The following is a 72,089-nucleotide window of genomic DNA, read 5'->3' as shown; positions in this document are numbered from 1 at the left end:
GTTCTGGCATCATCTCCATCAGTCTGACCCAGAGTCAGTGCAATATAAAGCCCTCCTCGCCAATGAAACCTCTGCAGAACCTCATCCTCTGAACACACTCGCTCTTCAACTCATCCATCAGACTATACTCCCCATCAACCCCAAACCTATCATTAAAGAAATCCACAAACATCTAAAAGACACCCATGATGAATCACTAAAAGCACATTTTGCCCTCCAGAATAAACTCCAATGTTACTCGACCCTCAATAGAACCACTAAATTGGCCAGTTATCTATTTATTAAACATTTTAAAGAAAGACAAATCCTCTCCAAATACAGATTAAGTGACCATGATCTAGAGATAGAGAGAGGAAGACGTAGACTAACATGGACAGAGAGAGAGCAGAGGATCTGTAGACACTGTGATCTACAGCACATCGAGGATGAGGAACACTTTCTGCTCTTCTGCTCTAAATACTCCAGTATAAGAGAAACCTTTCTGCCCAGATTTGAAATCCTGATTCCATCATTCTTTGAACTGAGTGACACTGAAAAAATGTTCTTCTTACTGGGAGAAGATGATAGTACAGCTGCACTAGCGGCTAAATATGTGTTAGCTATTCACAATGCCAGAGTCAGCTAATTCTCTAGAGAGACCCACTGTATTTATTCATTTATTAGGATAGATTGTGTTTATTTATCTATTCATTTATATTTACTATGCTACATATGACATGATCTATACATATATGTTTTGTTTGTTTGTTTTATTATTTATATATAATATGTTGATGCTTTGGCAACATTGTGTTACACAGTCATGCTAATAAAGCTCATTTGAATTGAATTGAATTGAATTGAATTGAGAGAGAGAGCAGGGTTAAAAACAGTGGTGTGGAGAGACGCATATAGCAGGAGGTTGGGGGAGACAGAGTGAGGGAACAGGAGAAGGGATGGATGGAGAGTAGCGAGATGATGGGAGGAGAGGGAGAAGATGAGGTTCATTATATCATTTCCACTGTCTGTTGTCCTTTACATCTAAAGGTGTAGAGATATGCAAACACAACCACCCATCCCATGCTAACTGGTACCTGCTTGAGACCTTTGTCTTGACCTGTTCTGAAGGTTTAAAAGAATAATTCACCCAAACATGAAAATGAAGTCATCATTAATTGATAGTAGAAATAAAATTTTCCAAGATATGCATCCTTACATGTGACTGGACCCTGAATTCAAGGAATCGGATTTTTCTTCATCACTTTTGCCTTTGTTTTTGGATTCTAAGTGGTCCAGACAGAGCACCTCCATGTTCATGCTGATAAATTTTTCATGCAATTATATTAAATAAGGAAGAGTGTTTTCAAGTTAAAAAATACAAGGACCATAAAATTATAAATAATGTGGTCAAATGATAGTCCAAAGCTATGTGTGCTTCATCCACTGTACACTGAAAAAAAAAAGTGTAGAAAATTTACTTTGAAACAATTTTGACTCTGCTATTGCTAGTAAATTTCACACATAATTACAAAGAAATGGCAATTAAAACATTGAAATAAATGTGAAATTTTGACGTAGACCGACTGAAATAGCATTTTCTTGTAAAACACTAATTATCTTTGTTTTACTTGTTTTACTTTGTAATGGCATGTTAAACAACAAACTTCTTTTGTGTTTCATAAAAGAAAGGCACACGGGTTTAGAATGGCATGAGGGTAAGTAAGTGATGACAGAATTTTTGGGAAAAATTACAATAGTATATAACAACTGGGGTTGGTGTGGATTTGTGCAGCTATACCCCACCAAAATATTCATCCAAACATAGACCTCTATATGCACTGAATTAATAATAACTTATAAATCTTACATTCTGCAATAAAATATTTTTTGCATTTATTTTAAGTTGTGAAGTAAGCAGGATATATTAAAATGTAGCGCATGGATTCGGTAAGCATGTATTTATGCTACTAAGCTATGCTACTGGTCTTGGAGCCCTCCCTGGCTCTACAACGCCCCACAAATTTCAAATGTTAATCTGTGGTGAAAAATGGAACTGCAGTGCTATTTATAAACCCCACACCTACACTAAAATATTATTCAGCTTTTGAACAGTTGTAATAGTTTTTATTATTAGGGGTTCAAGCATGAAATGCTGAAACCCTATTGTAATTGTAAGGATTTGTAAAACGCATCGCGCAGGACAAACCGTAAGGCCTAGAGACTTGAAACCTGGCCAGATGGTAGGCCTCAATTTGGGGACAACCTATCAGAGTATGACCCCGATTGGCCCATAGGTGGCGCTACAGCAACCAAAAGTTCAAAATCGCTCATAACTCTTAGACCGTTTGTCCCAGGATCAAGTGTCTTACATCGTTGGAATCCTTGGCTCAAGGCGGACAAAATGGCTATCTCCGATTTGGATGTAGGCAGGGAACATTTTCTGCTATGTCGAATTTTGTCCAAAACCAAATTTTGCGAACTAGTCCCTGGTTTTTCGCCCGATCGGAACCAAACCAGTCTAGGATAATTCTCTGGACTCTCTAGATCAATAATTATCAAAAAAAAGTTGAACTTTGGCATTTGGGTGGCTGTAACAGGGTCACTTAGAAAAGGGGCGTGGCAAAATACACTCAAAAGCCTATAAATCCCAAAGGAAAACTCAGAACTTCACAAAAATTGATGAGCATATGTGTCAGAACATGGTGAGGAAGCATGCAGAGTTTCATGGAGATCGGACCATAGGTGGCGCTATAACTGGCAAAAAGCCTTCATTCTTATTAGGGGTTCAAGCATGAAATGCTGAAACCCTATTATAATTGTAAGGATTTGTAAAACGCATCGCGCAGGACAAACCGTAAGGCCTAGAGACTTGAAACCTGGCCAGATGGTAGGCCTCAATTTGGGGACAACCTATCAGAGTATGACCCCGATTGGCCCATAGGTGGCGCTACAGCAACCAAAAGTTCAAAATCGCCCATAACTCTTAGACCGTTTGTCCCAGGATCAAGTGTCTTATATCGTTGGAATCCTTGGCTCAAGGCGGACAAAATGGCTATATCCGATTTGGATGTAGGCAGGGAAAATTTTCTGCTATGTCGAATTTTGTCCAAAACCTACTTTTGCAAACTAGTCCCTGGTTTTTCGCCCGATCGGAACCAAACCAGTCTAGGACAATTCTCTGGACTCTCTCGATCAATAATTATCAAAAAAAAGTTGAACTTTGGCATTTGGGTGGCTGTAACAGGGTCACTTAGAAAAGGGGCATGGCAAAATACACTCAAAAGCCTATAAATCCCAAAGGAAAACTCAGAACTTCACAAAAATTGATGAGCATATGTGTCAGAACATGGCGAGGAAGCATGCAGAGTTTCATTGAGATCGGACCATAGGTGGCGCTATAACTGGCAAAAAGCCTTCATTCTTATTAGGGGTTCAAGCATGAAATTCTGAAACCCTATTGTAATTGTAAGGATTTGATAAGGATTTTAAATTCACGGTTGCTAAGGGGAAGCAAAATGTTTGAAGGCACCAGGGCCACTTTTACTAAAACAATTATAACTTGTGTCCCGAGTTTAGCAAAAATGTCTCTTTCCGTTTACGTTCATGAGCTCAATCTGAGGTCATTTGATAAAAAATGCGATGATTGGCCACTTGGTGGCGCTATAACATGGAAAAAAGTCATAAAAATGGCTATTAACGCTCAATCTGTTGAAATCAGTCTGTTGAAAACCATTAGTCTGTTGAAATCCTGAATCCTTCCCGAGTCCAACGATACCAAACATGCCAGGGTTTGCCTTAAAGTTTGTGTATCATTGTCATTTAGCTCTCAAAAATCTTCTAAACCATTGGTCCGATCAAGACAAAAACACCACAGGAAATTTGAAAACATAGCTAAACAATAACGCCCAAATGTCAAAATTATGATAGGAACTGACAAAAACAAAAAAAATCCAATCGATGGCTGTGTTTGAAACCGCATACTTCCCTACTATATAGTAGAAGAAAAAGAGTAGCCGAGAAAAAAAGTATGTACGAATGTAAAAGAGTAGGTGAGAATTACCTGGGTGACATACTAATTATCGCGATATTCGGACGTACGTATACTTAAAGTGCGTTCAAATATGTCTACTTTCCTACTATATAGTAGGCAAAAACAATATGTGAAAGAAAAAGTATGTTCGAAACATAAGTATTCATGAAAGAGTAGGCGAGAAGTTCCCGGATGGCTTACTGCTTCCGGACAGATTTTTGAGTGCTTAACCGATGGATACTTTTCTATCCCAGGAGGCCACGCGAGAGGATACATGATAAAACGTGTTTTTACAGCAAAATCACAACTATACTATAATGTTTAACGTCTTTACACCTTCAACAATTCAACAGTTTAATCTACAGTAGTTCAACACATGCAATTTTAACACAAGGAACCGTGTTTACTCACATTTGAAAGCACCCGCGTCGCTGATCTCTGCGATGTTTGATAATAATCAAAAAACCGATGGAAACTCGGTACACATATAGATCTCATCGGGCCAAACAACTTTCCCCTGGTCAAGTTAAGTAATTTCATGTTAAATGGCAATGAAAATTACCTATTAATTGTCATAAGTGAAATTACTGAACTTAAATATATGAGCTTGATAAAAATTATCATTCTAGAAGAAAATTTCAGATGGCACTTAAAGGCTTTTGCATCTGAACTCTTCATATATACAGTATATATATATATATATATATATATATATATATATATATATATATCATGGGTTTGCATACATTATATGAGATTTTATACACAGGAAAAAATAACCTACAAGGTTGATTATCTTACTATATATTTTCTTAAATAATTCGTAATAATACATCATTTTATTATTATTATTATTATTATTTATTTATTTATAGGCCTAGGCCTGAGGGATGAAATGAGAGTTAAATTCAACAAGAAAAAGAGGAAAACATAAAGCAGTTAGCCACTTTTGGTTGTGGATGAAAATGTTTGGATATAAAATAAAGAAATTATCAACATATTCAAGAGATGACAATTTTGGGATTTCGTAATAAAAATAAATAATATCGTTAAGGATGAAACGGTGGGTTAAATATAAGAACTTAAATCAACCCTAAATGTATTCACAAAATAAATGGGCAGCAGTTTCTTTAAAAAGATCACAAAATGAGCAAGTTTAATCAATATCAAGATATTTACAGATAGACAAATTAAACGTGTCGTTCAAATATTTTAAGTTGTTGCGCTTGTGATAGTGCGTCGTAGGTCACATGATAACGTCAACATGCAAGATGTCCGGTTTGCATTCATAATTAACAAGATCAGGCTATAAAGTACCTACTCTTTTAGCGCTCGTTAAGTAAGTACTTATTGAAATTAAGTACCTACTCATTGAGTATGCGGTTTCGAACGCAGCCATTGTCTCCTATGGCTCATTTTTATGCTATCATAAATAGAAGTATCTAAACTTCAAAACAAAATGAGATATTTACAACAAATTTGACAGACATGTATGGGCACCTTTTGAGGACACCTAATAAAAGTGGTGGAGATCAGGCAAGATGTGGTGCTATAACTGTCCAAAAAAACTTTCCTGACTTGACTAAGTAAATTGCCTGTATTGGCTGTAAATGGTATCTATGATGTCAGTGGTTAAATGGTTAACCAAATAAAACTTAATGTTTTTTTATGCATGTGTGCTTAAAGGCCTTAAATGCTTGAACCCCGATAAATGCTGCTTGCAGCTTTAATTATTATTATTATTATTATTATTTATTTTATTTTTTTACACAAATTACATAAATGTATGTAATTTGCTGTTCTGGTTGGTTGTGAAGTGACATCAATTTTCATTTGCTCTTTATAAAGAAGTCACCAATTAAGCATAGATTACTACAGAGGAGTGTGTATATTATTGTAACGGTCACCAGCTGGAGTGCCCTTGAGACCCACTGCCTGCCTGTGTTTGACCTTGCCTGTACTTTGGATTACGTCTTTGGATTACAATGTTCAATAAATCCTCAACATTCATGTCTCAGAGCAGTTCGTAACAATTATATTGAATGTTCTTTGGTTTTTCATGGGAGTCTACTTCCACAGATTCATGATTAAAGCAGTTTCATGTAATTTCTTTTCAAATGTAGCCTATTCTGGCAAGGACAGAAATCTCCAAATGGATCTTTTCCGATTTTTATTAGAAATACAATTTCTGAAACTAAATATGCAACAGAAATGTGATATTTGATACTTTTTGCTATTATTTCCAAATGCTTATGGTGCATTCAGGTCCTCATATGGTTCATATTCATGTTGTAATTACAATGTTAGATGCATTCAAATCACACTGGTCGAAGCAAGATGGTGATGTACCTTTTCTACATAAACTTCAACCAGATTTTTTTTATCTCTACATCTAATTGTACAGTTTTGTACATGCAACTTAGTTTACTTAATTAATAGTTATACTTAATAGTTAAGTAAATTAATTTGTTTTATTTATTAATTTTATGTTGTCAAGTCACCTTTATTTATATAATGCTTTTTACTAAACAGATTGTTTCAAAGCAGTTTTACAGTGATAACACAACATTTGTTTTGGCTGTACAGCAGCTCTAGAAGAATATAGTGTCATTGTCCAGCTTAAGTAAGTTCAGTGTTGATTCATTTCTGTTGTAAAAAAGTAATTAATTTATTAATTTAAATCTATACAGCAGCACTGGAGAAAACAGTGATGTCATCGTCCAGCTCAGTACAGTTCTCATACAATGGTGTTAATGCAGGCAGATCAATAATATTATTGGATTTTAAGTGTGTCAAACTAAGCAAGCCAGAGGTGACAGTGTCAAGGAACCCAAACTCTATCAGGTGACAGAATGGAGAAACCAGGCTCAGTCAGGGGTCCGGTTCTCCTCTGGCCAACAAACGAATAGAGCATGATTATGATTTGGGCTGCATTACAGGTCAGAAGTCAGATTGGGATCAGAACATTCAAGATACTTATCCACTTCTATTTAGTTGAAGAGCGGATTAATCATGCCAGTATGGAGACGGGTTTGTTGAGGATCTGTGCCACTAGCTGTCGTGTTGATGAGGCCTTTACAGGGAGGCCTTTTTGCCAAGGGAGTCTAGTTGACAGAATCGGTGGTTGACAAGTCAAGTCAAGTCATCTTCATTTATATAGCGCTTTTAACAACGTAGATTGTTTCAAAGCAGCTTTACAGAGATAAGCGTATAATTTAAGGTAACAGAGATTGTTTTGGCTTTATAGCAGAGTTAAGTTATTTTCCATCTAAAGTTAGTTTTGATTGATTTGCTTCCGTCGCAACGATCATTTGTTATTAAATTAGGGGCCGCTAAGATGACACCATTCCCTCTACACAGACTTTAAACGCGAACCTGTGAGAAACGCTGATGGCGTTCACATGCGCATTTAGAATGGGTTCTATAGTTATGTGCATTTGAAAATACGCAGGTTTGGAATTCCCTACAAGCCAAGCCTAAACAAAGTACTTGTCTTTCCTTATAAATTTTGATAAAGAATTTTATTTTATTTTGTTGCTTTGGGGTAGGAACGCGAAACGAATTTTCCCGACAACGCCTTATCTGTATAGTGGTAGAGGGATCCTCCATAGGGAGAGACTAGTTGGCACTTCAGCACTGCGTTGTCATCGGTCAAGGCGAAGGTCCTTCGTCAGATCTGGATACGGCCCGGATCCGGCAGGCTGCAGGAAAACCTCGGGATAAACACAGACACTAAAATTAGCGTAGATGCCATTCTTCTTATGATGTAACGAGTACATCAGGATTTATGGGAAGTGTTCCCGGTTCCGGCTGACCTAATCTATGCAGCCTAACATTAAATTATAGAAGTCTATAATGTATTATGTGAATGCTAGGTCAAAGAGATGTGTCTTTAATCTGGCTTTGAACTGACAGAGTGTGTCTGCTTCCCGGACAATGGTAGGAAGACTGTTCCAGAGTTTTGGTGCTAAATAGGAAAAGGATCTACCGCCAGCAGTCGATTTTGATATTCTAGGTATTAGTAACTGGGCGGAATTTTGAGATCGCAATAGACGTGACGGACTATAATGCGTTAAGAGCTCGCTCAAGTACTGCGGAGCTAAACCATTTAGTGCTTTGTAAGTAATCAGCAATATTTTAAAATGTATGCGATGTTTAATAGGGAGCCAATGCAGTTTTGACAGAACTGGGCTAATATGGTCATACTTCCTGGTTCTGGTAAGAACTCGAGCTGCTGCGTTTTGAACCAGCTGTAGTTTGTTTATTAAGCGTGCAGGGCAACCACCCAGTAGAGCATTACAATAATCTAGCCTTGAGGTCATGAACGCATGAACTAATTGTTCCGCATTTGTCAACGAGAGCATATGGCGTAATTTAGATATATTTTTAAGATGGAAAAATGCAGTTTTACAGATACTAGACACGTGACTTTCAAATGAAAGATTGGTATCAAAGAGCACACCCAGGTTCCTAACCGACGACGAAGACTTAACAGAGCAGCCATCGAGTGTTAGACAGTATTCTAGGTTATTACGTGAGGAAGTTTTTTGTCCAATAATTAGAAACTCTGTTTTTTCAGAATTTAGAAGTAGGAAATTACGAGTCATCCAATTTTTTATATCCGCTATGCATTCCGTTAATTTTGTGAATTGATAAGTTTCGTTAGGTTTTGAAGAAATATACAGCTGAGTATCGTCAGCATAACAGTGAAAGCTAATTCCATGTTTCCTAATGATATCTCCTAATGGTAGCATGTACAGAGTGAACAGCAGCGGTCCTAGTACTGAGCCTTGTGGTACGCCATACTGAACTTGTGATCGATGAGACATCTCATCATTTACTGCTACAAACTGATAACGGTCAGATAAGTATGATTTAAACCATGCTAGTGCATTTCCCGTAATGCCAACATAATGTTCTAATCTATTTAAAAGAACGTTGTGGTCAATGGTGTCAAATGCAGCACTAAGATCGAGTAACACTAATAGCGAGATACAACCACGATCGGATGATAAGAGCAAATCATTTGTGACTCTAACGAGAGCTGTCTCGGTACTATGGTACGGTCTAAATCCGGACTGGAAATCCTCGCAGATATCATTTCTTTCAAGAAAGGAACACAGTTGTGAGGATACTGCCTTTTCTAATATCTTTGACAGAAAAGGTAGATTCGAGATCGGCCTGTAATTGACTAATTCTGTAGGATCAAGTTGCGTTTTTTTAACAAGCGGTTTAATCATAGCCAGCTTAAAGTTTTTTGGTACGTATCCTAGAGACAAAGATGAATTAATGATATTAAGAAGAGGATCTAGGACCTCTGGAAGCATCTCTTTCAGTAGCTTAGTTGGTATAGGGTCTAACATACATGTTGTCGATTTAGATGATTTAATGAGTTTAGTAAATTCTTCCTCTCCTATAGCAACGAATGAATCAAATTTTTCCTCAGGGAGACTACAATGCACTGCCTGATGCGATACTGTAGTAGACGGTTGCATAGTTATAATTTTGTCCCTGATATTATCAATCTTATAAGTGAAGAAGTTCATAAAATTATTACTGCTGTGTTGCTTGGAAACTTCTGGGCTTGAAGCTTTATTTTTCGTTAGTTTAGTCACCGTTTCAAATAAATACCTAGGATTATGTTTATTTTCTTCTAATAGGGTTGAAAAATAAGCAGATCTAGCAGCTTTTAAAGCCTCTCTGTAAGTAATTGAGCTCTCCTTCCATGAAATGTGAAATACCTCTAGTTTTGTTTTCTTCCAGTTGCGCTCCATTTTTCTGGCTGCTCTCTTAAGGGCCCGAGTGTGCTCGTTGTACCACGGCGTTGGACTATTTTCTTTAATCTTCTTTAAGCGCAATGGAGCAACTGTGTCTAAAGTGCTGGAAAAGAGAGAGTTAAACGTTTCTGTTGTAATATCTAGTTCTTCTAAGCTTTCTGGGATGCTGAGATGATGAAACTGATCAGGAAGATTATTAATAAAGCAATCTTTAGTGGCAGAAGTGATAGGTCTCACATATTTGAAACATGGAGTTGGCTTTGCAGCCTTGGCGAGACTTACACGAGACTAGATAATGATCTGAGATGTCATCGCTCTGCTGCAGAATTTCAACAGCATCAACATCTATTCCGTGTGATAATATTAGATCTAGAGTATGATTACGACGATGAGTAGGTCCTGACACGTGTTGTCTAACTCCAATTGAGTTTACAATGTCTTTAAATGCCAATCCCAATGCATCTTTTTCATTATCGATGTGTATATTAAAATCACCAACAATTAGTACTTTATCTGCAGTCAATATTAATTCTGATAGAAAGTCCGCAAATTCTTTGATAAAGTCTGTATGGTGCCCTGGTGGCCTGTATACAGTAGCCAGCACAAATCTCAAACGTGATTTATCGTTTACACTATATATTTTTACATTAAGCACCAATGCTTCAAAATAATTATATTTAAAACTTGATTTCTTAGTGGTTTTGAAACTATTACTATAAATTACAGCAACACCACCCCCTTTGCGTTTCAGACGAGGCTCATGTTTATAACAGGTTGATTCATTTAAAGTAATGTAATCGTTTGGTTTTAGCCAGGTTTCTGTCAAACACAGCACATCTAGGTTATTATCTGAAATCATATCATTAACAATGAGTGCTTTTGAAGTAAGCGATCGAATATTCAGCAACCCAAGCTTTAGCATTTGCTCATCTGTATTATAGCTGTTTTTTATTTGTTGAACTTCAATTAAATTTTTAACCTTAGATGGGTTAAAACGTTTTTTGGATTTCCAAATTCGGGGAACAGACACAGTCTCTATATGATGATAGCTAGGTGAAAGAGGCTCTATGTGATGGGATTTATCTGACCTTGGTGATGCGAGGCCGCTAGCAGACAGTCGGTTAAGCCAGTCTGTCTGCTTCCTGACCTGAGCCCCAGATTGTCATGTTTGAGCTCTATGGGGCCTATTAAGACTATGAGCCATATTACTAGAGAGAAGAGCAGCACCATCCCAGGAGGGATGAATACCATCTCTTTTCAACAGGTCAGGTTTGCCCCAAAAACTTTTCCAATTGACAGTGTCTCTGTCTCTGTCTGCTTCCCGAACAATGTTAGGAAGACTGTTCCAAAAGTTTAGGTGCTAAATAGGAAAAGGATCTACTGCCTGCAGTTGATTTTGATATTCTAGGTATTATCAATTGTCCAGAATTTTGAGATTACAATCAGCGTGAAGGACTATAATGCGCTAAAGGCCCCCTGAAATCAAAACAAATCAAACGCAAATATCTAACCTTTTATTGAAGTAAAAGAACTGAAAGTGTGAGGGAAATCACATTATGAAATAAATGTTTTTCTCCAAAACACGTTGGCCACAAATATTGGCACCCTTTTATTAAATACTTTTTTCAATCTCTCTTTGCCAAGAAAACAGCTCTGAGTTTTCTTCTATAATGCCTGATGAGTTTGGAGAACAATTGACAAGAGATCGGAAACCATTGAATCTCTCCAGATCCTTCAGATTCACAAGTTCATGTTGGTGCTTCTTCTCTTCAGTTCACCCCACTCATTTTCTATAGGGTTCAGTTTAGGGGACTGGGACGGTCATGGCAGAAGCTTCATTTTGTGCTCAGTGTAACGAATGTGCAAGAATCATGATTCTGTTTTCCCTGCACACAAAACTCCAGAAGCCTTTTAACGTTTAACCTGTACACACACGCACACGCACACACACACACACACACACACACACACACACACACACACACACACACACACACACACACACATTTACACACGCACGTCCTTTGTATGTAACTCAGACTTGTATCTGACCTTCCTGTATGCATGTTTGATTAGTTTTGGTTTTGATCATATAGTTATGATCTTCTAGTGTTTGGCTCTGAAATGTATTTTTGAAGAATGTTTCTCCAAGTGTAATCGCACCCCGTAACCCGATCTCATGGCAGGTCATAAAGTTTATGGCTTCAGCTCATTCAGTTCCTCTGCAAGAGAGATAATGGAGAACGCAATGCGACCGACATTCCAACACACATTAACACACACACATTGCCATATATGGACTTCCACTAGTAAAATTTCATTTTACCAACTATTACAAATGTACAAAGAGTGTTCCGGGTGATTTGCATGTTCCCCAGTGTGATATTAGAGTAGTTGTGTTTTTGAATTACAGTAATGTAATCTTAAAGTGCCTTTGTTCAACAAAAGAATGTATCCCTATGTGTCTATCCTTGTCAATATTCGTTCTTGGTCTTGTTTTAATCCCCTTTGTACGACAAAGGAGATTTTTGATAAGAGACTGTGATAAACGTTATGGTTCCATGCGTTTTAATTCCCCGAGCATAATATCATAGTCGGGCTGCATTAACACACAAAGAGAATCTTCCCGCCCGAGATGCTCTAAGATGATTGGTCCGCGTACGCAAAGTAGGCGTAGCCTACGTTAAGTCTTTCCATAAGAAGACGGACCTAGAGTTCTCCAGAGAGCACTTTTTCTGTGAGAGGTTTTCAAGATCCATGGCTCCTTTGGGAGCTTTTCTCCGTTTCTCTTTTATTTTTATTTTAGTCTTTGTTTTCCTATTCTCCTTTGTTCATTTCCACCCATGAGGGAAAATGAACTTAGCCTGAATTACTTCTTTGGTAACTTCACGTTCGGTGAACCTTTGAAACTTCGCGCGAGTCTGCTCGAGAGAACACGCCCAGCTCCGGATAGAACGACACATGCGCCTTCTTTCCTCACCTCAGCAATACAAAGAGAACCATATGCAAGTATTGATTATTGATTTGATTGGATTGATGTGATTTCATGACCCTCTCTCAAAGGTTACTCTCTCTCTCTCTCTCTCATCTGTTATCCGTTTTTGTCTTGTATTGTTTTTACTGTTTATATTGTTATACGCATATTTACTCGTGTAAATTGTAGTATTTTGTATTCCTTAGTTCGATGTATTAGTCCAATTATTAAAATTCCATATATCCTTGATTGCATCTGTCTTAAATGCCCATATTACGAGTCAATGAAATGTTCGATCTTAAGCTACAAAGCTGATTTGTTACTTTTCAGTAACCTAAATTTTATAAGGACAGGATAATAGTTTCATGGCCAGAAACTATTTTTCCTGAAATTATAAGAAGTGATAACTTTACTGAGAAGTTGATAAGTTGATCTTACGGCCGCGTTTGCTGGACAAACAGATTGTTTGATAGCTAAATTAATTCCATTAAAGTTATCCCATAACTTCGATTTGAAATAAGACTATTGATGTATTAATGACGAACCATAACCCGTTATGGTAATCATTCATATATCGATCTAGTTTCAGCTTCGATAAATTAATGTAACTGTAATATGTAAAATATTAATCATATTCATGAGTAATTATTAAAATTCCCTATAGATCATTTGAGCTAATGTTAATGTGCTACCCAGTGCGGTTACATCAGTTTCCCATTTTTGTGTTGATTTTGATGTTTGTTTTAGACCATTGTCCTGTTGGAAGATCCAACCATGGCCCATTATAAGATTTCTTGCAGAGGCAGTCAGGTTTTGATTTTTTATCTGTTGGTATTTGCTAGAATCCATAATACCATGTATCTCAATAAGATGTCTAGGACCTCCATCAAAAAAAAAAAAAAAAAAAAAAGGCCCACAACATATAAGATCCAGCAGTATATTTAACTGTAGGCATGGGGTACTTTTTATCCCTGTTTGCACCAAACACATGTCAAGTCAAGTCAAGTCAAGTATATTTGTATAGCGCTTTTCACAATACAGATTGTATCAAAGCAGCTTCACAGTATTAAATTAAAATAATACAACAAGGTTTGTTTCTAGTGAAATTTATTGATTGATAAAATTAAATTAAATATTCCCAAAATATCCCCAAAATATCCCCAACTGAGCAAGCCAAAGGCAACAGTGGCAAGGAACCGAAAAAACTCCATCAAGTGACCTAATGGTGAGCTGAAACTCCATCAGGTGACCTAATGGAGAAAAAAAAAAAAACTTGGGAGAACCCAGGCTCAGTCGGGGGCCAGTTCTCCTCTGGCGTTTATGAACTAGAGGCCGGATTGTAGTTTGAACTGTAAGATTAAGAATATTATATGAATGCCTGGCTGAAGAGATGCGTCTTTAATCTAGTTTTAAACTGGGAGAGTGAGTCTGAGCAACGAACAGTATTAATGCTTGTCCTTGAACACCAGTATAATTTTGTAGTCGATCTAAGAGTATTGTGTGATCTATAGTATCGAACGCAGCACTAAGATCAAGTAAAACTAGTTTTGAGATACAGCCTTGGTCAGAAGCTAAAAGTAAATCGTTTGTGATTTTAACGAGCGCAGTTTCAGTGCTATGGTGCGGCCTGAATCCAGACTGAAACTTTTCATAAGATGTCATTTTCTTGCAAGAAAGAGCCCAGTTGAGCGGTGAAGGATTCAAATTTAAGAATATGTTTTAGATCTGCTGATCCTACTTCCTTACATAACATCACATGAAAAACTAAGGTAAATTACACTGTATTGGGCATTCAAGGTGAACATGATGGCATCAATTTACTGATCAGAAGTCAGCTGTAAGTCAGCTGTCTAAACATTGTAATAGTCAGGGGTTTTGTTAGTCTTTGATCTTCCAACTAAGAGTTGAACTGTGTGTGAATGTTACATAGTCTTAGGTCTTGTGACCATTTGTTATTTATACAATTTGGGGGGTACCATCAGCTCAGTTGTGGGTAATTGCCTCTATTGTTTTTAGCAGTAGTCATCCCTAAAGGCTGTGTATAAGTTCAGCACCTTTAGGGACAGCCCACTGAAATGCTTATAAAGAAACCATGTAAAGTTACGTTAGTCAGACAATGTTGGAAGTTTCTACAGCAATGTACAGCGGAGTTCTCAATAAAGAATAACTTCTGTTGAACGCGATCCCAACTGTCTCCTGGTCTCTGCTTCGATGAAAGAAAACTTTACAACAGAGTATAAGTTCAGCACCTTTAGGGACAGCCCACTGAAATGCCTATAAAGAAACCATGTAAAGTTACGTTAGTCAGACAATGTTGGAAGTTTCTACAGCAACGTACAGCGGAGTTCTCAATAAAGAATAACTTCTGTTGAACGCGATCCCAACTGTCTCCTGGTTTGCTTTGAAGAAAGAAAAACTTTACAACAGATGCTGCCGTGACTCGGATGGAGACAAAGGAAACTCAAAGAATTTTAAGCTCAAAGAACTGAATCTTGAAACTTCAAGCTCAACAAAAGATCTGACAAAGATTGCCAGACTGAATCTTTCCAGCTTCCTCCAGATTGAAAACTTCAACCTCCAAAAAGATCTCAATGCCTGACTGAGTTCCAGACTGAACCTTGAAACTTCAAGCTCAAAGATCTCAACAAAGCTGACTGAGTTCCAGACTGAATCTTGAAACTTCAAGCTCAAAGATCTCAACAAAGCTGACTGAGTTCCAGACTGAATCTTGAAACTTCAAGCTCAAAGATCTCAACAAAGCTGACTGAGTTCCAGACGAAATTTTTCTGTACAACCAACGATTCGGTGAGTTTCACTCCATTCAAAGAACCAATGCAGACCAGTACAAATGTGTTTTTCCTCTGCGCCGTTCAGAGAAGTAGTTAACAAACAGCTGTAGAGTTTGGTTAACTAAAGATGAGCCTCTAAAAAAAAGTTTTTTCTTTTAGAGATGAAATTTATCCTCTGTTGTTGGCAGGGAAGATTAACAGTTACATGTTAATATTGTGTGTATGCTCTTGATCTGTAAGCTAGAGAAAGTTAGCATCAAGTGCTAATAGTTGGTATCCTTTGCTTTAGGCAGAGAAGAATTAGCTTTACATGCTAGTTATTTCTGTTGATCCTCTGTTCTTGTCAGCAGGGAAGTTAAGTGTGGTAATTTGGAAAGTTAACAATAGTTAAGCTGTGTTAACAAGTGTACCCTCTATTGTAGACAGTAGAGAGAAGTTTTAATGTTGTTTTTTTGTGGTAACAGAAATTCACAAAATGTTTAGGAAAAGTACTAGACTGATTACACCTTTTTGGACAGATAGGGAATTCAAGTCTTTGTTATCAGAGCACAAGGACTCCATCGTGACTGAGAAAGTCAGATTGAATTTAACAAAGAAATTTGACATTGATGCAGACAAAGTGTGGTCAGTTGAAGATTGTAAGAAGGTACTAGGAGAAAGTATTCGAAAGAACAATGTGAAAGCCATTATCTGTTGTCACAGAGAATTCGGTTTAACACTAGCTACAGAACAGTCTAAGAGCAACTCAGAGCTAGAGAAACAGATCAAAGAGCTCCGTGCTAGATTATCTTCTGTGACTAAGAAAGTAAACCGCAACAAAGATGCAGAAAAAACTGATGTGGTAGAAGTTAGTCAGCCTGATAACAATTGTGTTCATGCGACGAACAACCGTATAAGTCCAAAAAAACAAAAATTGAGATAACCATGTGACTTGAATGTATGTGTGCCACTTTGTATACAGAATCACTCTGGGGGGTGTTCGCGCGACCAAAACTCTGTATTTTAAAATTTAAAATAGTCTCACGCGGAAAAACCGTTTATGTCCACTAACGAAAAATGGAGACGCCGGTTGCTTTCATGTCCGCTGCGGACATTAATAGGCAAAACCTCGGCAAAAAAAGGAGAGCGAACGTGAATGAATGGAAGGACAGAGCAAGGAAGTATTTGAGGAATGCTGGGAAACCCTATGTGAACCGGAGAGGAGAGCAAAAACAAGGAAAAAGTCCACCAAAAGAGGTGAGTGAAAACCCGTATACAAAGTATCTACCTAAAGTTAGCGGTTACAGTCAGAGGGGCGTGTAGGCTCTGTCTACTACAGTTCATATAGCTCACTCTGTTTAAAGGATCATTTCATGAATGGGTCGAAATGAAAGCTGAGAAAATTAGGATTCAGTGGACGTTTTAAACATGTCTGTACTCCTTATAACCACGGAGAAATGAATCGAAACGCTTTAGGTGCGTCTCTAACACCAGCTCAGCTGCGTCATTCATAGATTGTGTTATACGTAACGTTACTGCTGGCAGAATTGTATACATAAACAAACATAATATGTAAATATTATTATGTAAATTCATCCCCAATCTTTAAGATGTTTAGAGTAGAATTTGATTGCTTTATGTCTTCACTGAAATTGGTAAAAAAAAAAAAAAAAAGTCATTGACGTGTTTAAAATATTTTGATATAATTTTTGTATCCCGTTACCATTTAATGCAACACGTTGTTTTGTAATATTGTATGCTATGTTATGTTTGTTACTTGTTATTTAATAAATAATAAAAATAAATTAAAAAAGGTAATAATAAAAAAAAAATGCATTGATTGTGTAAGCTGATATTCTAGCAAGTAACCTTAATAGCTGCTAATAGCTCTAGTTTTTATAGCAAAAAAAAAAAAAAAAACGCTAATGTGACTTTGTTTCTGTTAAGGGCAAGGTGTGCAAGGAGACGTGTCCCAGGCAGTGTTCAAGCCTAACAGATGAAAGAAAACTCCAGCTCTTCACAGAGTTTTATGCTGTCTCTTATGAGAGGCAGCAGGCTATCATTCTCTCTGGTTTGGAGCAGGTAGGCTAACTTAAGCAATTCATGACCATATCATGTCAACAGTATGCAATGCATTACAATGTAGGCCCATGAAATAACCAGTGAATTGAATACTACTGTATGCCTTCAATTCACTAAGACTGCACATGTGCTTGATCACTGTAAATGTTAAATTTTGTGAGGATGGATGAAGGATGACCAGCATCAAGTAGGCCACCAAGTGCATTAAAGACCACAGCGCTTTGATGCCCTAAAAGGCACACACATGGCTTATTCATTCTCCTAACCAAAGCCTACTCACATACTTAATGACCTTAACTTGACAGCATACGACGGCTAGCCTGCTACGCTATGGTAAATGTATTTTTTTTTCTTTTTACTTCTAGCACAAGGTGAGTCGCAGACGACCACGTGGGCCTGACACTGAGAATACTAAGAGGAAGTACACCTTCAAGTACAATGTGCAACAAGGAGGCCAAAGACTTGCTGTTTGTAAGCTTACATTTATGTCCGTCTTTCAACTGACCAACAGTCGCCTACAGGCAAGTTTTCTATAGCCTAGCGTTTTCCGTTTAACTTTTCATTACATGCATGATTTTAATTAGATACATTGTCCATAACATATTTATTTAAAGTTACATATCTTTGAAAAGGTTATTCAAGAAAAGTTAGGCAGTCAGTCTGAGGGAACAGAGCAGGTAGCTAAAGTCAGGTCTCCATTAGAGGACTTCAGAGGAAAACATAAGAACAGGTAAGTAAAAAAAAACAAAAAAAAAACTTCACCTCAGGAAAGATTAATATGTATTTAAAATGGGTCATTTATGTAGTAGAAATGTAAAATTATTTTTTAATTTGGAGCCTTCTAGACTGAGAAAAGTCAGAAAATTAATTTTTGATTTATGGGGATGAAAGACAACAACTCCCAGAATGCACTGGGACACAGAGACGCACTGGTCTCGTAGGCTATCTCTCACGGAGGAGAATGCACATCAACTGATCACTTGGTTAGCGTTCATGTAAACACTACATTCAGATTCACAAATCGTAATAAATTCAGTTAGATTTAAACAAAAGATGTGCATGTAAACAATGACGATTTTTGCGTCATCGCAGGATTTTTTCCAGACAAAAAATACATAAATCTCTCGTCTCAGGGGGACATGAGGGAGGAAAGCACGGTAATTCGAAAATACTACAGGTTTTCTACTGATACAAAGCTTAATGCTAAATCCTGAAGTATCCCTTTAATGACTGTATGTGAAAAACAAAATCCTATAATTTAATGTCAAAGAAACAATGCAATTTTGCAAAACAGACCAGCATAGTTTATTATATTTCCCGTGTTCATGAGTTGTGTTGTTTATTTTTTAGGCCTCATAGCATTCATCCTGCAGTGAGAGAGGGGATAAGAGAGCATATCCTGAGCTTCCCACGCCAACCGAACCACTACTCACGGTTGAAGGGAGATGTGGAGAGGGAGTACCTGAGCCCTGATTTAAACCTGCTCCGCATGTTCCGCCTGTACAAGGAAAACAATCCAGCATCCACTGCAAAGTTCTGGCTCTATAGGGACATCTTCAAGCAGCAGAACCTCAGTTTTGGGCAGCCAAGAAGTGACACTTGTGCGAAATGTGACGCCCTGTTCTCAAAATTAACAGCTGCTACAACAGATGGAGAAAGGTTGAAGATCGCAGCCGAGAGTGAGCTTCACCACCGGAAAGCTGAAAAAGCGTACACCCAGTTGCAGGCTGACACAGAGTGGGCCAAAGCCAATGATGACTGCCATGTCATTTGTATCGACATGCAGGGGGTAGTGTTCACGCCAAACCTGACACTCCAACGTGTACTATCAACGGCAGCTGGCCAACTACAACCTCTGTATCCAGGAGATGGGCACTGACGATCCTCCTACTATGTGCCTCTGGCATGAGGGCATCGCTCACAGAGGTTCCATCGAGGTGGCAAGCTGTCTTTTGAAGTGGGCAGAAACATCTTTCGCTCCCCTAGTCCAGGCAAAGGAACGGAAGCTCATCATCTATAGTGACCGATGCTGTGGGCAGAACAACAACTGGCGAGTCCTAAACCTCATGGCCCTGCTCGTATCTAGAAGGTACTTCAGTCAGATAGAGCAGAAGTTCATGGTGTCTGGTCACTCCTTCCTTCCCTGTGACCGTTCATTTGCCACGCTGGACAAGAGGCGTAAGGTGTCCACACTCCACACCCCCAGCGATGTTGCCGAGATGATCCGTGGAGCCAGGCAGCAGCATCCATTTAAAGTAACTGAGATGAAATGTGCGGACTTCAGGCAGCTTCCTGATGCAACATTAAAGCGTCCACCTGGCCTCCTAATCACATCCATGATGTGGTTGAAAGTGACAGGTAAAAAACCGAAGAACTAAACTAAAACTAAACTGGTTTTCTGAGATTAACAGTGTTAGGGATATGTGCGTGAAGGAAGAATCTTTATTGAATTTCTTGTTGAATCATGATTTCAGCTGCTGATCCATGGTGTGTCCACACAAAAGGGAGCCACAGCCTTTACGAGGGATGGAAGACCTGGCTGATCACCAAACAGAGGAAGAATCAACCACCTCCAGCTCCCTTGTTCTCCACCACGTATGCTCGTGCTTACGAGGACCCTCTGCCCGTCAAGAAGGAGAAGCACCGTGACCTTATGAAAATGCTAGCCTACATGACAGCGGAGGCCCAAGCATTTTATGGGACATTAGAATGTGAAGAGTAGCCTGGTATGTGTAGGTCATGTGCAGGGTAAGGTGGGGTATATTGTGTATATTGTGTAAAAGTAATCATAAAAGTAGTTGTAGCTTATCTTGTATGCCTTATCTTATGTTGTATAATAGGAATATATAGGTATTTATTTATTTAGTAAATGAATGAATGGGGTGATTATTTATGAAATGTATTATAAAAGTTAAAGGAACAAAAAAAGGAAGATGTATATGCAAACTAGCATATGGAACTATAGCATGGAATGATGATGATGTATGTATTGTAAATATGTATTGTTTACTGTTATTACTGTTGTTTATTGTTTGTATGTATTGTTTATTGTATGTACGGTTTATTGTTTGTACTGATGTTTATTTTTTGTACTATAAGTAGGCCTATGTATTGTTCATTGTTCGTACCGTATTGTCCGTGTTTTTGTTCTGTGATTTACGTTGGCAAAAAATAAAAGAAATTGAAAGAAAGAAATGCTTAATATTTTCTTTAAGGTTCTGTTACTGTATTAAAACTAAGATAAAGCAATCAAATCTCCAGTGGCTTAAAATGATAGGATGAATTGGACTTATACTGTTATTCCACATTACCTGGACATATACTGTTCTTCCACATTCCAGAAATGTAAATTACTCTAACTTTTTATTTTTAAGATTGATACTAAAAAATCTTATCTCATTAGAATTGGGAAGCTTTTGTTGTCTATCTTCAAGTAAAAAAAAAATATATATATATAATATTCAGAGTCCAAATAAAAAAAAATGTATTATTCAAAATTTGCAAATATGGACTTATATGGTTCTTCGTCTCAAGCCCTCAATTATCCTGACTTAAAAGCTTTCTTTGAAACAGATGTAGCCATCCAATCAGTAACTGATGAGCCTGTAGATTCAGTGCAGGTTTGTGGGGCTAGGAGAAGATCTCAGGGAACTGAAAGTGTTACTCACAACTCTTCTGTTGTCCAAATACAAACTGTTGTCAAAACATCTTTAGGTCCTAAAGATATTGAGAGAATTGCTGAAAGTTTGCCATCAGTGCAAAGAAATTTTTCTGAGTTTAGGAGAGCATTGTTCAGTAAAATGCATCTTTACGACATGTCGTTGCCGGAAGTTACACAGCTGATGTCACAAATTCTAACTGAATCTGAATTCAACAATTTTGAGTCTGCTGTTACTTCCGAACTGCAACATGTCAGTAAAGGCGATTTGAGAGAAATTTTAAAGAACATTATTGGACCGAACGTGGACTGGTCAAAAATTACCAATTGTGTACAAGAGAAAAAAGAAACTGTTTGTGAGTACACAGAACGATTCTGTCAGACCGCTGCCGTTTACAGCGGAATAGCCGACACTCCAGAGAAGGTGTTAGGTCATAATGGTCCTCTAGTTCGCACATGGTCCGATGGTCTTTTGTCAGAACATAGAAATGCATTGCCTTTCTTAGATCTTACATGGTCAAATAGAACCCTGCAAAACAACTTGGACAAGTTAGCTACTTGGGAAAGAGACTCTGATGTCAAGGCAAGAGTAAAAATTGCAGTAGCATCCTTTAAGGTCAATTCAGAGAAACAGAAACGCAAAAGTCCTAGAGAAGCCAGTTGTTCTTACTGTGGCAAGCACGGACATTTTGGAAAAGAATGTAGAAAAAACAAAAATAACTTAAGACTTTACTACATTTGTTTGCTACTTTGAAGCAACCCCTCCCCTTGTCATTGGACTCGTGGGTAAGCTTTTTGAGGTGTTAACCATTTGGGCTGTGATTGCTTAATCTCCCCAGTAACTTACAACAAAGATGAAAGACTTATTGACTGTCACAGCCTTTGTTTGGGGGACATTCAGTATACTCACAGCCATAAATGTTATGCCACAGAATATTGCAGTCAGACAACCATCCTCTGTTAATGATGTCTACTAGGACTGATGTTTCACTGGAGAATGGAAATGTGCCAATTTTCTCACACACTGTACTGTGTGTACACAACACAGGGACAGAATAGGACAGACAAGTGAGGTGCCCTGGTAAGAACTGAACGCAACAGGCTTCGGGGGTGAACCCAGGGTGAAGACACTACCTCATAGGCCTTTCCCGATTTAGTCCATCCTTACCTCACTGGTCCATAGGTGTCAAATAAATTAAGAAATAGGGAAAGAATGAAACGACAACAGTAGACTCTGAAAACGATAGAACCATTGTGTTTAAACTGCTACAACCGTAGTGTTTTGAAGAAATACTGCTCTCTGTTTTTCTGTTTTCTGTCTTACAGTGTGCAGATAAAACTTGATGGTTTTTTTCGAGATCCATATGCAACGACCGTCTCATCTGCGTATGAAGCCCCAACCTCAAGAAGACAACCAGACCCACTGCTGAACGAACTATCACAAGAGAAAATGAAAAATACACAACACAGAGATTTCACGGACCCTAATTGCATGTTTGTTTCTGTGTCAACATGCAATTACAGAAAATCAACACAGAATAAGTTATACGTGCCTGTAACTTTTTCAAGTTACAAGAATGAACTTTATGTGTCTAAATTTGTATTTTGTGAGAGTTTTTAAGAACTCTCAAACGGAGGACTGAAGGATTCAAATTTAAGAATATGTTTTAGATCTGCTGATCCTACTTCCTTACATAACATCACATGAAAAACTAAGGTAAATTACACTGTTTTGGGCATTCAAGGTGAACATGATGGCATCAATTTACTGATCAGAAGTCAGCTGTAAGTCAGCTGTCTAAACATTGTAATAGTCAGGGGTTTTGTTAGTCTTTGATCTCCCAACTAAGAGTTGAACTGTGTGTGAATGTTACATAGTCTTAGGTCTGGTGACCATTTGTTATTTATACAATTTGGGGGGTACCATCAGCTCAGTTGTGGGTAATTGCCTCTATTGTTTTTAGCAGTAGTCATCCCTAAAGGCTGTGTATAAGTTCAGCACCTTTAGGGACAGCCCACTGAAATGCCTATAAAGAAACCATGTAAAGTTACGTTAGTCAGACAATGTTGGAAGTTTCTACAGCAACGTACAGCGGAGTTCTCAATAAAGAATAACTTCTGTTGAACGCGATCCCAACAGTCTCCTGGTTTGCTTTGAAGAAAGAAAAACTTTACACCAGCGGACATCACTTTTTCTAATATTTTAGACATAAATGGAAGATTTGAAATGGGTCTATAATTTGCTAGGTTATTATGATCTAATTGTGATTTCTTAATGAGTGGTTTTATAACTGCCAATTTAAATGTTCTTGGAACATGACCTAAAGATAAAGATGAGTTAATAATATTGAGGAGACTCACCAAACTCACATCTGGTGAGTTTGCTGCCAAAAAGCCCCTTTTTTCCCCATCTGACCATAGAATCCAGTCCCTTTTGAAGTTCCAGTCATGTCTAACAACTGAGTATGCTGGAGTTTATTTTTGGAGGAGCGAGGAGGATTTTTCTTGAAACCCTCCCAAACAACATGTGGTGATGTAGGGGTTGTTTGATATATTTTTTAGGCTTTCTGACCCCCAAGACTCAAGTAATCTCTGCAATTCTCCATCTGTGATCCTTGGAGAGTCTTTGGCCACTCAAACTTTCCTCCTCACCGTGCATTAAGACAATGTAGACACACGTCCTCTTCCTGGCAAATTCGTAACATCTTTATTTGATTGGAACTTCTTAATTATTGCCCTGATGGTCATAATGGGTTTTTTCAATTCTTTAGCTATTTTCTTACAGCCACTTTCTATTTTGTGATGCTCAACAATCTTTTGATACACATCAGAACTATATTCTTTGGATTTACTCATTGTGATGGATGATTAGGGGAATTTTGCCTTTGTGTTTCCTCATATTTAAATTCCTGTGAAACAAGAAAGTCATAGCTAGACAATTTCATGTTCCTAGTCACCCTAGTGCGCTAAAAAAAAAAAAAAAAGGTACATATTAATGAGAATATACTATATACTGAGATATTTTACTCGTGGCCAATAATTGTGGCCAACAGGCACGTGCACACATAGACATCAAAGGGGGCTTGAGCACCTGCCCTTTTTATTCCTGGAGAGAAAGTGCCCTTTTTTCTGGGGTGCTTTTTTTTTTTTTTTTTGAAAAATAATATATATTCCTGTTTGCGCACAGCTTCCCTGTCAAACAAATATATTTATTGAAGAATAAATAGCAGGTCAGGAGTTCTGAAGCGCTCCCTCTCTCTCTATCTCGCTCTCTCCCCCCCTTGGCGTCTCTGCGCAGCGGCGCACATCGGCACACATCGGCACACACACACACACACACACACACACTCACATAATCCCGCTTATTACATGGCTACCTACCAAATAAATAATTAATTTGACACAAAATATTTATTTAAAAGGGAGTTTATTGATTTAAACCCGATTGTATTGCTTCCAGAAAATAGTACGCTCCGTCTCTACGGTTAGAATCAGGTTAGAATCCTGTGAGTCCATAGCAACGCTCTGTTTTTCATGGTAACGGTCTGTTATACTCACTGATCTATATAATGACATAATGTCATTCTATATAGATCAGTGGTTATACTCCGCACAGCGGTCTGTTATCAAGAAATAACAGACCGCATTCTACATTGGAATTCAACCAAGCCATGTAATAAAATAAGTTAGTAATAAAATAAGCATATATCACCACCAGATATGCTTTAGTTATTTTGTTTATCCTATTTACCTGCATTGCCCTGTCAATTAGATGCAAATTTTCAATTTGTATTTTTGTATTTTGTCAATCATTTTTGCAGTGATTTTTTCAGTAAAGTTAACAAAATAGCAGCAACAGCCCTCTTCAGTTTAGAGTGAATATTTGTGTTGATTTTAAAGTGTTATGTATTCTGATAACACCAAAATAATTAAAATGATGTGCAAAAATAAACAAATTATTAGTAAAACACGCCCCTCTGCCTGATGCAGTTATTTAGGTTATTCTAAATATATACTTGAAACTAGTAGCATAGAAAATGTTTTCAAAACATGCACATTGTGGAATGGTTTCCTTTGCTGCTCTATAAACCTAGTGAATACTAGGAGACCATGGTTTCTGTGTGAACTGATTATTTTGTAGACATCTTTTGAAAATGAAACAATTGCGTGAGTTTGAGGAAGATAAAATTAATTAACTTTTTAAATTAATTTTTTAAAAAGGAAGTCAGAGTTGCGTTAATATATATACTTTTTTGTTTAAAAAAAAGAAAAAAAATACGTAATTATGAGAAGTGCCCTTTATTTCACTTGAGCCCCTGCCCCTCAAAATGTCTGTGCACGTCCCTGGTGGCCAACATGTTTTATTTAAATTAAAAACATTTATTTTATAAACCCAATTTTCAAGCTACATTCACAAAACCTCTGACTCCTCTTGTAAAACCAAACATTTGACCCAAAACCATTTTAACTTTAATCAAAATCACTCACTACCGTCAAAAACCACACAAAACCAGCTAATGTGCAAACACAACTTAGCAACCATTACTACATAAATAAATGCAAAACACTGTGGGATAGCGGGAATAATTTTATTCTTGTACTCAGATTTAAACAAAAAGAAATAAAATAAAGCTTTTAAAAAAACTGCAGCAAAAAAGAGAAACAAAAGTTATGTAAAGAAAAAAATAAATAAGACATGTTTACGGCATTTATTCTGCCTCAGGATCACGCCTCTATGCTGGGTGAGGCCACAGGACTTCATCCACGTCATATGCTATGTTCTCCCTTGCAAGGCAACGGGGAAAGAATCCTTTAGCATGCCGAATCCAGCCCTGGCAAGATTCCACGCTGATGTCGCCACATTCTCCAGTCATTGCTTGAATTAGGTTCTCCTGTGTGTAAGGGTTATGGTCATACACTTTCCATCTCCATGCCGAGAAAAACTCCTCGATAGGGTTTAAGAAGGGAGAGTATGGTGGAAGAAAGTCATTAATAAAATGTTGCGTATTCTCGGACCACGGTGAAAGCTCACATTGTCCCAAATGACAACATACATGGGATGCTCCGCCTGCTCACGCTCCCTCTGCTCGCGCAGAGCACCCCGTAGACCATCCAGGAATGTTAGTAGCAGTTCGGTGTTGTATGACCCAACAGTAACATGACTGTTGAGAACCCCATAGCTGCTGATGGCAGCACAGATGGTTACATTTCCACCACGCTAGCCAGGCAGTTCAATAATGGCACGTTGACCTATCACGTTGCGACCTCTTCTCCTTTTGGCTAGGTTGAATCCAGCTTCATCCATGAAAATGTATTCATGAGGCATAGCCATTGAGTCAAGCTCAAAGATTCTCTGTACACAGTGAAAACTACATTTAGTTCCATAAATGACACAGTAAGATGTATACGTGCTGCTTCCCAAACTACACAGTACTTTCGAGTACTGAGTTTACTTACTTGCACATATTGACATCGTAGCTCTTTCACTCTCTCACTGTTTCGCTCAAATGGTACCCGATAAACTTGTTGCATCCTTATCTTGTTGCGTTGCAGGACACGATCAATTGTTGACAGACTCACACTATTTATTCCCTCGAAATGTACGTTGTCTTCTACAATCCGCTGCTGTATTTCATGCAGTCGAATTGCATTGTTCTGCAACCATATCCACAATAAGTGTCTCCTGGTGTTGTGAGAACATGCGTGTCCTTCCACCCTCATGAGGCCGTCTTTCAATTCTGTAAAAAGAACCCCATTTAGTTAGAAATATACACATACTCTCATTGTCCCCTTTCTGAGACAAGTATACTTTACCTGTTTTCTTCTCTGAAGGTCCGGATTATAGAAGCCACTGAGAACCTGCTTAGGTTTGGTTGCACACGTTGCCCTGCCTCCCTCATAGTCATGCCATGCACCAGAACATGATCTATGACAGTTGCTCGAATGTCATTTGAAATTATTGATCTGCTTGGTCTTTGTCCTCGCCCACCACCTCTGACACAGACTCCTCTTCCTCCTCTTCCACCTCTTCCACCTCTTCCTCTGTTCTGCTCCATTGTTGGATCAACTTATGCCATTCTTCTTCTTCTTCTTGTTGAATTTTTTGGCGGTTGGCACACAACGTAATGGTGCATTACTGCCACCGACTGGTATGGAGTGTGGATCTGAATGTCTATTATTTACTTTATTCTAAACAAAATAAATAAATAAATGATAATAATAATAAATAAAATAAAATCAACAAAATAAAATTAAGTCTCAAATCCTCTCAATCATATCTATTATTCTAAGATAATGAAAAACAATTCCGTAACATTTATCTTTTGAGTTTTTTCTAAGAATTTCTACTAAATCAAAACTTATTCTCTCCTTTTTAAGATTTTGGATCATTTCCTTTCTTTTTCCCTCATATTTTTTACAATGTATCATGACATGTTCTACTGTTTCCTGTTGCTCACAATATTCACATCTGCCAGTGTTATGTTTACCTATTTTAAATAAAGTGCTGTTTAACCCTGTGTGCCCAAATCTAAGTCTCGATATAATTGTCTCTTCTCTCCTTCTCCTTCCTGCACATCTCATTTCTCCCACTCTCCTCTGAATTTTGTAAAACCACCGTCCTTTCCTCCCATTGTTTTTGCCACCTTTCCTTCAACCTCTGTTTAATAATGCTTTTCATTTCCATCTTACTGATGTTAACTGTGACTTCAACATACTCTCTTTTTGTGGCCTCCTTTGCAGCCTTGTCTGCCATTTCATTTCCTATGACTCCAATATGTGCTGGTACCCACAAAAATATAACTTCAATGCCCATCATTTGAATTCTATATAATGTTTGTTGTATTTCTATTAAAATATCGGCTCTGCTGTTTGAATGACTGTTCTGTACACTGACTAATGATGAAGTTGAATCTGAACATATTATAACTCTCAATGGTCTTATTTCCTCTATCCACTGTACTGCTAACAGAATTGCTAACATTTCTCCTGTGTATACTGATACATTATCACTTATTCTCTTTGCTATTGAAATATGAAACTCTGGAACAACAAAAGCTACTCCTATCTTATTAACTAAATTCTTTGATGCATCTGTGTAAATCTGAATATAACTGTAATAATTATTAATATATTCCTGTATAGTATGTGAGTCAAAAATTGACACGTCTTTGTTCTTCTTTTCTAATAGCACTAAATCTACTTTCACTTCAGGTATTATCCAAGGTGGCACTACTGGTAATGGTACTGTAGGACTGATTTTTAATTCAGTTAATTTTAACTCTCTTGCCTTTTTTAAAACTGTCCATCCAAAGCTTTTTGTCTCTCTCTTCTCCTTTTCCCAACAAGGTTTTAAAGTACTTTGTGCTGGATGATCTTCATTATGGCCCTGTAAATTGACCCAATAATTCAGAGATAGCTGTATTCTTCTCAATTCGAGCGGCATTTCTCCCATCTCCACCATCAGAGCTGCCGTTGAAGTTGTTTTGAGTGCCCCTGTACATAATCTCAAAGCCTGAAACTGAATGTTATCTAATTTTTTGAGGGATGTGCTTGATGCCGATCCATACACCATACAACCATAATCCAGTACTGATCTAATTAATCCACAATAAATTGCCTTCAGTGCTGTTCTGTCAGCTCCCCAATCACTTCCCACCAAACACCTCATAACATTTAACACCTTCCTACACTTTTCTATTACTTTCTGGATATGTACATCCCATGTTATTCCCTCATCAAACCATATCCCCAAAAATTTAAAGTGTTTCACTCTTTCCAACTCTTGATGATATAACTTTAATTTTACCTCAGTACCAATTCTTTTCTTTGTAAACAACATTATCTTTGTCTTATCTACTGAAAATTTAAACCCCCATTTATATGACCACTTCTCTATTTCCATAATAGCTTCCTGTAGTCTTTTAACAATAAATTTCAGATTTCTTCCCCTCTTCCAAATCGCCCCGTCATCCGCAAAAAGTGAAAATCCCATCCCATTCTCTATTTCTCTATAAACATAATTTATTAGTATGGAGAATAATAAAGGACTTATTATACTCCCTTGAGGTGTTCCGTTCTCAACAATATATTTTCTTGAATAACTCTCCCCTATTCTAACTTGTATTAATCTTCCTTGTAAAAAGTCCTTAATCCATCTATATATTCGTCCTTTGATACCTAGTTTACACATTCTAATTAACAAACCTTCTCTCCACATCATATCGTAGGCCTTCTCAATGCCAAAGAAGACAGCCACTACACTTTCTCTGTTTACTTGTGCTCTTCTAATTTCATGCTCTAAACATACAGCTGGATCCATTGTATTTCTACCTCTCCTAAAGCCACTTTGATATTTGGCTATATATCCGTTCTTTTCCATATAGTACGTTAACCTTTCATTTATCATTTTCTCCATTATTTTGCATATGTTAGAAGTCAAAGCTATTGGCCTATAATTTCCCGGATTTGTACAGTCTTTCCCTGGTTTGCGTAATGGCACTACCACAGCCTCCTTCCAGCTCTGTGGCAGTTTCCCATCCTCCCACACTTTATTAAATAGTTCCAATAATACCTCCTTTGAATTTTCACTGAGGTGGTTTATCATTATATAACAAATCTGATCAATTCCTGGTGCTGACATCTTATTTTTCTGGATAGCACGTTTTAGTTCTACCATATTAAAAGGTTTGTTTAGTAGGTCATTCGAATTTTCTTCTTGCTGTAATTCTTCATTCTCCCTGTAGTCTCCCTCCCACTTTTCCCCTCATCACTAATATTATCTGAACTGTGAACTGTTACAAATACTTTAGCCAGCATCTCTGCTTTCTCCTTATCACTCACTGCTATTTCCCCTCCATCATTTAAAATTGGGTATCCATATTCTCTTTTTATCCCATTCATTCTTTTTATCATCCCCCAAACTTTACCAATTTCTGTCTCCCTTCCTACTGAGGAACAGAATTTCCTCCAATATTCTTTCTTTGCACTTTTTATGACTCTCCTTACATTTGCTTGCAACTTCTTATATTCAATAAGATTCTGAAAACAGTGATTCCTTTTTAACACTTTAAAAGCTTTATTTCGAAATTGTATCGCTCTTTTACATTCCTTTGTCCACCATGGTACAATCTTACTTTTGCACTTACCTGCCCTCTTCTTTATTGACTTCTCTGCAGCCTCTAGAACAATTTTACAAAACGAATCATTTAAATTATCAACATCTTTATTTCTATCAATTTTTTCAATTTCTTGATCACTAATATTCCTAAATCTATCCCATTCAGCACTATTGAATGACCACTTCTGCAATCCTACTATATCAAATTCTTCTAGATTCAAGCCTACTTCTATTATAATAGGATAATGGTCACTTCCTACTGTCGTTCCTCTAACTACTTCCCATGTACAAATGCCTGCTAATGAATCTGACACTAATGTAAGATCTATTGCTGATTCTGTACCAGTTCTGATATTAATTCTCAGCCCGTTCTCATACCCAAGACGTCACTTTTTGTCACTTTCAACCATGCTTCAAGATCTGACGCTCAAAGCACCCTTTAGCGTCCATATGAGACGCATAACCCTACCACAGACCTAAACCTACCCAACCGAAGCGTCTCATATTGACGCTAAGGGTGCTTTGTGCGTCGGATATTGACGCTTTCGAAAGCGTCAGTTACATGACGCCTAAACCTACCCATAACCGAAGCGTCACATATGGACGCTAAAGGGTGCTTTGAGCGTCAGATCTTGAAGCATGGTTGAAAGTGACAAAAAGTGACGTCTTGGGTATGAGAATGTGTTGCAATTCTTGTACCACTTCCATCATTTGAACACACTAAATTTGTCATCTCCATTACCTCCTCAATCACCATTCCATTTGTATCATTACAGTTATCCCATAATGTGCTATGGGCATTAAAATCTCCACAACAAATCACTTTCCCTACTAATTGTATCATCATTTCATACAGCAATTCTAATGACAACTTACGACATGGATTATGAAAGTTAACAACTTTGATATTTCCTTCTCTAGTCCATACTTCAATTATTAGATATTCCAACTCTTTTCCTTTCCCCAAAACTCTATATTGCATTCCTTGTTTTATAAATATTATACATCCACCTCCACTACCCTCCCCTCTATCTCTACGGATGCTGTCATATCCTTTAATAACAAACTCCAATTCTGATTTAAGCCATGTCTCTTGCACACATATGATTTCTGGTTCATTTTCTAAATCTTTAATAAATCCCTTAAACTCCTGACCATTCGCTATTAAGCTTCTTGCATTCCATTGTACAACAATCAGCTTGTCTTGTCACCTGGTCCTCCTACTTTCCCATCTGCTTCAAGTCTTGTTTTAATATGCTCCCAAGATACTTCTTTTATACCCAAAAACTTCTCAGCTCCCTTGACTATTATTTTAATTTTCTCTGTTTTTTGTTTTACCTGATCAGTACAATTGATCACATAGGCCACAAACAAAATAATCTTCTCTACTGACAATTCAGTATTTGTCTTCTCTGTTTGACCGGTATCTACTCTCGACACCTGGACAACATTATCAGTATCAACCCTTCCCTTTTGTCTTTGTACTTTCTTCACTGCATCTGCATAACTTATGTTGTCAACTGTTTTGACCTGTTGTATTTCTACAGCCCTTTTCCTGATTTCACATCCACCGTATGTTACTCTGTGTTGGCCACCACAATTACAACATTTATCCTGCACATTTTCCTTACATTCTTCAATTCTGTGTTCACCTCCGCATTTGGGACACCTCTGCTTCCCTTTGCAAACTGCCGCTATATGCCCATACCTCTGGCATTTGTAACAGCGCAGCGGTGGAGGAATATAGGGCCTAACTGGAAAGCTCATGCATCCTACTCTCACCCTTTCTGGAAGTAATGACTCCTGAAATTCCAAAAGAACAGATAAGCTATCAACCCTTTCACCATTTACTGTTCTCAACAACCTCTTTATTCTACTCACCTCACCTCCACTAATATTCCGCTTGAGTTTCTCCAAATCTTCCTCTACCGGAGTCCCTGTTATCACTCCCCTTGTCTCACCCAAATCACTCACCCTTGTCTCTATTCTCACCCAAAACCTTTCTCTCACTAATACTTTTCTTGCAAATACTTTCGATTTGCAAGGCTTTATTTTTCTGTTCCTCCGTTTTACTTATTATCAACAAGCTTCCATCTCTCAAAATCTTTGCCATTTCCACATCTCCTAATTTCCTTTTTAATTCCCACACCGACGATGGCGCTTCCTCGCGATCCTAGCCGTCCTCAACTCATGCCATTTGCATTTGACTAGGCTTAAATACTGTTTTCTAATTGTGTGCACTGATTGGACACATGTGTTTTCAATTTTGAGTGGTAGTGTGTAAAGGATGAGAACAGTGTGTTAGTTGTGTTTAACTTCTGTAGCCTGTGTGCACCATTCTAGGTACAAGTGTATGACACTGCAAAGTTGTGTTCTGTGTTTTAGAATGTGTTTAGAGTTTTGGTAAATGGGCGATTCAGATTCGCAAATTGTGTCCTAAACAGATGAATAGTGTTTAAGATTTTGACAACAGTGTGATTGATTTTAATAAAAGAGTTTTGGCAGTTGCCAGTTTAGTTTTTACGATGGGATTTAGTGTTTTAGCAATTCAGAAAAACTGTAATACAATAATCTAGCCTTGAGATCATGAATGCATTAACTAACTGTATTTGTAATTGAGAGCATATGTAGTTTAGTTATATTTTTAAAATGGAAGAATGCGGTTTTACAGATGCTAGAAATGTGGATTTCAAATGAAAGATTGGTCTCAAAGAGCACATCCAGGTTCCTAACTGACAACAAAGAGCAGCCATCAAGACGACTTGACAGAGCAGCCATCAAGTGTTAGACAGTATGCTGGGTTATTATGTGGTCCAATAGGATTTTGTTCCAATAATTAGAAACTCTATTTCCCTTTCAGTCAGGTAACGTTCGACTTAGTCGATCGTACCGACTGTATGGGATAACGCCTAGTGAGCCTGATCACTCTGATTACTCTTAAAATCAAGTCAACAAGCTTTGGCAGGTGCGTAATCAACGCCCCGCCCTACCCTACAGGTATAAACACGTAAGTGGATGCACCTACCAGTTGTCTTTCGCTTTTGGAGCTGATCGGTTCATTCTGATGGTCTCTGATCGAGCAACTATACAACGAGTGTGCCGGTGTTCTTTTGGAAGACTCTCCTGGTGTCGGTGTTTACAGCAGTTGCAGCGGTGGTCGCGAGCTACGGAAGCTCTCTTCAGCTGTTTCCACAGCATTTTCTTTTTAGTAAGAGTGTTTTGTTGACGCGGTTGAGGGCGGAAGTAGCGAGTGCTTCACTTTAGAGTGTTGGCGCAGTTGTTCCCCTGTGTGCTCCGGCACTGGTGACGGGTTCCATTTCTACTAGAAAGACTCGGGAGAATTAATACTGTGACAATGAACATTTATTTAACCCTCAGAAGGTCTTCCTTTCGGAGTCACACCCTGGGCCTTCCCGGTCAGAAGTGACCGGACACCTAAAAATGAAACTTCCTCCATCCCAGTAAAACCAATGCAATTTATTTTTGTTCTATAATATTTATTCTTTTTAATTTTGTATTTTGAGAGAATTTGATTGAATTTATTAATATTTATGCAATATTTATGGTCTATTTTTGCCATTGAAATTAATAAAACATTTTTTTATATATATATATATATATATATATATAATTTTTTTTTTTTTTTTTTTTTTTTTTTATGCAGTATTTTAGTTTAATATAGAGTCTAGGCCTTCAAAAAAAAAATGTTTTAAGCAGATTAACACCATCTGGTGAGAGTAGGGAGAGAAAGCGTAGAACCATGGTGTAACCACTAGATGGCATCTACAGTTCTCTATGGAGAGGCATGTGAATTCCCCAGCTGTTTGTGGACACATTTACTTCTTCTTTTTTTTACAGAATTTGTAACAAAAAATGCAATTCATTCAATTATAACACTTTATGTAAAATAATATTGAGAAAAGTTTTTTTTTTTTTTTTTTTTTTTTTTACATTTTTGGTCAATTTCCCATTCATTTCCTATGGGGGTCATTTTTGACCGAAGACCACAAGTGTGACTATTTTTTTTACAACCCCTTAGCATGCTCAGATCATGATCTTAATTTTTTTATGTGTTCACATACCCAATGCCATAAAAGTCAAAAAGTTTCGTAACATTCCGATGAAGCTGTGATTTTTAAAAATTCAAAACAGATTTTTTGTAATCAAAATTATTGGTGTGTATGTGTATAAAAGTGTGTTTGTATGTGTGTGTGTGTAGGTGGGTGTGTCTTTTTTGCACTCTTGATGTTGTAGAGTGTCACCCCTTTGCAGCGGTGTACTTTTTTTTAAGATTGAGGCCGATTTGTAGATTGTACACACAAAAATTCGGAGAATTTTATTTTTTTTGTCAAATTCCCATTCATTTCCTATGGGTCGGTCATTTTTGACCGAAGGCCTGTAGTGTGACTATTTTTTTTACGACCACTTAGCATGCTCGGATCATGACCCCAATTTTTTTTTTGTATTCACATACCTAATGCCACAAAAGTCACCAAGTTTCATAACATTCCGATGAAGCTGTGATTTTTAGAAATTCAGAACAGAAAATTTTTCAGTCAGAAATGACCGAGGACCGTCTGAGGGTTAAGAGCTCAGCAAACAATCAAATTCTTTGGCGTAGGCCCCGTCCGTAACTCGCATTACTCGAGGGTACGGAATCTGCATATCCTGCCTGAAGACGAAGGCAGGGGCGCAGCTCACCCCCTGCGAAGTAAGGAAGGGGGCTATCTGGTGGTGGTGGGGTGGAAGGAGAAGAGGACATCCTGGCGTCTTCAGGGTAGAGGGGAGACCCCGTCTGGAGGTGATGGGGAGGATGGAGGGGAGGACCCAGCATAGAAATGTTAGGGAGATGAAGGAAAAGTCCCGTCTTGGTGGTGGATGGGGAGGATGGAGGTGGTTGAAGCGACAGCATCTGCGAACTCAGACATGTGTAAGTACCACCCTTTTATACTGGCTATTAGGATATGATTGGATAGATGAGAAGGTAATACATGACGTGAACGATTGAGTCTTCCTGGCAGAACTTGCGCTAGGCTTCATTTGTAAAAGAGCAAACACGGTTGTGATTTGTGTGTCTTTTTCAAGATGCCATTTCATCTGTGTATTTCTGGGTGCGGTCGGTCTCTGTTGTCCTCTGACAGCCACGAGAACTGCGTCACGTGCCTGGGCATTCAGCACGCTGAAGCGGCTCTTGTGGATGATTCATGTCCTCATTGCGGGGATATGATCATCTCGGTGCTAAGATCGAGACTCCCTTCCGTTAAACGCGGAAGTGTAGTGCCTGTGCCTTTACCCCGTTCTAGAGCGACCCTGGGGTAACCTCCCTGGGGAAACCTGGAATGCCGCAGGGTACGGGTGATCTGAGAGTTACGGTAATCCGCCTGGCGTGGCCCCGTGGATCCCTCCCGTTTCTCACGCATCGCAGCCGGGGGAAGCTCAGCAGGAATGCGCCGGTCCCTCTGTAATGGACCGACCGGACATTTCTTTTGGGGCGACTCCGGACGATGGAATGTCCATCGCAGCATCAAAGGGGGAGCTTGATTTGATGGAAGAAGACTCAGTGCCGTTGCCCTCCTCCGGGAGAGTGGCGACGCCGATGTTGGATCCTGAAATGACGGCTATGCTCAAGAAGGCCGCCGAGGCAGTCGGGCTCGTGTGGAACACTCCACCGCGTCCCGAACTGTCTCGGTTGGATGATTGGTTTCTTGGAGTGGGCCGGTCTGGTTCTCAGCCTGCCGCTCCGGTACCTTTTTTTCCTGAAGTGCATGAGGAGCTCACTAGGTCGTGGAAGGCACCTTTCTCTGCCAGAAACAGGCTTGGTAGCTCCTCCTCCCTCACTACCCTCGATGGAGGTGCGGATAAGGGTTACGAGGCGATCCCCCCAGTGGAACGGTCCGTTGCGATGCAACTGTGTCCAGCGACCGCTACCTCCTGGAAGGGAGACCTCTAAGGCCTCTACGTCTCCCCTCTAAGGCCTGTAAGTTCTCGTCTGCTTTGGCGGGCAGAGCTTACAAGGCCTGTGGGCAGGCCGCATCTTCGTTGCATGTCATGGCGTTGCTTCAGGTCCATCAGGCCCAGGCACTCATGGACATGCACGAGAGTAGTGCAGATCGTGAGCTCCTGAGTGAGCTCCGCACTGCAACTGATTTGGCCCTCCGGGGTACAAAGGTTGCAGCTCGCGCGATCGGTCTGGCGATGTCCACCTTGGTGGTCCAGGAGCGCCATCTCTGGCTCAACCTGACGGATATGAGGGAAGCGGACAAGGTTCGGTTCCTGGACTCCCCCATTTCCCAGGTTGGCTTATTCTGCGACGCGGTGGAGAACGTCACCCAACAGTTCTCCACTGTACAGAAGCAGATGGAGGCCATCCGGCACATCATTACCCGACGGCCTGCTGCTGCCTCCACCTGGCCGTCGGGGGTAGATCTTCCGCCTGCCCGTCGCTGAGGGCGTCCCCCTGCGTCCGCCTCTTCTCCCGCTGAGCATGTGCGTCAGCCTTCACCCGGGGCTCAGCGTGGATCCGGACGCAGGCGTAGCGCCCCGTCCACCTCAGGTGCTGCCAAGCCAGGTGGTAAGCGCAAGCGCAAGCGCAAGCGCTAGTGAGGTGGGCTGCCCAGGGATGGATTTTGTTCTTGGAGATGGTACCGGTTCACTCCCTCCCCTGGGTGGAGGACCGGGGGGAGTCTTTGTTTGTGTATGTCTGTTCCGCTGCTGGCTCCCCGTAAAAGCGGGGCCAGCGGTACCTACATTTTCAAAGAAAGAGCAAATTTTTTTTATCCCTGAGCATTAGCAGAGGTGAGCTGTAGGTGTGCAACCCAGGAGCCTGACACCAACAGCCACGTCTGTATCACCACCCCTCATTATGGCGATTCGGTATTGGTTGGGCGTCTTACGCTATTTTGAGATCCTCTGAAAACAAGGGATATGGGTAAGTGCACTTACATGTACACATGATTCCGTTTCGGGCCGCCTATGGGCCTTCCGAGTAGAGTCCCTGTTTATTGAAGTTGTGGTTGATGGTATCTGGAATTCTGTTGATTCACCGGTGTAGCGCCGTGAGGTGTTCCTGGCTGTTTCAGCTTTTTTCCTTATGCTAGAGACTCAGCTTCATTAGTTAGCAGTAATGCGTTCGAGGACCCGCTCATGCCTTCTCACGCATTCTGCTGCTAACTAAGGAGGCAGACCTGATCTTTGGCCGCCTACGGGCTCTCTGAAGCTAGGTCTCTGCCTCCGAACCTTTGCCTCATTCTGAGTAGGTCTGGTACGCTGAGCCCTTTGGGGTGGTCCGTTGTAGTGCTGAAAAGTGTTCCTGATCGTCTTGATTGGTTTGTGTATTTTTGACTCGGCTAAGGCGATTCAGCTCGTCTGGCACCCGTTCGGTCTGCTGCTGCCTGTGTCACTATGTGTGCAGGTAGTACCGTGACGAGCATGGTCATCGCTTCCCACTGGTGAGGGTTGCGGTGAGGCCAGTCCTCCAGCCGATATGGAAATGGGTCTCTATGGGATCCGTTTCTGTAATACTTTGGTTACAATGAGTTCATTGGGATCAGTGTTTACTGCTCTGGCCTTTTTTGGAAGATAAAAAGCCCCTGTTCAGTTTTCACACAGCAGGTAAAACTGTGGTCCTTCAGTGGTTGCAACGAAGGACCTGCTGGATCAGTACTTTGGGCTCCATTCTTCCACGAGACATGGGTCATCCCGTGCCTGTCATCTGGGGTGGAGGTCTCGGTACGGGTCCCTACCCTACGAGTGCTGCATAGCCATTGGGGTTCACAGGTCAACTGAGAGGGGTTCCTTTCCTAAACAGAGAGGAACCTTTCTTAGTCTGGAGGTGAACTTGGTTTACATGTTCCTCAGGGGACATGTCCGGTCAGTGTTGGGGTGAGAAAGGGTCCCACTGATTAATTTCAGTGACTCCCAGGGCATATGTTAGATGCAGCCATCCTGATGGTTTCCTCCATATGTTGACCGCTTCAACATTGACTTTATGACCAAATTCGCTAGTGGCCGTGGCAGAGTAGTACACTCACGTGGTGTGCTACCAAACCCTTAGCCATGTACAGGTCTTGGTTTTTGAGTCAGTGACTCTAGACCAGATCTGGGGACATGAGCGCAGGGGCCATGTATAACGGGCATTTAGTCAGTTAGTTTAGGCGTGTCAGACTACATTGGCGTCTTTTCGCCTAGAGTTTCAGCGAGGATAATTCAAGGGCTTCCTCGCTGGTCCAAACTCACCTGCCACTGCCTCCGATGGGGCTGAAGCTGGGTACGCTTCTCCACAGTAGAACGCTGGCCTGCTCAATCATGCTGCCTCAGGGCCTCATAATAGCAAACGCCATAAGAGAGTGGAAACCCCATCCCCCTAGGTGTCAGTAGGGAGGATTCTCGGGGCTGCACTGGGTCATCCGTGCTGCTTTGGATATTCCACTATCTTTTTGCTACTCACTGGGAATAGTGGTTGTATCGGAACGGACTGACTCCAGGGTTCACGCTAAGGGCGTTCCCCGGTGAGCTTTCTTGCATGTCAGCGTGCTATGTCAGAATGGAACAGTCTTCAGTTGCCCTGTTCCGGCCCAACTAGACTTATTCCTCGAGAGCATTCTGACTTCCTCTGAGTCACTCAGAGATGGGCATCGTTGGCACCCGCACTGAGCCCTAAAAGGCAGCTTGGTTGTGGTGGTTCAGTATCTACCTCTGAAAGAGCTATGGATACTAATATTTCTGCGTGAGCCCCCTCCATACTGGAGGCCTGCTTGTGATCTGAAGTAGAACCGGTTCGTTGGCGTTGTTAGAAATAAGAACCCCTGAGATGTTCGGTCATTTTGTCACTTCCCTCCTGCACTAGAATTGTGGGGTGCGGGTTCCGCTCCACCTTTCTGGGCGACGTTGTTCTCATGGGCACGTCACGGTGCGGCTTCTGAGGGGGGTACAATTTGATCGTCTGGTTCCTGAGCAATGCAAGGGGTCATCCTTCTTGCATAGCTCTTACCTTCTCTGATACTTCTCCAATGCCATGCACTCTGTGCGGTCCCCTGAGTAGTCAGGTAGCGAGTTAAAAACCTGTTTTAAGTAACAGTTCTCGTATTGTGTTTTACTCCTCAGAAGGTGGGAACTTGCATCATTTCAGTTGACGAAGTGTGCCTGGATTCGGGCCAGGGCTACTCCTGCAGGGGACCCTGGCCTGGATATATGCCAAGGCTCCTATCTCTCCTGTAATGGGAATAGATAGTGAGCCTGCGAGCACTGCCTCGGAGGAAGCAGACCCAGCCCTGACTTTTCTCTGCTTCTCTCACTCTGCGGTGGTATAACAGAACGCAAAGTCTCAGTACCGGACTAACTACTTGTCTGTTTGGGGACCAACAGAAAGGAGGGCGGTTCCCTGTGCGATGGTTGGCCCACGTGGGAATGTGTGGCCATCATCTTGGTGGAACTCCAAGGTGCACCGTGTCCACTTGGGTTAAGAGTTCCTCCATCTGGAGCGTGTGCTCTTTCCTAAGCGTCGACATGGGTGCCTCGCTGAACAGATATTGTGTTAGGGGTTGGGGCGACATTACATTAATGTGTACTGAACTTATGGCTTAGTAGGCTCCTTCATTGAAGTCAGCCTCACTTAGCCTGAGTTTAGTGTCGGCGTGCTACACCATTCCCCTCCTATGGACTGGATAAGTCCGTAAATTTACTCTGGTGAGTTCTACGTAACCCTATTGAGTTCCTCCAAGCCCCCTGTCGGTAGTAGACGTGGCGGAGCGTCTGATACTAGTCCTATCACTTGTATGCTTGTGAAACTTATGTTAGGTGGGGCCCATACGTTGTGATCCCTACGGTGATCACGTATGTGTATTTCCGGCCCATGTTACTCTCATGTAGATGTGGCTTCGCAGCGTAGACCTCTCCTTCAAGGTACGCTTTCCCAGTGGTCCTGTGGAACAGCAGTGACTTCCTGACCTAAGCTCGACCGTCCGCCATGCGGAGGCTCTTGCAGCTTTGTGTTTAGGCACTGGAAGGTGTCAGTAGTAGTAGCGTGTTAGAGGATCCCATACAGTCGGTGCGATCGACTAAGTCGAACGTTACCCGACTGAAAGGGAACGTCTCGGTTACCAATGTAACCCTCGTTCCCTGAAGGAGGGAATGGAGACTTAGTCCCCTTGCCACTTCTACTGGACCACCGCTGACTGGGGCACGATCTGCTCCTCAGCGAAAAACATCTGGTAGGTGCATCCACTTCCGTGTTTATACCCGCAGGGTAGGGCGGGGTGTTGATTACGCACCTGCCAAAGCTTGTTGGCTTGATTTTAAGAGTAATCATAGTGATCGGGCTCACTAGGCGTTATCCCATACAGTTGGTACAATCGACTAAGTCTCCGTTCCCTCCTTCAGGGAACGAGGGTTACATTGGTAACCGAGATGTTTTTCAGAATCAAGTAGTAGGAAATTACTAGTCATTAATTTTTTATATCAGCTATGCATTCAATTTATTTTGTGAATTGGTCAGTTTCATCAGGGCACGAAGAAATACAGAGCTGAGTATCATCAGCATAACAGTGAAAACTAATGCCATGCTTCCTAATGAAGGGAATTCCTCCCAAGGGTAGCATGCACAGGGTGAAAAGCAACGGTCCTAGTACTGAGCCTTGCTGAACTTGTGACCTCTTCATTTACTGCAACAAATTGGTAACGGTCAGATAAGTATGATTTAAACCATGCTAATGCAGTTCCACTAATGCCAACATAATTTTCGAGTCTATTCAAAAGAGTTTTGTGCATTATCAAATGCAGCCCAAAGATCCAGTAACACTAATAGAGAGATACAACCACGATCGGATGATGAGAGCAAATAATTTGTAACTCTAATGAGAGCAGTCTCAGTACTATGGTACGGTCTAAATCATGACTGGAAATCCTCGCAGATATCATTTCTTTCTAAAAAAGGAACATAGTTGTGAAGATACTGCCTTTTCTAGTATCTTTGACAGAAAAGGTAGAATCGAGATCGGCCTGTAATTGACTAATTCTCTAGGATCAAGTTGCATTTTTTTAATAAGCAGTTTAATAATAGCCAGCTTAAAAGTATTAGGTACAATTAATTGCTAATTATTAAGAACAGGATCTATGACCCCTGGAATCATCTCTTTCAGTAGCTTAGTTGGTATAGGGTCTAACATACACACTGCAAAAAATGCATTTCTTGAAACAATCAAAATTCACTTGAATCTAGTTAAAGTGAACTAAAATTAAGCAAAAAAATCTGCCAATGGGGTAAGCAAAACTGACTTGATAAGAATTCTTGAAAATAGCATAAATATCTAGTCACTGATAAATACAATTGAATCTTAAAACTAGAAAAAAAATGCTTAAAACAGTTTTTACTTATTATGAGAATTAAATAATAAATAAATTTAGTGAAAATTGCATTAAAACTAGAATATTTATCTAAACTAGAATCTTAAATCTAATCACTAATATACTGTTGGTCTTAAAACTAGACAAACATGCTTAAAACTATGCAGTTTTCTCTTTTTTTAAGCACTGAATATTAAGTAATTTTAGTGAAGATTGCATTAAAACTAGAAAATTGGATCTTAAATTCAGCTTATTTAGATTTAGATTTTTTTAAGGGACGAGACCTGAAAATAGATAAAAATTCTTGAAACAATCCAATAAAGGAATATAGTACAAATATTTACATTTAAATGAATAATCAAACAACATATTCAGTTTAGCTGAAGATTTATTAAAGAACATCCTCTTTAACAAATGGAGCATATAAAGCAGGATGAAGGCTGACTCTTGACACTTGAAAAGAAAAAAAACATGGCACATCAACAGCAAATGTTCTGCATAGCATACACTGTATTAACCTCAAACAGCTTTAAACAGCAATTACTCAATGAATATATTACATTAATACAATTGATTTAAGAAACACTACTGAAAAAGCAGGGAAATCTCATAATAGCACAAATCAAGTATAATATAATGGGGAACAAAACAAAAAATAAAAACAAACCTCAGTTTGCAACCGTATTTATTCAACAAACATTTTCCATTCCTGAATGGCCTTTTTATAAGAGGGGGTTGCATCCTGCTCATGGAGGACATCTGCCAGAACTTGTGTTTGCAACACAGACAAGAGTGTAGCAATACACTTGGGATAGGTCAGGTGGAATGCATAGTAATATGCCAGGAGGTAGAGAAGCCCCTCGTGAAGCAAATCTTTCCCAAAGGTTACAACTGGAGTTGTACCTACAACCACCATGCAGTTCTCCTCACCAACCAGCAAGACAGGACTGGAAAGCACACGCCGGTGGACGAAGGTATCAGGATCCTCTGAGGGCTAGAAAACCAAATATATAATTAAAGCTGCAAGCAGCGATGAAAAGGGCCCTCGCACCCCTGCCACCGCCACCCGGCGCCTTTAGGAAATGCCTTAAGATTACACTCACCAAATTTGAAGAGGATCAGATCAAAACTGTAGGAGGAGTATGTTAAAGTACAACATCAGGAAATTACGAAAAATGTCCAAAATCTAGGAGGAAGTTCAAAATAGATCACTTCCTGTTGTGTTTAGGGCTATGCTCCAAGAGACTTTTCTGTAGGTATTGGGTCAATACATGCATGTACCAAATTTCATACCTGTCCGTGAAACCAGGAGCCGGGGCAAAATGTGGGGGCAATAATTTACCGAATTTGCCCCCCCCAATTCTGAAAACCATATCACACGTAAATTTTCACCACTTCTGAGGCGTGTGCAAAGTTTCATGATTTTTCGAGCATGTTTTGTATTTGCCACACTTCCTGCTACCAGCAGGTGGCGCTATTGCTATAACCAAGTATGAGCATGGTCATGTGTTCAGGACAGGACTCTTATCAAACATGTGAAGTTTGGGACAGATTGGAAATTGTATGGCTGAGTTACTGCAGGCTGTCTGTGGTTGCCTAGCAACATCGGAACTGCATTCAACATTAATATTGAACTTATCTGATCATGCATATATCACCAAAAGGCCGAAATTGGGTGAACGTTTGTCAGGCCGCCGAGGGCACACCCTTCGACGAAAACTCTAGATCTTCGCAATTTAACGTCACAAAGGCCTTAAGATTACACTCACCAAATTTGAAGAGGATCAGATCAAATCTGTAGGAGGAGTTCGTTAAAGTACAACATCAGGAAATTACGAAAAATGCCCAAAATCTAGGAGGAAGTTCAAAATAGCTCACTTCCTGTTGTGTTTAGGGCTATGCTCCAAGAGACTTTTCTGTAGGTATTGGGTCATTACATGTATGTACCAAATTTCATACCTGTACGTGAAACCAGGAGCCGGGGCAAAATGTGGGGGCAATAATTTACAGAATTTGCCCCCCCCAATTCTGAAAACCATATCACACGTAAATTTTCACCACTTCTGAAGCGTGTGCAAAGTTTCATGAGTTTTCGAGCATGTTTAGGCCCTCTAAAAAGCGATTCACTTTGGAGAAGAAGAAGAAGAAGAAGAAGAAGAAGAAGAAGAAGAATAAACGGAGCAAAAACAATAGGGTCCTCTCACCATCGGTGCTCGGGCCCTAATAATAATAATAATAATAAACAGAGCAATTCCAAGAGGGTCCTCACACCATCGGTGCTCGGGCCCTAAATATAGCTGCGAGCAGCGATTGCGGGCCCAAGCCGGTGGCACCGCCACCCTGGTGCCTTTAGTGTAACTAAAGACACCAGGGTGGCGGTGTCACTGGCTTGGGCCCTCCATCGCTGCTCGCAGCTATATTTATATATATATATATATATATATATATATATATATAGACACACACACACAGATATATATATATATATATATATATATATATATATATATATATATATATCAGACAAGTAATATTCTTTGTCTTGTCACTTAAAAAAAAAAAAAAAAAAAAAAAATTCTTTTTTTCCCCCTATTTTTAATATATATATATATATATATATATATATATATATATATATATATATATATATATATATATATATATATATATATATATATTACCTTTTTTTGGATGCTAAACTATTGTTTATTATATGCTTTGTACTTCACTCACGTTCCAATATCGAAGGGAAAAATTATCCTCTTCACATGCGCAAAAATGTGCTTGGAAACATCACAGTGGAGCGGTGCTTACTGTGAATGTACGAATTGTACTACTGACTATTTAGAGCAGTGTAATTGTTATATGTTAGGTTGACTATTTTATTATTATATTTTATGAAGGCCATAATGAACAGGCTGCGATGTCAAGATTACAATGCTGGAATGTGTGTGTGTGTGTGTGTGTGTGTGTGTGTGTGTGTGTGTGTGTGTGTGTGTTCATGTTTTTCTATCCCGGTGGGGACTTCAACCTGAATGCATACAGACTCATGGGGACTCGTGTCACAGTGGGGACCTAAATAGAGGTCCCCATGGGTAAACAAGCTTATAAATCATACAGAATGAGTTTTTTTGGAAATGTAAAAATGCAGAAAGTTTTCTGTGATAGGTAGGTTTAGGGGTAGTATTAGTGTGAGGAGATAGCATATACAGTTTATACAGTATAAAAAAAATTAAGGCTATGGAGAGTCCCCACAAAGATAGTAAACCGTGTGTGTGTGTGTGTGTGTGTGTGTGTGGCGTGGGCGCGTTTGAACAGTGGACACATAAAAACATACTCCGTCATTATACAGGACGACATTCAAACTGCAAAGTGTTAACTTATATTTGTGTACAGTCGCAATAAAACACAACATTGTGCTTTTGTAAAATAATTTCAAGCAATCCACCCCCGAAAGGCGCTAATTTTAAAATTAAACTAAAATGCTCACGGCTGCACGGGCATTCATAACGGTGCGCATCCACGGCGAGGAACGAGCGAGGAATGTTTTTCAGTTAATTCCTACTTCCATAGGAATTCATTTGAAATGCTTGCTCAACCACTATCAATGTCAGTGCGGACGAACATATTTTACTTTCGTTTTTAAGTTGGCGATTCAAAAGCCCCCAGTGGTGTCACACGTCGATTAACCGGTGGTAAAATATTCTCAAAGTCACATATTACCTAGTATATTTTTATATAGATACAATAGGCCTACCTGATTTTGAACACAAGCGGGCAGTATAGCCCTATGTATAAGGAGGAGTAACTAAAAACTCAGAGTCTGAAATATCCAAAAAATCCACATTCAGACCAAAATATCTGACTTCCAGATGGCTGGAGCTAATGAATGTAAATTAGAAAGTTGTCCGGCTTGATGAGTACAATATACAAACTATTTTTTTTTTACTGTAGTTAAAACTAACCCGCCCACTTTTGTCAAAAGCATGTTGAAAGTGACACACTTCCTGCTGCCAGTTGGTGGCGCTATAACTTTGACTCACAATAGTTACATCCATCTGATCGGCCTCTTACCACGAACACACTGCTGAAGTTTCATCAAGATCAGTTAATGTATGCATAAGTTATTCCACTTCGTGTTTCTCTTTTCTCGCCATAAATTCGTTTCCTCGCCACGGCCAAACCGTTCGAGATATCAAAAATCCATCCGCAATTTAGAATCCTCAATGTCTTGACTTCATGCACACCGAGTTTGGTGGGGATTGGATGAATTCTCTAAGAGGAGTACTTCGCATTCCACAGCAAGCGTTTTCCAAACAACCCATAATAGCTGACTTCCTGTTGGGCTGGCGTAAAACTTGACCGGGGGAAAGTTGTTCGGCCCGATGAGATCTATATGTGTACCGAGTTTCATATTAATTCATGCAAGCGTGTTTGATCTATGGACCAAGTTTTGGGACACCGTTCAAGGGGGCGCTGTTGAACCCCCCTGCCACGGCCGGGTACCAGCTTCAGCCCGTCCCTGATGGCAGGGGGTTCTGACTTGTGTGCAAAGTTTCAAGAGTTTTTGAGCACGTTAAGGACCCCAAAAGCCCCTGAAACCTTGAATAACAATATAAAAGCAATAGTCAAATCCCCCCCTCCCCTCACACACACAGAGACACAGAGAGAGGGACAGAAAATTCTTCAGAAAATCCACATTCAAACCAAAATATCTCTCTTCCTGTTGGTCGGAGATCATTAATGTAAATTAGAAAGTTGTCCGTCTTGATGAGAACAATACACATACCAAGTTTTGTTGCTGTTGATAAAACTAACCCCCCCACTTATGACTAAAGGTGGCGCTACTGAGCCCCTCAGCACGCCCGTTTCTGAAACTTTGCACAAGTCTACGGGCTAATAAGTGTGATGTGTCTGTCGAGTTTCATCCAATTTCAAGTATGTTAAGAGTCTCAAAAGCATCAAAAAAGAATAATAAAGTTTGAAGCGTTGCCATGGCAACAGTATTAAAGATATCAAAAATCCTTTCACAGGTCTACATCTGCCGTGTGTTTACATTATACACATAAAGTTTGAAGCAAATCGGGTAAAAATAAGAGGGTGATTTCAAAGCATTTTGAAAGGGACACACTTCCTGCTGCCAGTTGGTGGCGCTATAACTTTGACTCACAATAGTCACATCCATGTGATCGGCCTCTTACAACGAACACACTGCTGAAGTTTAATCAAGATCAGTTAATGTATGCAGAAGTTATAACACACTTCCTGTTTCCATTATTCGCCATAAATTCGTGTCCTCGCCACGGCCAAACCGTTCGAGATATCAAAAATCCGTCCGCAATTTAGCATCCTCAATGTCTTGACTTCATGCTGACTGAGTTTGGAGGCGAATGGATGAATTCCCTAGGAGGAGTACATTAAATTCCACAGCATGCGTTTCCAAACAACCCATAATAGCCGACTTCCTGTTGGGCTGGCGTAAAAGTAAAAGTACGAAAGTTGTTTGGCCCGATGAGATCTATATGTGTATTGAGTTTCATATTATTACATGCAAGCGTGTCTGATTTATGGACCAAGTTTTCGGACCCCGTTCAAGGGGGCGCTGTTGAGCCCCCCTGCCACGCCCGGGTACCAGCTTCACCCCGGCCCTGATGGCCGCGGGTTCTGACCTGTGTGCAAAGTTTCAAGAGTTTTCGAGCACGTTAAGGGTCTCAAAAGTGCCCGAAAGGTTGACAGAAAAATAATAATAATAATAATAATTAAAGCTGCAAGCAGCGATGAAAGGGCCCTCGCACCCGTGCCATCAACACTCGGTGGCTTTAGGAAGGCAGAGCATGGTTGGGAAATGTACATTTAAGGAGGTATATATAGTAAGAGTATGTCAAAGTCAGTTACAAAATGTTTTGTATAATGGTGATAATAGCATGCTTCATGACTCAGCTAAGTGTTGCTAGCATGTTCAGTCTGTTTCTAGCATGCTTAGTACACAATAATTATGTGGTTAGTACTGCATTACTGTGTTAACCATGTCAGTTTCTGTTGCCAGTAGGTGGCGTTATGACTATAACTGAATATGAGCATGGATGTGTGTTCAGGACAGAACTCTTATCAAACGTGTGAAGTTTGGTGCAAATTGGACATTGCCTTCTTGAGTAACAACAAAGTCATGTTTCATTGAATTAGCATTCTTTAGAACTTAGCTAAGCATTGTTAGCATGTTTTAACATGTTGCTAGAACGGCATCAACGTGTTAAACATGTCACTTCCTGTTGCCAGTTGGTGGCGCTATTACTATAACTGAACATCCTCATGTAGATGTGTTCAGGCCATGACTCTTATCAAAAGTGTGAAGTTTGGGGCAGATTGGACATTCCATGCCTGAGTTACAGCAAATTCCTATTTAATTGCAATAATAGCATGCTTTAGCACTCGGCTAAGAGTTTGCTAGCATGTTTTAGCATGTTTCTAGTATGTTGTTAGCATGTTTAACACTTGCTGGCACTTTTTTATATGTTATTAGGAGTCCACAACAGTGTTAAACATGTCACTTCCTGTTGCCAGCAGGTGGCGCTATGACTGTAACTGAATATAAGCATGGTCATGTGTTCAGGACAGAACGCTTATCAAAAGTGTGAAGTTTGGGGCAGATTGGACATTCCATGCCTGAGTTACAGCAAATTCATATTTAATTGCAGTAATATCATTCTTTAGCACTTAGCTAAGTGTTTGCTATTATGTTTTAGCATGTCTCTAGTATGTTGGTAGGATGTTTAGCACCTACTGGCATTTTTTTATATGTTATTAGGAGTCAAGAACAGTGTTAAACGTCACTTCCTGTTGCCAGCAGGTGGCGCTATGACTATAACTAAATATGAGCATGGACATGTGTTCAAGAGATAACTCTTATCAAACGTGTGACGTTTGGGGTAGATTGTACATTGCCTTCTTGAGTAACAACAAAGTCCTGTTTCATTGAATTAGCATGCTTTAGCACTTAGCTAAGTATTGCTAGCATGTTTTAATATGTTTCTAGCATGTTTAGAACTCAATGGCATTTTTAACATGTTGCTAGAACGGCATCAACGTGTTAAACATGTCACTTCCTGTTTCCAGTAGGTGGCGCTATTACTATAACTGAATTTGAGCATAGGCATGCGTTCAGGCCATGATTCTTATCAAACATGTGAAGTTTGGGGCAGATTGGACGTTCCATGCCTGAGTTACAGCAAATTCCTATTTAATTGCAGTAATAGCATGCTTTATCACTTAGCTAAGTGTTTGCTAGCATGTTTCTAGTATGTTGCTAACCTGTTTAGCACTTGCTGGCTCTTTTATATATGTTATTAGGAGACCACAACAGTGTTAAACATGTCACTTCCTGTTGACAGCAGGTGGCGCTATTACTATAACTGAATATTCTCATGTAGATGTGTTCAGGCCATGACTCTTATCAAACGTGTGAAATTTGGGGCAGATTGGACATTCCATGCCTGTGTTACAGCAAATTCCTATTTAATTGCAGCAATAGCATGCTTTAGCACTTAGCTAAGTGTTTGCTAGCATGTTTTAGCATGTTTCTAGTATGTTGTTAGCATGTTTAGCACTTGCTGGCACTTTTTTTATATGTTTTTATATGTCCACAACAGTGTTTAACATGTCACTTCCTGTTGCCAGCAGGTGGCACTATGACTGTAACTGAATATGAGCATGGTCATGTGTTCAGGACAGAACGTTTATTAAAAGTGTGAAGTTTGGCGCATATTGGACATTGCCTTCTTGAGTAACAACAACATCCTGTTTCATTGAATTAGCATGCTTTACCACTTAGCTAAGTATTGCTAGCATGTTTTAACATTAGCTAGCATGTTTTAACATGTTTCTAGCATGTTTAGACCTCAATGGCATTTTTAACATGTTGCTAGAATGGCATCAACGTGTTAAACATGACACTTCCTGTTGCCAGTAGGTGGCGCTATTACTATAACTGAATATTATCATGTAGATGTGTTCAGGACAGAACGCTTATCAAAAGTGTGAAGTTTGGGGCAGATTGGACATTCCATGCCTGAGTTACAGCAAATTCCTATTTAATTGCAATAATAGCATGCTTTAGCACTTAGCTAAGAGTTTGCTAGCATGTTTTAGCATGCTTCTAGTATGTTGTTAGCATGTTTAGCACTTGCTGGCACTTTTTTATATGTTATTAGGAGTACATAACAGTGTTAAACATGTCACTTCCTGTTGCCAGCAGGTGGCGCTATGACTATAACTGAATATGAGCATGGCCATGTGTTCAGGACAGAACTCTTATCAAACGTGTGAAGTTTGGGGCAGATTGGACATTCCATGCCTGAGTTACAGCAACTTCCTGTTTCATGGCGAAACATCGAAATTTGTAAGGCCGCCGAGGACCCGCCCTTCGACGAAAACTCAAGATCTTCGCAATTTAACGTCGCAAAGGCCTTAAGATTACACTCACCAAATTTGAAGATGATCAGATTAAAACTGTAGGAGGAGTTCGTTAAAGTACGAGGCCTGAAAATGGCAAAAACTGCACAAAAATCTGAGAGGAAGTTCAAAATGGCTGACTTCCTGTTGTGTTTAGGGCTATGCTCCAAGAGACTTTTTTGTAGGTATTAGGTCATTACACGTATGTACCGAATTTCGTGCACGTACGTTGAACGTTGCGGGAGGCGCACTCCGTTGAACTTTTATAGGTGGCGCTATCGAGCCATTTTGCCCCGTCCAATTCTGAAACCTATATCAGATGTAAATTTTCGCCAGTTCTGACGCGTGTGCAAAGTTTCGTGAGTTTTCGCGCATGTTTAGGCCCTCAAAAATGCAATTCAATGCGGAGAAGAATAATAATAATAATAATTAAAGCTGCAAGCAGCGATGAAAGGGCCCTCGCACCCGTGCCATCAACACTCGGTGGCTTTAGGAAGGCAGAGCATGGTTGGGAAATGTACATTTAAGGAGGTATATATAGTAAGAGTATGTCAAAGTCAGTTACAAAATGTTTTGTATAATGGTGATAATAGCATGCTTCATGACTCAGCTAAGTGTTGCTAGCATGTTCAGTCTGTTTCTAGCATGCTTAGTACACAATAATTATGTGGTTAGTACTGCATTACTGTGTTAACCATGTCAGTTTCTGTTTCCAGTAGGTGGCGTTATGACTATAACTGAATATGAGCATGGATGTGTGTTCAGGACAGAACTCTTATCAAACATGTGAAGTTTGGTGCAAATTGGACATTGCCTTCTTGAGTAACAACAAAGTCATGTTTCATTGAATTAGCATTCTTTAGAACTTAGCTAAGCATTGTTAGCATGTTTTAACATGTTGCTAGAACGGCATCAACGTGTTAAACATGTCACTTCCTGTTGCCAGTTGGTGGCGCTATTACTATAACTGAACATTCTCATGTAGATGTGTTCAGGCCATGACTCTTATCAAAAGTGTGAAGTTTGGGGCAGATTGGACATTCCATGCCTGAGTTACAGCAAATTCCTATTTAATTGCAATAATAGCATGCTTTAGCACTTGGCTAAGAGTTTGCTAGCATGTTTTAGCATGTTTCTAGTATGTTGTTAGCATGTTTAACACTTGCTGGCACTTTTTTATATGTTATTAGGAGTCCACAACAGTGTTAAACATGTCACTTCCTGTTGCCAGCAGGTGGCGCTATGACTGTAACTGAATATAAGCATGGTCATGTGTTCAGGACAGAACGCTTATCAAAAGTGTGAAGTTTGGGGCAGATTGGACATTCCATGCCTGAGTTACAGCAAATTCATATTTAATTGCAGTAATATCATTCTTTAGCACTTAGCTAAGTGTTTGCTATTATGTTTTAGCATGTCTCTAGTATGTTGGTAGGATGTTTAGCACCTACTGGCATTTTTTTATATGTTATTAGGAGTCAAGAACAGTGTTAAACGTCACTTCCTGTTGCCAGCAGGTGGCGCTATGACTATAACTAAATATGAGCATGGACATGTGTTCAAGAGATAACTCTTATCAAACGTGTGACGTTTGGGGTAGATTGTACATTGCCTTCTTGAGTAACAACAAAGTCCTGTTTCATTGAATTAGCATGCTTTAGCACTTAGCTAAGTATTGCTAGCATGTTTTAATATGTTTCTAGCATGTTTAGAACTCAATGGCATTTTTAACGTGTTGCTAGAACGGCATCAACGTGTTAAACATGTCACTTCCTGTTGCCAGTAGGTGGCGCTATTACTATAACTGAATTTGAGCATAGGCATGCGTTCAGGCCATGATTCTTATCAAACATGTGAAGTTTGGGGCAGATTGGACGTTCCATGCCTGAGTTACAGCAAATTCCTATTTAATTGCAGTAATAGCATGCTTTATCACTTAGCTAAGTGTTTGCTAGCATGTTTCTAGTATGTTGCTAACCTGTTTAGCACTTGCTGGCTCTTTTATATATGTTATTAGGAGACCACAACAGTGTTAAACATGTCACTTCCTGTTGACAGCAGGTGGCGCTATTACTATAACTGAATATTCTCATGTAGATGTGTTCAGGCCATGACTCTTATCAAACGTGTGAAGTTTGGGGCAGATTGGACATTCCATGCCTGTGTTACAGCAAATTCCTATTTAATTGCAGCAATAGCATGCTTTAGCACTTAGCTAAGTGTTTGCTAGCATGTTTTAGCATGTTTCTAGTATGTTGTTAGCATGTTTAGCACTTGCTGGCACTTTTTTTATATGTTTTTATATGTCCACAACAGTGTTTAACATGTCACTTCCTGTTGCCAGCAGGTGGCACTATGACTGTAACTGAATATGAGCATGGTCATGTGTTCAGGACAGAACGTTTATTAAAAGTGTGAAGTTTGGCGCATATTGGACATTGCCTTCTTGAGTAACAACAACATCCTGTTTCATTGAATTAGCATGCTTTAGCACTTAGCTAAGTATTGCTAGCATGTTTTAACATGTTTCTAGCATGTTTAGACCTCAATGGCATTTTTAACATGTTGCTAGAATGGCATCAACGTGTTAAACATGACACTTCCTGTTGCCAGTAGGTGGCGCTATTACTATAACTGAATATTATCATGTAGATGTGTTCAGGACAGAACGCTTATCAAAAGTGTGAAGTTTGGGGCAGATTGGACATTCCATGCCTGAGTTACAGCAAATTCCTATTTAATTGCAATAATAGCATGCTTTAGCACTTAGCTAAGAGTTTGCTAGCATGTTTTAGCATGCTTCTAGTATGTTGTTAGCATGTTTCGCACTTGCTGGCACTTTTTTATATGTTATTAGGAGTCCATAACAGTGTTAAACATGTCACTTCCTGTTGCCAGCAGGTGGCGCTATGACTATAACTGAATATGAGCATGGTCATGTGTTCAGGACAGAACTCTTATCAAACGTGTGAAGTTTGGGGGAGATTGGACATTCCATGCCTGAGTTACAGCAACTTCCTGTTTCATGGCGAAACATCGAAATTTGTAAGGCCGCCGAGGACCCGCCCTTCGACGAAAACTCAAGATCTTCGCAATTTAACGTCGCAAAGGCCTTAAGATTACACTCACCAAATTTGAAGATGATCAGATTAAAACTGTAGGAGGAGTTCGTTAAAGTACGAGGCCTGAAAATGGCAAAAACTGCACAAAAATCTGAGAGGAAGTTCAAAATGGCTGACTTCCTGTTGTGTTTAGGGCTATGCTCCAAGAGACTTTTTTGTAGGTATTAGGTCATTACACGTATGTACCGAATTTCGTGCACGTACGTGGAACGTTGCAGGAGGCGCACTCCGTTGAACTTTTATAGGTGGCGCTATCGAGCCATTTTGCCCCGTCCAATTCTGAAACCTATATCAGATGTAAATTTTCGCCAGTTCTGACGCGTGTGCAAAGTTTCGTGAGTTTTCGCGCATGTTTAGGCCCTCAAAAATGCAATTCAATGCGGAGAAGAATAATAATAATAATAATAAACAGAGCAATTCCAAGAGGGTCCTCACACCATCGGTGCTCGGGCCCTAATTAAAGCTGCAAGCAGCGATGAAAGGGCCCTCGCACCCCTGCCGCCGCCACCCGGCGCCTTTAGGAAATGCCTTAAGATTACACTCACCAAATTTGAAGAGGATCAGATCAAAACTGTAGGAGGAGTTTGTTAAAGTACAACATCAGGAAATGGCAAAAACTGCCCAAAATCTGAGAGGAAGTTCAAAATAGCTGACTTCCTGTTGTGTTTAGGGCTACGCGCCAAGAGACTTTTTTGTAGGTATTGGGTCTTTACATGTATGTACCAAATTTCATACCTGTACGTGAAACCAGGAGACGGGGCAAAATATAGGGGCAATAAGTAAGCCATTTTGCCCCACCCAATTTTGAAAACCACATCACACGTAAATTTTCACCACTTCTGAAGCGTGTGCAAAGTTTCATGAGTTTTCGAGCATGTTTAGGCCCTCTAAAAAGCGATTCACTTTGGAGAAGAATAATAATAATAATTAAAGCTGCAAGCAGCGATGAAAGGGCCCTCGCACCCCTGCCACCGCCACCCGGCGCCTTTAGGAAATGCCTTAAGATTACACTCACCAAATTTGAAGAGAATCAGATCAAAACTGTAGGAGGAGTATGTTAAAGTACAACATCAGGAAATTACGAAAAATGTCCAAAATCTAGGAGGAAGTTCAAAATAGATCACTTCCTGTTGTGTTTAGGGCTATGCTCCAAGAGACTTTTCTGTAGGTATTGGGTCAATACATGCATGTACCAAATTTCATACCTGTACGTGAAACCAGGAGCCGGGGTAAAATGTGGGGGCAATAATTTACCGAATTTGCCCCCCCAATTCTGAAAACCATATCACACGTAAATTTTCACCACTTCTGAGGCGTGTGCAAAGTTTCATGATTTTTCGAGCATGTTTTGTATTTGCCACACTTCCTGCTACCAGCAGGTGGCGCTATTGCTATAACCTAATATGAGCTTGGTCATGTGTTCAGGACAGGACTCTTATCAAACATGTGAAGTTTGGGACAGATGGGAAATTGTATGGCTGAATTACTGCAGGCTGTCTGTGGTTGCCTAGCAACATCGGAACTGCATTCAACATTAATATTGAACTTATCTGATCATGCATATATCACCAGAAGGCCGAAATTGGGTGAACGTTTGTCAGGCCGCCGAGGGCACACCCTTCGACGAAAACTCTAGATCTTCGCAATTTAACGTCACAAAGGCCTTAAGATTACACTCACCAAATTTGAAGAGGATCAGATCAAATCTGTAGGAGGAGTTCGTTAAAGTACAACATCAGGAAATTACGAAAAATGCCCAAAATCTAGGAGGAAGTTCAAAATAGCTCACTTCCTGTTGTGTTTAGGGCTATGCTCCAAGAGACTTTTCTGTAGGTATTGGGTCATTACATGTATGTACCAAATTTCATACCTGTACGTGAAACCAGGAGCCGGGGCAAAATGTGGGGGCAATAATTTACAGAATTTGCCCCCCCCCAATTCTGAAAACCATATCACACGTAAATTTTCACCACTTCTGAAGCGTGTGCAAAGTTTCATGAGTTTTCGAGCATGTTTAGGCCCTCTAAAAAGCGATTCACTTTGGAGAAGAATAATAATAATAATAAACGGAGCAAAAACAATAGGGTCCTCTCACCATCGGTGCTCGGGCCCTAATAATTAAAGCTGCAAGCAGCGATGAAAGGGCCCTCGCACCCGTGCCATCAACACTCGGTGGCTTTAGGAAGACAGAGCATGGTTGGGAAATGTACATTTAAGGAGGTATATATAGTAAGAGTATGTCAAAGTCAGTTACAAAATGTTTTGTATAATGGTGATAATAGCATGCTTCATGACTCAGCTAAGTGTTGCTAGCATGTTTAGTCTGTTTCTAGCATGCTTAGTACACAATAATTATGTGGTTAGTACTGCATTACTGTGTTAACCATGTCAGTTTCTGTTGCCAGTAGGTGGCGTTATGACTATAACTGAATATGAGCTTGGATGTGTGTTCAGGACAGAACTCTTATCAAAAGTGTGAAGTTTGGTGCAAATTGGACATTGCCTTCTTGAGTAACAACAAAGTCATGTTTCATTGAATTAGCATGCTTTAGCACTTAGCTAAGCATTGTTAGCATGTTTTAACATGTTTCTAGCATGTTTAGAACTCAATGGCATTTTTAACATGTTGCTAGAACGGCATCAACGTGTTAAACATGTCACTTCCTGTTGCCAGTTGGTGGCGCTATTACTATAATTGAACATTCTCATGTAGATGTGTTCAGGCCATGACTCTTATCAAAAGTGTGAAGTTTGGGGCAGATTGGACATTCCATGCCTGAGTTACAGCAAATTCCTATTTAATTGCAATAATAGCATGCTTTAGCACTTGGCTAAGAGTTTGCTAGCATGTTTTAGCATGTTTCTAGTATGTTGTTAGCATGTTTAACACTTGCTGGCACTTTTTTATATGTTATTAGGAGTCCATAACAGTGTTAAACATGTCACTTCCTGTTGCCAGCAGGTGGCGCTATGACTGTAACTGAATATAAGCATGGTCATGTGTTCAGGACAGAACGCTTATCAAAAGTGTGAAGTTTGGGGCAGATTGGACATTCCATGCCTGAGTTACAGCAAATTCATATTTAATTGCAGTAATATCATTCTTTAGCACTTAGCTAAGTGTTTGCTAGTATGTTTTAGCATGTCTATAGTATGTTGGTAGGATGTTTAGCACCTACTGGCATTTTTTTATATGTTATTAGGAGTCAAGAACAGTGTTAAACGTCACTTCCTGTTGCCAGCAGGTGGCGCTATGACTATAACTAAATATGAGCATGGACATGTGTTCAAGAGATAACTCTTATCAAACGTGTGACGTTTGGGGTAGATTGTACATTGCCTTCTTGAGTAACAACAAAGTCCTGTTTCATTGAATTAGCATGCTTTAGCACTTAGCTAAGTATTGCTAGCATGTTTTAATATGTTTCTAGCATGTTTAGAACTCAATGGCATTTTTAACATGTTGCTAGAACGGCATCAACGTGTTAAACATGTCACTTCCTGTTGCCAGTAGGTGGCGCTATTACTATAACTGAATTTGAGCATAGACATGTGTTCAGGCCATGATTCTTATCAAACATGTGAAGTTTGGGGCAGATTGGACATTCCATTAGCCTGGGAAAACCCAGACTACTTCCGGCGAATTTCAATTCTCTCTTCAGGATAGTCTGGAGAAGAGCCCATTCAAACTCATTACTGTGCCGCCGAAATCGCGGCACCAATCAGAAACGTTTGGGGAGGGATTTACATGATGACGACAGCGCAGCGACGCAGAAGGAGTTCTCGCGCAGTGAAAAATGCATTGCGGAGCAGAGAGGAGACTGACAACACGCTGACAGTCAGGACAGAGCAGGCTACTTTTCGGTTACGTTTGATATTAAACATATTAAACAAAGTCTCAGCTTTCAAATTTGGTAATTTTTTTAAAATAAATTTAAACAATAAATACCGTTTTGTTGCTCTTTAATGTGCCGTGACAGATCGCTGTAGAGCATCAGTTAAAGCTGTTCTTGTGAACCGATCATCTCTTCCTTCTAGTTAATTTATAGCCTCAAATAAACATGAACAAACATAAGAAGGAATGTTGTTTTAACCACGGAAAGGCGTCAGTACACTCCGTTTTTCAAGTTCAAATCCTCCTATGTTAATCTCTCCTGACTGCTTTGTCGGACAAAATGGCGGATGGCGAAGTATGATTGGTCAGATCACCTGTCAATCAAGCTGAGCTACGTCGGTTGGTGACGCCCCTTTGGAAATGATTCGTCTACATAGCTTCCCCAGACCCTTCACTCAGTTTCAACTGAGAAGGGTCTGGTTTTAACCAGGCTAACATTCCATGCCTGAGTTACAGCAAATTCCTATTTAATTGCAGTAATAGCATGCTTTAGCACTTAGCTAAGTGTTTGCTAGCATGTTTCTAGTATGTTGCTAACCTGTTTAGCACTTGCTGGCTCTTTTATATATGTTATTAGGAGACCACAACAGTGTTAAACATGTCACTTCCTGTTGACAGCAGGTGGCGCTATTACTATAACTGAATATTCTCATGTAGATGTGTTCAGGCCATGACTCTTATCAAACGTGTGAAGTTTGGGGCAGATTGGACATTCCATGCCTGAGTTACAGCAAATTCCTATTTAATTGCAGCAATAGCATGCTTTAGCACTTAGCTAAGTGTTTGCTAGCATGTTTTAGCATGTTTCTAGTATGTTGTTAGCATGTTTAGCACTTGCTGGCACTTTTTTTATATGTTTTTATATGTCCACAACAGTGTTTAACATGTCACTTCCTGTTGCCAGCAGGTGGCACTATGACTGTAACTGAATATGAGCATGGTCATGTGTTCAGGACAGAACGTTTATTAAAAGTGTGAAGTTTGGCGCAGATTGGACATTGCCTTCTTGAGTAACAACAACATCCTGTTTCATTGAATTAGCATGCTTTAGCACTTAGCTAAGTATTGCTAGTATGTTTTAACATGTTTCTAGCATGTTTAGAAGTCAATGGCATTTTTAACATGTTGCTAGAATGGCATCAACGTGTTAAACATGACACTTCCTGTTACCAGTAGGTGGCGCTATTACTATAACTGAATATTCTCATGTAGATATGTTCAGGACAGAACGCTTATCAAAAGTGTGAAGTTTGGGGCAGATTGGACATTCCATGCCTGAGTTACAGCAAATTCCTATTTAATTGCAATAATAGCATGCTTTAGCACTTAGCTAAGAGTTTGCTAGCATGTTTTAGCATGCTTCTAGTATGTTGTTAGCATGTTTAGCACTTGCTGGCACTTTTTTATATGTTATTAGGAGTCCATAACAGTGTTAAACATGTCACTTCCTGTTGCCAGCAGGTGGCGCTATGACTATAACTGAATATGAGCATGGTCATGTGTTCAGGACAGAACTCTAATCAAATGTGTGAAGTTTGGGGCAGATTGGACATTCCATGCCTGAGTTACAGCAACTTCCTGTTTCATGGCGAAACATCAAAATTTGTCAGGCCGCCGAGGACCCGCCCTTCGACGAAAACTCAAGATCTTCGCAATTTAACGTCGCAAAGGCCTTAAGATTACACTCACCAAATTTGAAGATGATCAGATTAAAACTGTAGGAGGAGTTCGTTAAAGTACGAGGCCTGAAAATGTCAAAAACTGCACAAAAATCTGGGAGGAAGTTCAAAATGGCTGACTTCCTGTTGGGTTTAGGGCTATGCTCCAAGAGACTTTTTTGTAGGTATTAGGTCATTACATGTATGTACCGAATTTCGTGCACGTACGTGGAACGTTGCGGGAGGCGCACTCCGTTGAACTTTTATAGGTGGCGCTATCGAGCCATTTTGCCCCGTCCAATTCTGAAACCTATATCAGATGTAAATTTTCGCCAGTTCTGACGCGTGTGCAAAGTTTCGTGAGTTTTCGAGCATGTTTAGGCCCTCAAAAATGCAATTAAATGCGGAGAATAATAATAATAATAATAATAATAATAATAATTAAAGCTGCAAGCAGCGATGAAAGGGCCCTCGCACCCCTGCCACCGCCACCCGGCGCCTTTAGGAAATGCCTTAAGATTACACTCACCAAATTTGAAGAGGATCAGATCAAAACTGTAGGAGGAGTTTGTTAAAGTACAACATCAGGAAATGGCAAAAACTGCCCAAAATCTGAGAGGAAGTTCAAAATAGCTCACTTCCTGTTGTGTTTAGGGCTACGCTCCAAGAGACTTTTTTGTAGGTATTGGGTCTTTACATGTATTTGCCAAATTTCATACCTGTACGTGAAACGTCGAGCCGGGGCAAAATGTAGGGGCAATAAGTAAGCCATTTTGCCCCACCCAATTTTGAAAACCACATCACACGTAAATTTTCACCACTTCTGAAGCGTGTGCAAAGTTTCATGATTTTTCGAGCACGTTTTGTATTTGCCACACTTCCTGCTACCAGCAGGTGGCGCTATTGCTATAACCATAATGAGCATGGTCATGTGTTCAGGACAGGACTCTTATCAAACATGTGAAGTTTGGGGCAGATTGAAAATTGTATGCCTAAGTTACTGCAGGCTGTCTGTGGTTGCCTAGCAACATCGGAACTGCAAGCAACATTAATATTGAACTTATCTGATCATGCATATATCACCAAAAGGCCGAAATTGGGTGAACGTTTGTCAGGCCGCCGAGGGCACACCCTTCGACGAAAACTCAAGATCTTCGCAATTTAACGTCGCAAAGGCCTTCAGATTACACTCACCAAATTTGAAGAGGATCAGATCAAAACTGTAGGAGGAGTTCGTTAAAGTACAACATCAGGAAATTACGAAAAATGCCCAAAATCTAGGAGGAAGTTCAAAATAGCTCACTTCCTGTTGTGTTTAGGGCTATGCTGCAAGAGACTTTTTTGTAGGTATTGTGTCATTACATGTATGTACCAAATTTCATACCTGTAAGTGAAACCAGGAGCCGGGGCAAAATGTGGGGGCAATAATTTACCAAATTTGCCCCACCCAATTTTGAAAACCATATCACACGTAAATTTTCACCACTTCTGAAGCGTGTGCAAAGTTTCATGAGTTTTCGAGCATGTTTAGGCCCTCTAAAAAGCGATTCACTTTGGAGAATAATAATAATAATAATAATTAAAGCTGCAAGCAGCGATGAAAAGGGCCCTCGCACCCCTGCCACCGCCACCCGGCACCTTTAGGAAAGGCCTTAAGATTACACTCACCAAATTTGAAGAGGATCAGATCAAAACTGTAGGAGTTTGTTAAAGTACAACATCAGGAAATGGCAAAAACTGCCCAAAATCTGACAGGAAGTTCAAAATAACTGACTTCCTGTTGTGTTTAGGGCTATGCTCCAAGAGACTTTTTTGTAGGTATTGGGTCTTTACATGTGTGTACCAAATTTCATACCTGTACGTGAAACGTCGAGCCGGGGCAAAATGTAGGGGCAATAAGTAAGCCATTTTGCCCCACCCAATTTTTAAAACCACATCACACGTAAATTGTCACCACTTCTGAAGCGTGTGCAAAGTTTCATGATTTTTCGAGCACGTTTTGTATTTGCCACACTTCCTGCTACCAGCAGGTGGTGCTATTGCTATAATCATAATGAGCATTGGCATGTGTTCAGGACAGGAATCTTATCAAACATGTGAAGTTTGTGGCAGATTGAAAATTGTATGCCTGAGTTACTGCAGGCTGTCTGTGGTTGCCTAGCAACATCAGAACTGCAAGCAACATTAATATTGAACTTATCTGATCATGCATATATCACCAAAAGGCCGAAATTGGGTGAACTAGTGCAAAAAATGCCCGTGCAAAATCAGTTTTTGTGTGTGTTTTTAGTAATTGTTGGTTTGGTGTGTGCTCATTGTTACAATTACACAGCAAAAGTTCAGTGACATTTTTATTTGTGCATGGTAAAAAGCACACAGTGAACTCCGAGAAAACGCTATGCTTGAGCAAACAGTTTGTGAATAGGCAACTACAAATGATGCCCGTGAAAGAGACTGTGAACGCATTGAATAGGATATGTTTAGTTGGTGAATAGCATAGGCTACTATTACACAGTAGCGACAACGTTAAGCGCACCAGAATGAAATATAATATTCAGAAGTAAACACTAACAGCATAGCTGACTTACAGATTCAGTTTACATCCACAAATGAATAAGCACCTCGATTCAGGGAGCAGTGCAAAGTGCCCGTGCAAAATCAGTTTTTGTGAGCTGATCGCCGTCAAAAAAGTTCAGGAGATATTTCTTGCGATGGCAATATGATCAAAAATAACTTTATATTGATTCAATGGATTAATAGCATTTAAAAAAAAAAAAAAAAAGTCATGAATTTATTGCATTTTTGGGAAAAAATAATCCGTTTTTATAATAAATCTTAAAAAATTCAAATCCAGATTTTGATTTTCAATGTTGTTATAACCTAAAGATGCTATGTGAAAGTTTGAAACAGAAAATAGTGGTTTTCACACATTTAGTGGTTATCTCACATTCGAGAGATATGCGAATAACACACAGACAGACAGACGGACGTTTCTGTAATTTATAGATAGATGGATTTATCACGTTCGGGAACCAAACTATAATATTCAGAAGTAAACAGTGTAGCTGACTGAGTGTTTATGTCAGAATGTTTATTTTTAAACCACAGCCTTCTTGGGGCTTCTTTGACCGATACAACTCTCTAATGTCAGAATGTTTATTTTTAAACCACAACCTTCTAAAAATGATATATTTAACGATATCTTTTGCATTTCTCATCCAAACAATGTCAAACTTGGCACTGCACTTACTCGTGCCCGTGGCAAGACACCTGTCGAGTTTGAAATCAATCGGACTAACGGTTCGAGAGATATGCGAGGAACAGACACACACACACACAGACAGACAGACAGACAGACGTTCCTGTAATTTATAGATAGATGTTTGTCAGGCCGCCGAGGGCACACCCTTCGACGAAAACTCTAGATCTTCGCAATTTAACGTCACAAAGGCCTTAAGATTACACTCACCAAATTTGAAGAGTATCAGATCAAATCTGTAGGAGGAGTTCGTTAAAGTACAACATCAGGAAATTACGAAAAATGCCCAAAATCCAGGAGGAAGTTCAAAATAGCTCACTTCCTGTTGTGTTTAGGGCTATGCTCCAAGAGACTTTTCTGTAGGTATTGGGTCATTACATGTATGTACCAAATTTCATACCTGTACGTGAAACCAGGAGCCGGGGCAAAATGTGGGGGCAATAATTTACCGAATTTGCCCCCCACAATTCTGAAAACCATATCACACGTAAATTTTCACCACTTCTGAAGCGTGTGCAAAGTTTCATGAGTTTTCGAGCATGTTTAGGCCCTCTAAAAAGCGATTCACTTTGGAGAAGAAGAATAATAATAAACGGAGCAAAAACAATAGGGTCCTCTCACCATCGGTGCTCGGGCCCTAATAATAAACGGAGCAAAAACAATAGGGTCCTCTCACCATTGGTGCTCGGGCCCTAATAATAATAAACAGAGCAATTCCAAGAGGGTCCTCACACCATCGGTGCTCGGGCCCTAATAATAATAATAATAATAAACAGAGCAATTCCAAGAGGGTCCTCACACCATCGGTGCTCGGGCCCTAAATATAGAATTTAGACTACAAACACAGCAAACAAAGCTAAATAAGTAGTCAAGTCATCCTCATTTATATAGTGCTTTTAACAATATAGATTGTTTCAAATCACATTTACAGTAATAATATGGAATTACAGTAACAGAGATTGTTTGGGCTTTACAGCAGCTATAAAGTTATTGTCCAGCTAAAGTTAGTTTTGATTGATTCACTTCCGCTAAACAACATTTTAACTGAAAACAGAAAACTTTGATGTGTTCTGGCAGTCCATTTGCATAGCAACAGTTTTTGGTCAAGTAATGTTTTTTTCATTTGTTGTGGGATGGAAGTGGTTAATGAATAAATATGGAAGCATCCCAGAGCAAGACAGTTTCAACTACTCTAAATATTTCTTTTGAGAGATGGGTTTTGCTTAAATATGCTCAAATAATTTTTATTTTCAGTAAATTTTATATTAATTTTAAATAAAAATTAACTAATTAATTTGTTATATTAATAAAATAAAAGCCACTTTTAAGCTATTTTTATCAGTTTCAGTTGTTGGTGTACTGCTTTGTGGGACTGAGGGTAGTATAAGTACATATATGCGATGCACCCAAAATTAAACATTTATAATTTAGGCCATTTACATGTAATAGCATTTAACGCCTTTCAAAATGATGGGTTATTATGGGTATTTTTTTCTACCCAAAGGCTGGGATGAGGTAACTTTATCGGTTATTTTTATTTTATTCTTTTGAGTAGCCAGATTAGGATGTTTTTAAACCAAGTATTTTGTTGAGAGGGTAGGCATCTTAAAGGGTTAGCCTAGTTCACCCAAAAATGAATATTCTGTCAGTAATTACTCACCCTCAACCCCGTAAGACCTTCTTCGGAACACAAATTAAGATATTTTTGATGAAATCCGATGGCTCAGGAGGGGCTCCATTGACAGCTATTAAATTAACACTTTGAAGGCCCAGAAAGGCAGGAAAGACATTGTTAAAATAGTCCATGTGACTACAGTGGGTTAACCTTAATGTTATGAGGCGACGAGAATACTTTTTGTGTGCCAAAAAAAACGAAATAATGACTTTATTTAACAATTTCTTCTCTTCTGTATCAGTCTCTGATGCGCGTTCACGAGAGCACCATGACATATGCACCTGTGTGTGTGTGTGGTGATGACGCAGGAGCTGGCATTCTGACATATGACCAGAAAACGCAGGGCTATGTTTACAAGCAGAGGAAGACGCAAGCACAACATAAAACAGTTCAGAACTATGTCTGCAGATTTCGACACAGAGGATGAATTGCATTTTTTTAAACCAGAATATACAGAGAATGAACTAAAAGAGACAGAAGAGGCTGGAACACAACAACAGCCACAGGCTTCTGAAAGACAGAGAACAATGAAGAGCTAGTGGTGTAGATGTCATCAGTGCTAAGCGATGCCTACTGAACAGGAGAGTGTGTGCTACATCGATTGTGATATTGTCATGCCACATCTTGAAAGTTTGGATAATTCAGACGATGAGGTGACACATGTATCTCGCTGTATAACAGAGGATTCCGGCTTTCCACACGCATGTGTCGTGGTGCTCTCGTGAACGTGGGTCGGAGACTGATACGGAAGAGAAGAAATTGTTCAATAAAGTCATTATTTTGTATTTTTGGTGGACAAAAAGTATTCTCGTCACTTCATAAAATTAAGGTTGAACCACTGTAGTCACATGGACTATTTTAATTATGTCTTTCCTACATTTCTGGGCCTTCAAAGTGTTAATTATATAGCTGTCAATGGAGACAACTCACACTTAAAACTCACCGTAAGAACATGGAAAAGAGCCTCACTGATTGGGACCACTTTCTTGGGTACTGCAGAGCCAGATGGGAAGAGCAGTGGTAGGGCGGTAAAAACAGCAATGGCATGTTCAACTAGTAAAACAAACACACAAGAGTGGAGATCTATATTGATATGCACTAAGAAATTTAACACTTTATAATAAGTATACAGTAATAAAGTACTTGCAAATCATTAGCAAACTATTAGTTTATAGTTAATTTATAGTTAACATATTGTAGTATCTACATTGTTAATATATTAATAGGCTATATACAAATAGTGAGTTCACTGTCATTGTAATTAACAATTATTATTGTTTAATTAGCTTGTAGTAAAGGAATTTTTGATTGGTTATTAGGAGTAAATAGTTCTCTTAAAGCCCTGTTTACAGATCGTTTCTGATGAAATAGAACGGTTAAGATTACATTTTGGACAAATGCTGCTGTCCCGAGAATTTTAGGTTTCTTTCGCTTTCCCCCCCACCAGTAGACTGGTTGCATATGTGCACTGGAACAGTCCTTCCTAAAATGCATTAAACCTTCGTTTACAAAGATGTGAAACTCACCGAGTGGTCAGGGGTCTTCACTGATATGCTCAAGCATCTTTTGCAGCGATTTTTGTGTGAGCATATCAGTGAAGACCCCTGACCACTCGGTGAGTTTCACATCTTTGTAAACGAAAGTTTAATGCATTTTAGGAAGGACTGTTCCAGTGAACCGTTCTATTTCATCAGAAACGATCTGTAAACAGGGCTTTAAGTGTAAAATACCGAACTTGTCCTTTAAGTGCTTTAAACCAACCTTTATTAGACATTAATTCCGTTCATATTCAGTGTTTCTTAAAATGTTTACAAATACATGTAAACAATAAAATACAAATACTGAGCAGTTAACTAACTATTAGTTTGCAAATGATTTTCTAGTACTTTATTACTTTATTTATTTTAAAGTGTTACTGAAATTAGGTGTGTGGGTATTATCTATAAAGAATCAATCAATCAATCAATAAAATACAGCTTTACCTCCATTTAATGTCCTTGGAGGCTTCATGACTTTCTTCATGACACCATAAAACTGAACCTTGGAGTAGAAGGTCTCCCACCTGCCTTTCACCTCAGAAATGTATTGGCAATTGTTCGGCTCAATGATTCTCTGCAGTTCATCCATTGTCTGAGAGAAATAATTATTGAAAGTTATAAGAATCATCAACCTGTACGTCTGCAGTTAGGTAGATGATATGTTTTACATCATACATATAAATTATGCTTCTGTGTACTCACATGGTCCAGTTCTTTGAAGCACGGGTATGCCTGTAAAATTTGTGTGGGTCTGTCTTGCTCCTTCAAAGTATCTGAGTCAATGAAATTTCTTCTGGACTGGAACTCCAGGTCTAATAGATGAGTTACAGCAGCTTTGTTTGGCTTCTTTGCTTTGTACATTTCTCGTAGAGTCCTGTAATGTCGTGCCTGTGTTTTCTGGCTGTCAAGGCTGTTGTTTGGACCATCGGCTATAATTCAGGCATACGATATAATTAGAATATATCATTGAACAAGATGCACAAAATCAACAATTCAAGAATGTATGCCACATAAAAATAAATAAGGCAGAATTAGGCTTACATATATTACCAAATATTATGGTATTACTTGTTGCAAAAATTCTATACATTTTATAGTACATTTTTATGTACATACATGCTTCATCGATGCTGTCATTTTCTTGCCGTGGGGTGCTTGATTTTGAAGGTGAGGATAGATGAAGTGTTGATGCACTGGAATCAGCATCATAGTCACTTGCCACTGCAGCAGAAGGTTCTTCGTCCAGGCGGGCTCTCTTGGAATGAGGGGGTTTGGCCTTCACGGGACTTCGGATATTTGAAAGTCGCTTCATGAGCTTTTTGGCAACAGTGTCCTGTACGACAGAACAAAAGCATCAATGAATTGTTTAGAAACAATGTTAGCAGAAAAACATACTTTAAATATAAATATTCAAGTAAACAAAGTCACTTACCCACTCGTGACTAGATCCAGTTGACTTATCTTTTATCATAGGGTAGTATTCCACTAACCGCTTCGCCATGGCAAGAACTTCATGTTTAGTGGGGTATTTGTAGTCATCTGAAGAGGCTCTTGCAATTGAGATCATATTTGTCATGGTATTTCGGATGAGCCGGCAGAAGAGCTCCTTTGATAAGGTGACTTCACCCTCTTTTCCAAGACGCTGCTGCTCAAAGTATGCACGTCTCACGTGTTGTAGTTCACTGTCAGTGAAGAGAACGTATTCTGGGCTGGGTAACTTCATAAACTTTGAAGTGCTGGGGTCGTCTCGTTTTGAACTTTCATTATGTTCATCATCTGTTGATGAACCTTGGGTTTCAACAGGAATCATGTGCCCCTAAAATACAAATGTTTACTGTACATTAATCAAATCAAAGTCATTTTATTTTCAGAGCATCTCACTTGTATGTATAAGTGTTAATCTTTAACGACACCAACTTACATATGGTGTGGCTAAAGTACTGAAAACAGTTGAAAAATATCCAAAACACAAGTATTTTAAGTAAATTTACCTGTTCTTCCTTATGAGTCATAAGCCAAATGGCTTTGCGCTGCAGGAAGTGCTCAGGACCAGGAAAGAGATCTCGGATATCATCTCGTGAGAGAGTTGGTAAAATCTCTTCACCAATGTTAGCAGCTTAGATCAGAACACATGTAAATATGTTAGTTAGCATAGCTCAGGTTTCTAAGCGTTATACTTTGTATACAGAACTTTTCAGATATTGTAAAAATATATCCACATCATTATAACTATTTAGTTCACCCAAATAGAGAAATTTCTGTTTTGTAACATGGACCTAACAGGGCAGAAATGTTAAATCTATGAAATGATTTATGAGTGAAAATAAAACAGGCAATAATGATAACAGCTTCGTAACACTTGACAATAAGGTTATTTTTATTTGCATCAGTAAATTCATTAAGTATTATGAAAAAGCAATAAACAGTTGTAGAGCATTTAACAATGGTTATTTCATAACAATCATACAATGAAATATTTGTACTACTATTACCCAATGTTAGAGTATACACATTTAAATAAAAAATGTAGGTAACGCTTTATAATAACTGCATGCTATGAATCATTAGTTAAGCATTAGTAAATAGTTAGGCTAATTCATAATTTATAAAGCATTAGTAGACATTAATAAGCAGTTTATAAATACAGCTAGGCAATAAATGCTTTATTTATAACTTAAGCATATCGATTTTGTTAAATAATGGTATTCTCATACTATTATTACTGTATTTTCAGTTATTTAAGAGTTGTCAGTGGTTCAAGATCAGTTTGAATGTGCAAGTGAATGATTAATAAACGGTTAAAAAGGTACATATACATACTGTATGTGTTAATAAATGCTTTATTGACATGAATTCCTCCTGTAATTCATGATTAATTCAGGTAGTTATAAAGCATTTAGTAGTGGTCAGTTCACTATTTTTGTGAGCTCATCTAAAGTGAGGACTAGTTATGCCTCGTAAAGCATTTTCAAAAGAGATTTAAAAGGCTCAGTTACCTTCTAAAGTTTAGGTTCTCAATCCTGGTCCTGGGGACCCACACCTCTGCACAGTTTATACTCTCCCTCATTTAATGCTGGGTACACACCAAAAGATTTTTTTCTTCTTATAAGATTTTCAAAATGTGATAGACCACAAACATGAGGACAAAAAATCCTAGATTTAAGCATTTTGCTCCTATAGTGTGTGGTGTGCCATGATGTGACAAAGACAGCACACCACACACAAACAGATTTTCAACCAGATTCTCGACTGTGAACACAGGAAATCTCACAAAAGCTCGCGAGACTTCAGAATAAGCATGTCGGATGATATGCAGGAAGAAATTATGATGATAGTGTTTGATGAATGATTTTCACAGAAAATTCACATAAAAAACAAAAAAAAAAAAACAAAAAAAAAACATTGTACCCACCATTATATATAACCTTTTATACAGAAATATATTCATTCTTTATTGTCTTAATTTATTCTTTATTGTATTTATTTTCTCTTTAGAAAAAGTTAGCCTATTTAATCCCTCACTGAACCCTTAGCCTATAACACAGCTTCTTGCGTGTGTGCGTGTGTGAGAATGACCGTCTTCCATCATCTCACTTTCTGATTGGATATTGTTTCGCTTCACGTGATAATCTCCAGAACGTTCGCGCGTTTGTCCTCGGGGTTCCCCCCACACATCAGGATTTCTGATCGTAAATATTAAACATGTTTAATATTTACGATTCGCGATCGGGGCGGCTCCGACGTTCTTCCGAGCAGGTTCGGACACTCTTAACACACCTCACACCAAGGGAAAATCTGATAAGATAATCTGTTGAACCATCAAGATAATCGGGACATAGCTAGGATTGTCGGAAGGGGGGAAATCGGCCCAAAATCAGCCCGATTATCTTTTGGTGTGTACCCAGCATAACACACCTGATTCAGATCATCAGCTCGTTAGGAAAGAGCTCTATGAACTGAACTTGGTGTGTCAGGCTACGTTTACACGTGGCCAGCTATTTTCATAAACGGACATTTCACCCTCTCCGTTTACAAAAATAACATTGTGCACACCTGTCAGTTTTCAGAAAAGTGCTCGTTTACACAAACCCGTGTATATATGCCGTCAAGAGCATGCTAAACCTGTAGGTGGCAGTGTAACGAGAAGCTCAAGCCCATGTTAGCCAATCAGAATCCTGAAAATAGCAACAACAGCAACAAATCACTAGATATAGCCAGAGAATGTCTAATAGGAAGAGAATTGGCACTCTCTGCTTACTTCCGGTTTCTGGACTGGCTGCAGTAACACGTCTCTGTCCATGCGGGGGCGCTCGCAGGCGAGTGCAGATTGAATGGAGGTCTATGGCGAAATACCCCTCAAAATCCACTTTTCTCAGGATATAATTTTTTGTCTAGTAATTTGAATGTTGTATTCGAAAGGAGATGCAATGAAATTACACATTGCTGGGTGTTAGATTTTTTAGAGTCACTTATTTGCTTTAAAAAGTCTTTTAAAATGTCAGTGACGTCAGAATGCTGACGTCATTAGCAGAATGCTAGCGTGTTATGGGCAACAACAACTCAACCTGTAAGAAATCGAAAGAAATAAGTACTCGTTCATTCAACTTTCGACCTATAACCCATGTTGAACTTGCAAAACCTACAATAAAATCTGAGATTTCTCAACGGCAATCGGGTGAAAGAGACACATTTAGCCGTCTAGCCCCATTGACTCCCATTCAGTCTGCACTCGCCTGTGATCACCTCCAGTGGAACTCTAATGGAACTGCAACTAAGATCGATACAATGGGGCTAATAGGAAGTGCCAAGGCTCTCCGTAGACAGGCTCTGATATAGCCTAATAGAGCAGCTGTATTTGCAAATTCAAACAGACGAAAAGGGTTTGCACCAACATAAATGAGACTGCTACCCTGAATGTATCCATGATCACCATAGCCAAATGAAAATGTAAACATAGGTTGCACTTTTGACGCAGGTGCAAGTTCTGTCGCATACTGTGACGGGCTGCCTAAAACTCAGTTTTTCTCAGTTTACATGCAAACGTGCAAACTAAGTTTTCCAAAATCTCCACTCTGGCCCGAGTTTTTAGAAAGAATCGTTTTCAGAGGCAAATTCTCCGTTTGCATGTAAACAGGGGCACAAACGAAGGGAAATGTCCCCGTTTTTCAACAGATATTCTCAGATAAAGGAGACATATAAAATGTGCAGAGCATAGGACCAGGATTGAGAACCACTGTAGAGTAAAAGGAAACAAACACAACACAGAGTAATAAGCATGTTCTGTATAACTCGTGTTGTGTTTGTTTCCTTTTACTGTTCAGAAAATAACTGAGCCTTTAAATATCTTATGTTAATAAAGCATTTATTAACACAAATGTCTAAATAATATGTATTTTGTACCTTTAAATAGTTTATTAAAGCATTTATTAACACACTGAGTAACTGTTACTATATGATGCACCTTTAAATAGTTAATTAATCATTTACTTACACTTTCTAACTGATCTTATGAACCACTGACAACTCCTAAATAACTGGTGTGTAATGTAATAATTTAGACATTATAAATTGATCATTAATAAAGTATGAAAATACAATTATTAAACACATATAGATATGCTTATAAATCAAGAAAAACGCATTTAGCCTATATCTGTTTTAATAAACTACTTATAAAATAAATAAAAACCTGCATCAGAATTAAGTTATTGTGATTGTCAAAACATTTGGTAACTAAACAGAATTTTATTAAATTATTGACAACACCTTAGAATGTTTACATGGTACAATGACTGGTAGGCTACAGTTTTCTTATTATTGCCTGACACAAATTTCAAAATTTAAATTAAATTCTTGTGATTTGATTTCGATCTTGATTCAGTATAAATTAATGTGGATAAATATTAGGCAAAGTAGATCCATGTTAATTTTTCTCAAGAAAAAAAATCTCTCACTTAGGCCTAATTCTGTAAACATAGAGCCCTGTCAACTTGTATTATTCTTAAAGTTCAAAAATAACAACTCAAATATAATGCGTTTTTTATTACAATAACAATGTTATAATATTTTAACGATACAAGCAGGGCCGTGGGAAGAGGTTTTAAGTTGGGGGTGCTGTAGTGGGAGGTGCATTTTTTGCGCGTCAGGTGGACACCTCTTAATAATGTCTAATGTCTAAGTGTTAATAATTAACAAAGTAAACACACACTAATAAGAATGAACCATATTTATACCAATCTTGTAACCAGACTCCGTTGAACACAGCAGACACGTACAAATAGCCAAGATAGTTAAACAGCTCCAAAAGGTTGTCGCGCACAGCGGACAAGAACATCCACAAAAGCAAATATTTTTAACAGCACATATAAGCCTACGTTATTTAAACTTATGGCTCTGTCAGGGCGCAGACAAACACTCACAGAACACAGCTAATAAGAACATAAAAATAGCCTACGAATAATTAAAACGGTCCACAGGCTGACAGCGCAAACGAACATATCCAAATATAGGCACATTTTCGCCGTTTCAAAAGCCCAATTTGCACAGCACACAATAATATAACCAAATACATTTCTGCAGCAAATTTATCAGTGTGAAATTAATGCGTATGTTATGTTAAACTGCTCAACTGCAGCTCATAATAAACCAAACGTTTTACCTTGAGCAGGGTGCTCCTGTTAAATTACTCCAAATGTGGCTTGGCGCTCAGGAGCTGAGTAGATAAAGTCTCTCATGAGGGAATGGATGTCCAAAGCATTCAAAATGTCT

General features: G+C 39.4%; 1 protein-coding gene across 1 annotated transcript; it reads right to left on the bottom strand.

Annotated features, from left to right (window-relative positions):
* Positions 1-37,732: 37,732 nt before the first annotated feature.
* LOC307166199 (uncharacterized protein) lies at positions 37,733-67,131 on the bottom strand (the record flags this gene model as incomplete). The annotated part of the gene is made up of 6 exons (XM_079884415.1): positions 37,733-37,906; positions 64,727-64,836; positions 65,766-65,913; positions 66,024-66,250; positions 66,438-66,654; positions 66,754-67,131. The coding sequence occupies 6 exons, from the start codon at positions 67,129-67,131 to the stop codon at positions 37,733-37,735; spliced, it is 1,254 nt and encodes a 417-aa protein (XP_079740541.1).
* Positions 67,132-72,089: the final 4,958 nt, after the last annotated feature.

This window comes from Squalius cephalus (genome assembly GCF_949319135.1).
Source record: "Squalius cephalus genome assembly, chromosome: 10".
NCBI classification, from domain to species: domain Eukaryota; kingdom Metazoa; phylum Chordata; class Actinopteri; order Cypriniformes; family Leuciscidae; genus Squalius; species Squalius cephalus.
The sequence above is the reverse complement of the archived record's forward strand: the minus strand, read 5'-3'. Positions and strand labels throughout refer to the sequence as shown.